Source organism: Myotis nattereri, assembly GCF_964212035.1.
Source record: "Myotis nattereri genome assembly, chromosome: 9".
NCBI lineage: Eukaryota > Metazoa > Chordata > Mammalia > Chiroptera > Vespertilionidae > Myotis > Myotis nattereri.
Genome location: NC_138084.1, coordinates 68,801,146 through 68,873,234, shown reverse-complemented (window position 1 = coordinate 68,873,234; position 72,089 = coordinate 68,801,146). Strand labels below are relative to the sequence as shown.

The 72,089-nt window shown below is 40.0% G+C and overlaps 1 protein-coding gene across 1 annotated transcript; it reads left to right on the top strand.

Annotated features, from left to right (window-relative positions):
* The first annotated feature begins 32,215 nt into the window (after nucleotides 1-32,215).
* On the top strand, nucleotides 32,216-61,620 carry ZC3H12C (zinc finger CCCH-type containing 12C). The gene is made up of 5 exons (XM_081098778.1): nucleotides 32,216-33,081; nucleotides 53,763-53,902; nucleotides 57,659-57,893; nucleotides 58,999-59,105; nucleotides 59,715-61,620. The coding sequence occupies exons 1-5, from the start codon at nucleotides 32,402-32,404 to the stop codon at nucleotides 61,106-61,108; spliced, it is 2,556 nt and encodes an 851-aa protein (XP_080954904.1). The 5' UTR covers nucleotides 32,216-32,401; the 3' UTR covers nucleotides 61,109-61,620.
* The last annotated feature ends 10,469 nt before the right edge of the window (nucleotides 61,621-72,089 follow it).

Here is a 72,089-nt window from a genome sequence, read left to right as displayed (position 1 = left end):
TTTTTTTTCCACTGATGAGAGTTTTTACTAGTCACTTCCTTTTACTACGTTTTTGTTTTAATTAACAGACTAATAAAGATACCCCACTTTATATGAATGGCTTCTCTGGAGCTATGCTTTCATGGATTACATCTGCCAAATTGGACCCCAAGTGTTTAATGAAAATTGTATTTTTTAAAAAAAATTTCATCCTAGCAGCCCACAATGGTTTCTACGTTTAATTTTATTTTCTATAACAGATGTAAACGTGTTGCTATCATTTTATAGCTTTTTATGCCATTTTATATCTTTGATGTTTTTCGTTGTTCTTGTACGCAAATCCAGAAGAATTTTACTTTGATTCTGGTTTGATTGCAGTTTTAAAGAAACAAGTTGTGAAGTGGGGTTTTTATTCTTTGGGTGTTAGAATCTAGGGTTGTACACTAATCTGCAGTCATTGTTCTTTTGAGACTGATAAACTATTCCCTCTGCAAATAACTATTTAGTATCAAGTCTCTGTGCTATGTAAGGCCCCTGACCTGTAAAAGGAGATTATGAACAGAACACAATGCCACATCAAATGTTCTCTGTGACAGGAGAGAAGAAGTAAATGCAGGTCCTGGGGAAGGCTGCGTTCCAGGCCTCAGAGGTAGGATGCTAGTATGCTAGTACCTACCTTTGCATACCTTGGAGATATTGCAGGTTCCTTTCTAGACTACTACAATAAAGGAATCCTTTTGCTAGCGGAGGGTCTTGCTTTCAATTTGTAAAACAAAACAAAAATGCAACATTTGTGAGAAGCACAATAAAATGAGGTTTGCCTGTAGGTAGGGCTGGGTAGGAATCATTTCTAAATGAATATGTGCTGTGAGTCAGGGGACCTTGGCAGGGAAGCAGGGAATGGGTGGCCTGTGTGTCCAGAGCATTAAGATGGGAGTAATGGGTGATGAAGGTGGTGACGATAGTTTGGGCGGGGGGGAGGGAATAGTGCTTGAAAAGAGAAATATTAAGTAACAAGGTCAGTAAAGAAGACTTTATTAAATCACGATTCCAAATTTAAATAAAAAATATTGATTCTAGGGTTGGATCTCAAATATATCAGATTTTCTAAAAAATCTTCGTGGTTTTTTAAAAATATATTTGTATTGATTTCAGAGAGGAAGGAAGAGGGAGAGAGAGATAGAAACATCAATGATGAAAGAATCATTGGTTGGCTGCCTTCTGCACACCCCACATGGGGGCTCAAGCCCTCAACCCTGGCACATGCCCTGACCGGGACTCAAACCCTGACCTCCTGGTTCGCAGGTCTGCACTCAACCACTGAGCCACTCCAGCCAGGCTCTTCTTGTGTACGTGTTAATATGCCTCATGGACCTACAACATGTAAAGTCTCATGTGTTAAAAAGCTATAATGTGAGATTCATCAAAAACATGTTATAATCGTTGCTGTTTCACTATTGACAGTTCAGGGAAATAACCAACACTTGAGAATGTGTTTTTTGTGTTTTTTTTAAAATCTGTTTCATCCCAAAATATATTCACTTTTTCATTCAGTATGATTTTCTCTTTAATTTTTCTATTTGACAAGAGGATTGTTTTACTGTATTAAAGATGAAAATAGAGTATAATCACCATAAAGCTTAGTATGTATGATTTTATGTCACAACACTGACAGTAATTCTTATGCACAGTGAACTAGCCTAGAGCAAAGCCCAGAAGCACATTCTGAACAGTCAAAGCATTCTGCCTTTAAGGAAATTATCATATCGTATAGGGAATAAGAAGAAAATCCCAAGGTCTCCCTGCTTGCCGTGGACATTTTCCCTGGCTACCCTGACCTCAGCCTCGTTATTCAGGCCTCAGCTTAGATCTCAGTTGACTCCATTGTAGTTTAAGATGGATAACTTATTCTGCCGCGCATTGTTCTAAGTGCTCCACCTGTATTAATGCGTTTAATACTTACTACACTCCTACGAAAAACTATTTCATTACTCTTTTTTTTTTCTGATGAGGAAACCAAACCACAATGTGGTTAAGTAACTTAATGGGCCTCACATTAATGGCCTAGCGAGAGTTCCAACACAGGCTGAGTCTGTTTTAGTCAAATATTAAGGTTTCTGGAACTTAGTACATGTTAATTAATGTGTCTGTTATTGTGAGGTTTAAAATACATAATGGAATTATCTTCCTTGGGAGTTTGGTTCTTAAAAGATACATCTTTTTCTTCTATCACTGAAATTAATACTTTTTATAGAGCTTTGTATCCCCCTTCCCTTCCCTTTGTAATGTACACAAAGGATTTTCTTTGTGTATGTTAAGAATATTGCAAATATTTTCTTCCTGAGAACCTGTCATTTTATTTAATCATTCTCCTGTTTCAGTTAAACATTTGGGTTTCTTTTGCCAGAATTTTAATATCATAATGCTTAAGTTGACTATCCCAGTAAAATAATTTTTTTCTCTATCTATGTTCTTAGGATGGATTCCTAGAAGTAATCATCCAAGATTATAAGTATGCTTTAAGGCAGCGGTTCTCAACCTGTGGGTCGCGACCCCTTTGGGGGTCGAACGACCCTTTCACAGGGGTCGCCTAAGACCATCGGAAAACACATATATAATTACATATTGTTTTTGTGATTAATCACTATGCTTTAATGATGTTCAATTTGTAACAATGAAATTGGGGGTCACCACAACATGAGGAACTGTATTAAAGGGTCGCGGCATTAGGAAGGTTGAGAACCACTGCTTTAAGGTTTTTGATGCCAAAAAGCTTTCCAGAAAAGTTGTGCTGATGTACACACCCGTTAGCAAATCAAGAGTGCTGATTGCATACCATATTTGAATGCACTAAGTATTAGCACTTCAAAGTTTGACAATTAGTTAGATGAACATTAATATCTAATTTAAATATTTTTTCTAACTTACATTTTAAATTATTAAAGTACTCCAAGTTGATTAAAAAGAAGCAAAGTTAAGAGAGTTAAAATCACCTAGAATCTCATTATCCAGAAATAATGTCTATAAGTATTTTGATAAATATTTTTCTGACAATTTTTAATACCTGTAGTTATACTTTGTAGAATTTTTACTTGGGTTTTAAAGTAAAAACACATAAGCATTTTCTAATTTCCTAGTTTTAGGCAAAATTATTTCTGTGTTTTCAAAATACTGTATATTTTCCATAACACTTGGCATATTTAGTGATACTTAACTGTTTCTTCTTTGTTTCTTATTTCTTTTCTGCTTTCTGTGTCTCTGCTCTTCATCTAGATAACAGAGAAAATACTACCTAGACCATAAGGATTACCTAATAATACAAAAATGTAGATAACAGTATAAGAGTTACTGTGCCTAGGATTTTTTATATTGATCGTAGTCTCTAGGCTCCCTGAGGGTAATTCTCTGTGGTCCCAGTCTTCTACAGCATTTGGCACATAGTAGAAAACTTCATGAATGTGTTTTTATTATTAAAGGCCATCTAGTACTTTAAATAATAATCTGATGTGAGTAGGATGAACAAAAGCCAGTACATGATTAAGAGATTCACTCAATAACACAGCAAAAAGCACAATTATTGTTACCTAAACATTTGTAAGTTAACTTAGAATTCATAATGTGATTTCTTGAGGGGTCATACAAATTTGCCTTATCCTATATAATAAAAGGCTAATATGCAAATCGAATGGTGGAACAACCGGTTGCTATGACGTGCACTGACCACCAGGGGCAGACGCTCAATGCAGAAGCTGTCCCCTGGTGGTCAGTGTGTTTCCATAGGGGGAGTGCAACTCAGCCAGAAGCCAGGCTCACAGCTGGCGAGCACAGTGATGGTGGCGGGAGCCTCTCTCACCTCCGCGGCAGCACTAAGGAAGTCCAACTGCCCTGGAGAGCGGGCCTAAGCCGTCAGTTGGCCATCCCCCGAGGGCTCCCCGACTGCGAGAGGGTGCACAGGCTGACGGAACTCCCCACAAGTGCACAAATCTTGTGCACCAGCCCTCTAGTAAGAATATAATTAACTACCCCACTTAACAGAGGAAGGATATTGTAAAAGTGAATTTTTCAAAAAATCTTTTAAGTCTTTCAGTAGCAAACTGTTTTAACTATTTTAAATGGAAGAGTCTGTACACATGCATTTTATTTTTCTACCTTCAAATAATAGGTAGCCTGTAATTTCACTTATTATGAAATAATAATAATAGCTAACATTTATTGGGCAGTAACGCTATGCAAGGCACTTATGTTACCTAATTTAGTTTTAAAACAATTCTATACAGTTTACACTGTTGTTTTGCCTACCTTCCATGTGATGGAGTGCATGCCTAGAGATATTAACCTTACCAAGGTTATTGAGGTTTCCGATTTATCCTAAACTAAATAGCAATAGTTGTCATGATTTTTTTAAGATGGTGGGGATAGCAGAATTCCATGATTTTTACTGATTTATATCAGTGATTTTTGGTGTTTTCTCCTTGATGTTAGCTGTTCCTTGTTGACATTGTCACTCCCTCCTTCTATTATGCCTGCTGTGGACTATAAAACTGTATAACAACAGCTAATATTATTTCTAAAATGAAAGCTTTTAGTCAGTGATTAAACGCTTTTAGGATGCTCAGATAGTCTGGATTGCAGAACTGAAAGATTGTACTGTGTGGTGGGCAGTTGGTGGGCCAGCCCTGCCCCTGATTGGGAGGGGGGTAGGGGGGCTGATCGGGGGCGGGGCCAGCTGGGGGGAGGGGCTGCAGGCGGTTGGCCGTCCCCACCCCCTGCTTGAACTCACAGTCGAGGGGACAATTTGTATATTAGCCTTTTATTATATAGGATGATTTAACAGTATCCATTGATTTGATTGGACAGAGATTTTGTGTGTTTTTTTTCAGTCTCACTTATTCACTGGCTCTAAATTGTGTTCAAGATAATTGGGATTACTAGATACAAAATTTCTATAAAATCAAGTTTACTGTTATTGCTTTTAATGTCAGTTTATATTTTAGATTTTTTAAAGGGCCTTCCAATCTATTACTTCATTGTCTTTTAGGGGCAGGCTAAAATTAGTTTTTGTTCTTCTTAGTCATCTGTACTCATTTTCTATTCAAAATTGTGTGGGCTTAATTTATCCTTATTGTGTGACTTAGTCTGTTTCAAATCTTAACTTTTTTGTCCGATTACAGGGAGCAGATTTCCCAAATAATTGAAGCTGCCTCCTCATTGTTGACTTATATGATACTTGTTTTATCTTTAAGTCTTCATTTTCTTTTATTGTTTCATTTAGGCCATACCAAATTGTCAACTTAAAAATTAGCGTGTTATATTCGGTCAAGCATTTAATTAATTCACCCCTAATGCCTTGGCAGGGCCAGACCCAATGATTTCCTGGGCCTTGTATGGCCTGCAGGCTGGACATCCCCACCCCTGAATTACAGAGTTATTTGGAAGAGAGTTTTAATGTATAGATACTGGGTTTGGGGTGTGCGTGTTTTTTTTTAATTTGTTTCTAGCTATCTGCTGCTAACTTCTCATTTTTTATATCATGGTCAGAGTATGTTTCCATTATGTTGGTTTGAGTTTTTCCTAAGCCTTAAAAAGTTGGTTAGCATAAATGTCTGTCTATATCTCAACTTTGAAGTCAAGAAACTTATAGTGAATTATTTCAGCACTTGAAATAAGGGTCATTTTTATTGTTGTAGTTTAAATACTATATACCCTGGAGTTTAATGCCACATCATCATTTAAGCACTGTGGATAAGAGAAATAAATCTAATGCTTTGAATTGTCAGGGCATTTTGTCATCTTTGTGGAAGGATAGAATGATGTAACTTTCAAAATAGGCTGATCTCCCAGTTTGTTTTAAAAGTGTTTGAGTTCCTTAAATGTGGTTTCTCTGCTTGTAGAACTTCGTACCTCTCAGCCCTGTGTTCTTCCTCTGCGTGTTTCCTAGGATTTCCTCGGGAGTTGGAGGAGCTAGCAGCTGTGGTTCCTCCATGGCCCTCCTTATGCTCTTTACCTTATGCAGTTTAATCATATTTCAGAGAGCATCTTCCAAATACTTCCCACTTTCACCCCCAGATTGGGGGCGGGAGAGGGGAGGAATTAGCTCTTCTTTCCTGAGCTGATTATGAATGGTATGAATAAAAAGGAATAGCAAAATTATCAGAATTAACTCCACATTCTTGAAAATGGAGAGTGGTGGCAATTCTAGTGATTCCTGTAAGAAAATGAACCAAATGCTTTTTTTTTTTTGAAGAGGAAAAGATGTTTCAAATTATTGCCCTTTTATTTCCTATTGAGTTCCCTATTTTTCAGTGTTCTTCCAGGTCTTTCAATTGCATTGAAGAGAGATCCTCTGATTGGTTCTAATGTCTTTTACCCCCACCCTCTTTTTAATAAAAACATCTGCAGGGAACATTCTTACTCAAAATTGAGGTTTGAGTAAGATTAGATTCGGAGTATAGGTAGTATATGTTTAAAGTACGGTGTTGAAAACACATCAGGAATCCAGCATATAAGAAAAATGTCACAAAATTGATTTTGTGATTTTAGTTGAAGTAGGAGATTTGAGGGCTGGCCTCGGTGGTGGGGAAGCAGGAGCCAGGTTGGCAGCTGTGGCTTAGCTTGGAGACCCTCCAGTGGTGTGATAGCACCTGAGTGCAGACAAGGCAGGTGGAGAACGCACGCGGAACTCCTGAGTGACAGCCAGAAGCCAGGATGCCAGTTTGGCAAGCAGAGGGCTATCAGGTGCTGAGTCTTGGGCCTGATCATTCCTCAGAATAACAGATGGGTCGTAAATGTTTATTTCCTACTTTGATAGCAAATGAGTACTTAAGTTTCATGTGCATTTTAATTGGGTACTTATTTGATGATGAACACTTCAAATAGGCAGGACAGTTCAGCATGGATTTACATTTGGCTAAAGTTCTGAAATAATTTTCTTCTCACTGTGTATAGCCTCTTACTCAACTTTTCGTATTATCTCTTTAAAAGATAATAAGAGCCCTGACTGGTGTGCTCAGTAGTTAGAGCATCGACCTGCTTACCTGAAGGATCGTGTGTTTGATTCCTGGTCAAGGGCACATACCTCAGTTGGGGGTTCGACCAATAGATGTCTTTCTCATATCAGTGTCTCTCTCTCTCCTTTTTTTCTTTCCCACTCTCCCTTATACTCTCTAAAAATATCAATGGGGGAAAAGAATACGTTATCCTTGGGTGAGGATTAACAGGATAAAAAGATAATCAGAATCTACACTAGTAAAAGAGAAAAATGGTAATTGGCGTACGGCGATACCTTTTTCATTGGCTAATCAGGGCTATATGCAAATTAACTGCCAACTAAGATTGGCAGTTAACTGCCAACTAAGATTGGCAGTTAACTGCCAACTAAGATTGGCAGTTAACTGCCAACAAGATGGCGGCTAATTTGCATATGTAGGCACAATGCAGGGAGGCGAAAGGGAAAGCAGGAAGAAGCCCCCTGCCACTGACAGTGATCTGAAACCCAAGGGGGAGCTAAGAGCTGGGGGTCCCCTGGGGCCGCCTTTGCCCTGCCCCCCAGCCATGATCGGAGAATCAGGCGCCTTTGCCACCCTGGCCAGTGATAGCAGGAAGTAGGGGTGGAGCCAGCAATGGGAGCTGGGCACGGTCGAAGCTGGCAGTCCCAGGAGCTAGGGGTCCCTTGCCTGGGCCTAAAGCGAAGCCCACGATCGCGGCGGCCCCTGCTGCCACTGCAGGTCCCCGCTGCCTGGGCCGGACGCCTAGGCCAGAGGTGTCAGGCCTGGGCAGGGGCGGAGCCTGCAACCGCGGGGAGCTGGGGGTCCCCTGCCCAGGCCTGACACCTCTGCCGGAGGCCTCAGGCCTGGTCAAGGGGCCGATCCGGTGATTGGTGACCGGAGGGTGATGAGGGTCAACTCCTCTGGCCGAGGCATCAGGCCTGGGCGGGGGGCGGAGCCGGGGATTGGGGGGATATGATGGTCCCCTTGCCCAGGCCTGAAGCCTGGGTCAGAGGCGTCAGGCTTGGGCGGGGGGTGGAGCAAGCGATCAGAGGGAGATGGGGGTCCCCTGCCCAGGCATGATTCCTGGGCCAGAGGCCTCAGGCCTGGGCGGGGGCCAGAGCCAGTGATCGGGGGGAGATGGGGGTCCCCTGTCCAAGCCTGACACCTCTGGCGGAGGCATCAGGTCTGGGCAAGGGGCCGATCAGGCGATTGGAGGGTGATGGGGGTCAACGCCTGAGGGCTCCCAGTATGTGAGAGGGGGCAGGCTGGGCTGAGGGACACTCTCCCCCCCCCCACCCCCACACCCAGTGCACGAATTTCGTGCACCGGGCCCCTAGTTATATTATAACATAAAATAACCAAATACTTCTTTTAGAAATAATGGTTCTGAAGACTGACTAATTTGTTTAATTGCCAAATCTTTGCTTCCCACTAAAGTAACTTTTTGCTTACCAAACCCACTGGGTTAAGAACCTTTCCCAAGAGTGAGAAAGGTAAGCTGATTCTATCCTCCCTGTACCTGCTTCTGCCCGTGCACATGGTCACCCACATAGCAACACACACAAGTGAGGTGGAGGTCAGGTCAGGCATAAGGAAGGAAATCCAGGGACCAGAAGTATGCTGAGATTCTTATATTTAAGTCTCTTTATCTAACCATTAAATGGTCATTTGGTTCAAGAAGCTATTCTAACAATATCAATCACCCCTCCCTTCATACAGTAAACCCTCGATTTTCAGACCTCAGTTTAACAGACTTCTGATTTAACTGACAAAATTTCCAGTCCATATGTCATATGTGAAAATTAACACCCTGTTAATTTTAAAAAGCTTTTAACCAAGATTTGCTTATAATTAAATTGATGGGGTGTTTTTTGTTATGAATTCAGTTATTTTTAACAAATTTTAGCAAATAGGCCATATGTTGGAGAAAAAACTAGTAATTTCACGGACATAAATAAAATTACATATCTACAACTATAGTCTACATATTTATATTCCAGAGTCACAGCTCGTAAGCAGTGTTTGGGAAATGATTAGCACGTGATCACGCGAGGCGAGGCGAGTAGTAATTGGTTCTGTTGTCACATGGCATGGGGTGACTTTCTGCGGCAGTTTTACCGCTGGTGGAAGTGGTTCTGACCTGCCCTGAGCCACGCCCCAACTGTGCGCATTTGTTTACTCGAGGGGACTGGTCAATGCACCCATTTACTGACCTATTCAGTGTAAATGTAAAATGACAGTAATACATATAGAAAGCTTTTCTGTGAAATTAAACTTTTCATACATACTTAATTTTAATCGCACAAACATGTCTATATAAGTAATAACAGGTAAACTAATCTGTCAATTTTTAACATACGCATTTGGAAAATCTACTTTATTATATAACGGATTTTAGCTTTAATGGACACACCCTTGCTCGAATTAGTCCGTTATATCGAGGAACCGTACTTTAATGCTTAATAATTGCTTTAAGCTTACACGTATCCCAGTACCCACACTGATCTTTCATTTGGAGTTTTGACTTTTGGTGGGAGAGAGATTGGAAGGAGCAACAGGATGAGAGTATTTAGACTGCCAAATGGCAGCAGTGAGCCTCTAGGGATCTTAAGAGCTGGGGAGGAAGATTGCAGATGGGTTGGAAAAGGAGGCAGAAGCGTGACACCAGCTCACCTCCTGCTCTCTGGGGACTGGCAGGTCCTGCCAGGTGTCTTTCTCACCGTTCACTCTTCACTCCCAGGGAGTCCTGGCCCGTGGGTCTCCTAGAGGCTGGGAACGACTGGCAAGGCTGAGGGGGTAGACAGAGGAGCCCTTCCCTGCTCTCCTTCTGGTTTTCACCAAGTTATTATCCCTTTCGTTATTCTCATTCGTTCATTTAGTCATTCATAGATATGCATCACTTTTTCCTCTCCTGCCCCACTGAATCCGTTCTCCTGGTTTAAAGTTCTAACAGGGGGAAAAAAGAGAAAATGAAAAACTTATCCTTCCCTATCACCCTCCAAACTATCTTTCTATATCTTATTCCTTTCCTGTCATACTTATTAAAAGAACACTTATACTACCATCTTTTTCAGCACACTCTTACCAGGATTTTTTTCAGTATTTCAGTATACCACAATTTTATATATTTTGATAACTGTATTTTAATATAATTGGTTTCTTTGTAATAAAATTCTGTTTTTTAATTTATGTATTTAAAAGCATTACTTTGAATTTTTTTTAACAGTTATTTAAGGGAGACTTCATTAGACTAAGAAAGTGATCAATAACACAAAAACATGGTTAAGCCTTACCAGTTTTGCTCAGCCTACAGACCCAATGGCCCCAGGTTCGATTTCAGTCGAGGGCACGTACCTTAGTTGCAGGCTTCCCCCGGCCTGGGTCCTGGTCGGGGCTCTTGCAGGAGGCAACCAATCAATGTGTTTCTCTCACATCGATATTTCTTTTTCTTTTTTAATTAAATCTTTATTGTTCAGATTATTACAGTTGTCCCTCTTTTTCCCCCCATAGCAACCCTCCACTTGTTTCCCACCCCACCCTCCGCCCTCACCCCCCCCGCACTGTCCTCATCCATAGGTGCACGATTTTTGTTCAGTCTCTTCCTGCACCCCCCACACCCCTTTCCCCCCCCCTAAGAATAGTCAGTCCATTCCCTTTCTATGCCCCTGATTCTATTATAATCACCAGTTCATTCTGTTCATCAGATTATTTATTCACTTGATTTTTAGATTTACTTGTTGATAGATGTGTATTTGTTGTTCATAGTTTGTATCTTTACCTGTTTCTTCTTCTTCCTCTTCTTAAAGGATACCTTTCAGCATTTCATATAATACTGGTTTGGTGGTGATGAACTCCTTTAGCTTTTCCTTATCTGTGAAGCTCTTTATCTGACCTTCAGTTCTGAATGATAGCTTTGCTGGATAAAGTAATCTTGGTTGTAGGTTCTTGGTATTCATCACTTTGAATATTTCTTGCCACTCCCTTCTGGCCTGCAAAGTTTCTGTTGAGAAATCAGCTGACAGTCTTATGGGTACTCCCTTGTAGGTAACTGACTGTTTTTCTCTTGCTGCTTTTAAGTTTCTCTCTTTGTCTTTTGCTCTTGGCATTTTAATTATGATGTGTCTTGGTGTGGTCCTCTTTGGATTCCTTTTGTTTGGGGTTCTCTGCGCTTCCTGGACTTGTAAGTCTATTTCTTTCACCAGGGAGGGGAAGTTTCCTGTCATTATTTCTTCAAATAGGTTTTCAATATCTTGCTCTCTCTCTTCTTCTGGCACGCCTATAATTCTGATGTTGGTATGTTTGAAGCTGTCCCAGAGGCTCCTTATACTATCTTCGTATTTTTGGATTCTTTTTTCATTTTGCTTTTCTGGTTGGGTGTTTTTTGCTTCTTCATATTTCAAATCTTTGACTTGATTCTTGCGATCCTCTGGTCTGTTGGGAGTTTGTATAATATTCTTTATTTCAGTCAGTGTATGCTTAATCTCTAGTTGGTCCTTTATCACAACCTCAAGGGTCTCATTAGATTTCTTGAGGGTCTCATTAAGTTTATTGGCGGTTTCTAGAAAATTCTTGAAAAACCTTAAAAGTGTGGTTTTGAACTCTATATCCAGTTGTTTGTTTTCCTCCATTTCTTTCATTTGTGTCCTGTTTCTTTGTCTCCGCATTTTTTTATGCTTTGCTGTGTCAACAGAGTGGCTTTCTGTGCTAGGTGTCCTATAGGGCCCAGTGGCTCAGCCTCCCCAATTACCTGAGGTAGACACTCTTGGTGCACCCCTTTGTGGGCTTTGTGCACAGTCTTATTGTAGTTAAGCCTTGATTGTTGTAGGTAGCACTGGGGGGGATTGACCTCCAGGCCAATTGGCTGTGATAATCAGCTGTGTCTGCAGTGGGAGGACTTCTGTGCTGGAGACACCCCTCCGGGGCAAGACTTGCTTCAATGGGGCTTTGGTGGTCACTGAGTCTGCCCCCTGAGTGTGTTGTTTATGGGTCCGAGGAGCTGCAGTCTGGATGGTCCCACTCTGACCACTGGGCACACTGGCTCCTGTATCTCTAAGGAGGTGCTAATCTAGCCTTTGCCTGAGGCTACCCAGCAGGAGCCAGCTGTGATGCAATGCAAGTTGCCCTGGGGCCTTAGGCCAGCTGCAGTTTGTTAGGTATTTATCAGATTGCAAAGCGCTAGGCCTTTCATATGCAAAAGCCTCTGTTCACAGCTTGGTCGGGGCGGGGATCCCAGGGTTCAACAGGGCGGAATGAGCAGTTATGGCTGCTCTCAGTCCTGCCCTCAGAGGCCCTGCTTCTCAGTGTCCCGGCAATCGCTGCAAGCACCTCCAAGAGAAAGCTGCCCTCGAGTTCTGACCGATGCCAGACAGTCTAGTTTCTCCCGTATGAGTCTGGGTCCCCAAAGACTCACCTGGAACTGGAGCTCAGAGCTTGAGACTCCCTCCCGATTGAAAAAAACAACCGTGTCCTTAGCCGCCAGCCCTCTCCGCATGCGCCTCTGTACCTCTGTATTTTATTTCCACACCGCACCTCCTCTGAGTCTCGGTATGCTTTTCTCTTTCCTTCTAGTTGTAGAATTTCCACTCAGCCAGCCTTCCTGTGGTTCTGGATGATGTCCGTTCCATCTTTTAGTTGTATTTTTGAAGTGGTTGTGTGAGGCAGCAATTTCCAGTGTTTACCTATGCCGCCATCTCGTTTTCCACAAAGCCATTCTTTTCTCACATCGACATTTCTCTGTCTTTCCCTCTCTCTTTCACTCTCTCTAAAAATCAATGGAAAAATATCCTTGGGTGAGGGTTTAAAAAAAAATACAAGGTTAAGAATAGCTGTCTGTTCATTCCACAGAAATAGCTCCCTCAATATCCTCAGTCATTCTGCAGTATATTTATATCATTTGATGCCATCAATTTTTTTTATTACTTCCTCCTCTTCTGTCTTTAGTATTAAATCATTTCTGGGGTAGTTCAGTTAGGTAGAGCGTCGTCCCAATTCACCAAGATTGTAGGTTCAATCCCTGGTCACGGCACATACAAGAATCAACCAATGAATGTATAAATAAGGGGACAGCAAATCCAATCATTTCTGGACCCATTGGCTCTATCTTAGAAAACGTCTCATATTTGTTTCTCTCTTTTTCCATCATTTCCTGGAACCAAAGTTGAAACTCTAATATAGCATTCAAGACTTCCCATAAACTGGCCACTTTCTAGCCTCTCTTACACATAATCTATATATTTCATCATCTCTCACATCGCTGGGCCTTTGATTTTGTTGTTCTCTGGCCAAAAATCTGTCTTTCCCCACTCCCCTCCTTCCCCCTGCACAGACACACACACCATAGTGTATATAGGAATGTGTCGTCATCATCCTTCAGTCCTTAGCTTACATGTCACCTCTCAGGACCTTCTCAAATCTGAGCTGCTGTCTTCGTCTCTCATACCCGACATCTCACTATTAATAGCATTAATTTTGACATACCCTATGTCACATGGACATTCCTTTATCTGGTTTCCCTAGTATAAATTTTATATTCCTTAGGATAGCAACTGTATTTATGTTTATCACCCATCTTCTCCACGTAGCATTATCCCTTTCTCATAATAAGCATTCAAATAAATGTTTTTGAGTGAATACATGAATTCATTGAAAACTAGTTTAACCTCTCATTTATTCTGATTGAGTAATCATGAACCATTCTGCTATGTTCCTGCCTTTCATCAGAATATTACTTATTAAATGTATTAGTTGTAAACAATTTTAAAATAAAATTTGATCAACTAGCTAACATCTATAAAAATGCCCTCAGAAGTAAGATACTCTGTACTTAAATATTACTATCAATAAATTCCTCAGCCATTAAAATCTTAACAAAATAATTTTTTAACAATTATTTAAGGGAGATAATTATTATGGAGTTAATTTTTCAATAGTTAATAGCTTATAGATCTTAGAAAAAAAGCTAACTCTGAAAAGTGTTCAGTTTATTATTTTAGGATAATCTGTGGCTAAAAATTAAAAGATTATTGAGGTGGGAAGAGATGGCTGCTCTTTGTCTACAGCCATTTATTTTTAAGTAATTTCTCACAACCCACCACTTATAATCAGGGGTGGGGAAGGTCTGGCTCGCAGGCCGTATGATTTGGCCTGGCCCTGCCAAGGCAAACGCAGACAGGACTCGAAATTCAAATCTAGGAGCTTTTTTTCGTAACAACATAATATTTAAGTTGATAATTTTGTATGGCCCGTGAATGATGTTTTAAATATCCAAATGGCCCTTGGCAGAAAAAAGATTCCCCATCCCTGAAAACTGAAAGAAATGTTTTCCACAGAAACTCTTTGTTTCCTCTCAGGCGCCTGTTATATTTTCTTCTATTTATACTTCCATTTTCTCCCTCATCCCTTCACTCCTGCCCACCATCAAATCAATGTGTTTTTTCCTAAGCCATTGGTTTCCAACCATTTTTATACTTGTGTTCCTTACAACGCTTTCTAGCATCTTCTAATTAACCTCACTAACTAAAGTATTCCATGACACTTAACTCATCAGTTTTTCTTACAAAAAAGGATAGGTATGTTTAGCTTTTCCAAACTAAATGTTATCCCCTTTCCCTCTGAGAGACATTGTTCTAAATTATTTATTTAACAAAATTCACATGGTTAAGGTCATGAACAAAGACAGCATAGGGCATTTGAACTCCAGGTCATTTGATATTTTGATTCTATGAACATGTGGTAAGAAGAGCTAATGGCACATGGGACACAATTGTATCCTTTGCCTGCATGATAGTCTGTTTTGGGGGGAGGTTTTTTTTTGTTTTATCTTGGATTTTTTGCACAATCTTTCCCATCTATCTATATATATAAAAGGCTAGTATGCAAAGTGTCCCCATGGAAGTTCGACCAGAAATTCTATCACTCACTATGACATGTGCTCACCTCCAGGAGGGTGGCGTGGAATGAAGGAAGGCCCCAGCTGGCAGCCGGCAGCCAGGGAAGGGAGGCGCCAATCGGCCCTGATTGCTGGCCAGGCCTAGGGACCCTACCCGTGCACTCAGTGTTAGCTACGTGAAATAATGTTTATATACATATATACTGTATGTATATGTATGTATATATATACATATATATATTACACTGTATATAGTCTTTACAAATCATTTACAGAAATACATTTTCCTCCTTCAGAAAGATTTAAGAAAAAAATCTGAAATGTGAATTTCATTAAAATGATATATGATAATTATTTGTTTGACTTATTAATACTGTCAAGTATATTAATAGACTGCCTAATATAGAAACATGATTACATTTGGGAAGGATTATATATCCTGATATTTCCCTAAAACTTTTTATATCAATAATCATAAGACTAGATTGTCATTTTCTCTTACTTGCTTTGACACATTTGGGCACCACTGTTTTCTAACATTAGAAAAGTGGTATGGTATTCATCCAAACTTTTTCTCAATGGCAAACCAACTGCCCAGAGTACCAAAGGGAACTAGGCTAGGTTGGGCCACGTGTTCCCACACGGGCACCACTATTTCTGATTTACTGCTATTCTGAAACGTGTCCCTGAACCCTTAGTATAAATGTCAGGGCAGCGTTTACTCCAGCATGTGGCTCAAAGACAAGAGGAAGAGAAGAAGGAAATCTCATAACTTACGGATATAAGAACTAACACTATACCATGCGTCCCTCCCCACAGCTAAGCTGGACAAGTTATTTAACTGCTCTGTGCCTCAGTTTCTTCAAATATGAAATGGAGATAACACCACCACCAACAGCATAGGTAAAGATCGATGTAACACATTTGGAAGTGTGGAAGTAGGTCAAGCTTATTAGACATTAGTATAAAATAGGGTGATATCACTCCATCTGCTCAAAGCCCTCCAAAGGTTTCCCATCTCAGAATACAAGCCAAGTTTCACCTATGACCTTGCTACTCAAAGTAGAGTCCATGGACCAATAGCAACAGCATCAGCTGTGATCTTGTTAAATGCGTTAATCTCAGACCCCACCCCAGTCTTCCTGAGTCAGAATCTTCAAGGTCCTCAGATCTTCAGATGCTACCTAAAGTTTGGGAAGCATTGCCCTTCAGAGTTCTACCTGTCCTGGCTTCTCGTGACCTTATCTTTCTGACTCATCCCCTTGCTCACTTGCTGCCCGTCATACTGGCCACCTTGCTGATCCATGAACACTCTCATCTCAGGGGTTTGTACTTAATCCTCCCTCTTCCTGGTATATACTTCCTTTCACTTCATTTAGGTATCTGCACAAATATTGCCTTACTAGGGTAGACTTCCATGATTCAAAGATTCTTTAGCATTGACCATCACCTGATGTATATTTATTGTTTATATTCTCTCCCTCTCCCCCACCCCACCCCACCTTACACCGAAAGCTTGGTGAGGGAAGGACACTTGCTTTGTTCTAGCTGTAGTCCCAGTGCAGGGCCCTAGGAGGGTCCCAGTTGCTGAATAAAACTGGTATTAAAAATTGCAGGTAAGATCTCTATGAGTTCTGAAGAGGGAAAAATTACAGCCGATTCTTGTTTTTATTGTAGTTCTGTTCTGTAAAGTTGCCACAAATACTGAACCATTGCTCCTACAGGAAACACAGGATTTAGCCTCAGGTCAAAACATTTCCATGGACCAATCAGTACATAACCTTGTACATGTATTGCTGTTTAAAGACATCTTATTTAATATATACTGTTGGTTCATTAACATTGAACTCACAACCAACAGCACTGTAACTTATGTCTTAAAAAAGCTTGCCTAATACATAGTTTCTCCTTAAGGCACTTCACAGCATTCTTGTACTTAATAGCTAGTACTTGAGCACTTGGGAGCATTTAAGCAGAAAATTCACCCACAAAAAGCACAAAAATGCAAAAAGTTAGCACTAAATAATCCTTTTTAAGATGCTTGTTTACAGTAGGAGAGCTGAAAGAAGAAGGGGAAGTGTCACTTTGTTCAGTCTCAGTGGGAATGTTGTGTGTCTTGGGCAAGTCACATTTTCTGCCTCTCTGTGCTGACATGTCTGTAGAAAGACTCCAAAGCACCGTGAGTATTAATTTTGTGGTTACAAATTTTACTAAGTAGGCAAATTTGCAAATACAGAATCTGAATAATGAGAACCAACCATACATTCTTCCAATAAATATTTATTATGTTTCTATTATGTGTCATGCTCCCAGAATTATTCACCACTCCAAGATTTATCAGGTCTGTCGGTCACAGCCCCTCTGCTAGGGGCTGGACCTCCGTGGATGCCAGGAATTGGAAGAAAACATGAGTAGCCCAGGAATTTAGGAGAGACTTTATTCCAGTCTAAGTAGTCATTGCACATACAGTAGTCCTTGCTAACACGGCAGCAAACACAGGAGCTACCAGACAAAGTAGTTCTTCAAAGTACCCTCCACAAAGCAGCCGCTCACCAGCTGGTCAGCAGCACATTTTTATACTAACTCAAATGAAAGAGGCTTCTTGTCACATAGTCACACCAGCGTGTGGGTTATAGAAAGGTATGCCTGCACAGTGCATACAGTAGAACTGTGCTATTGCCTTTGCACATGCGTGTGGCACATGGGCCTTGAACATCTGGCGTACTCTGGTCAGGGTCCCCACAAGGTCCTAACCATGTCAGGCCTTGTGCAAAACTTAAATAATCCAAAGGTAAGTTGAAAAGTGTTCCAGGAAAGTTTTCATGGCAAAGTTGGGTGTTTAGCTGAGTCTTCAATGATAATGGGTAGGATTCTAACAAGTGAAGCTGTGGAGAATGGTATTTTAGAAGAAAGAAACTATAAGTCAGTGTTCTTAAACTTGGCTACCCATTAGAATCACTGGAGTATGGCAGGCTTCACTTAGATAAAAAAATAAATAAACCTCTACAATGGAACTCTGGAATCCAAAAATTGTATTTTCAACTTCCCCTGATGATTCCAATATGTAAGCAAATTGAGAGAATCACTGCTTTAAATACTCGGGTCTGGCTGGAGTGTAGGTTATATAAAATAAGTAAAGAACAAATCTGAAGAAGAGATTTTGGCCCCAAATTGAAGTGCCATTATTCATTTAGCACATATTTATTAAGTGCCTGTGTGTGCCAGGCACTCTGCTGGGCTCTGCAGATAAATCAGAAAGCAAAACACAGGAGTTAACAAACAAATCACATTGGCAGCTGTTCAGGATGATTCATATTCTAGATTTAACTAATTATAGTATACTAGAGGCCCGGTGCACAAAAATATGTGCACTCGGTGGGGGGGGAAGAGGGGGTCCCTCAGCCTGGCCTGTGCCCTCTGGCAGTCTGGGACCCCTCGGGATATAACGACCTGCTGGCTTAGGCCTGCTCCCGGGTGGCAGAGGGCATGCCCAATCCCTAGGTGCAGCCCCTGGTTGGGCTCAGAGCAGGGCCGATTGGGGAGTTGGGGCGCCGCCCCCTCTCATGCACAGAGCAGGGCGGATTGGGAGGTTGCAATGCCACCCTCAGTCACGCTCAGGGTAGGGCCGATTGGGGGGTTGGGGCACCGCCCCCTGTCACACTCAAGGCAGGGTTGATGGGGAGGTTGCGGCGCCACCCCCTGTCACGCATAGAGCAGGGCCCATCAGGGGGTTGGGGAGCTCCTCCCTGTCACGCACAGAGCAGGGCCCATCAGGGAGTTGGGGAGCTCCCCCCTGTCACGCACAGAGCAGGGTTGATAGGGGAGTTGGGGCACCACCCCCTGTCACACACAGAGCAGGGCAGAGCAGGGCGTTGGGGCGCCACCACTCTCACACTCAGGGCAGGGCGGATGGGGAGGTTATGGCTCTACCCCGTCACACACAGAGCAGGGCCCGTGGGGGGTGGGGGGCGCGGGTTGGGGCGCCGCACCCTGTGACACACAGAGCCGCAGGGCGATCAGGAGGTTGGGGAGCTCCCCCCTATCATGCACAGAGCAGGGCTGATCAGAAGGTTGGGGCGCCTTTCCCTGCCACAAACAGAGCAGGGCGGATAGGGAGGTTGTGGCCCCGCCCCCTGTCACACACAGAGCCGCAGAGCGATCAGGGGGTTTGGGCGCTGCCCCCTGTCACGCTGATCCTGGTGCTGGGAGGCATATTACCCTTTTACTATATAGGATAGAGGCCTGGTGCATGGCTGGGGGCTGGCTGGTTTGCCCTGAAGGGTGTCCTGGACCAGGGTGGGGGTCCCCACTGGGGTGCCTGGCCAGCCTGGGTGAGGGGATGATGGCTGTTTGCAGCTGGTCACACATCCTTCAGGGTGGGGGTCCCCACTGGGGTGCCTGGCCAGTCTGGGTGAGGGGCTGAGGGCTGTTTTCAGGCTCGCGGGTGACTGAAGCTCCCAACTGCTCCTTTTTTTCTTTTTCTTTTTTATTCTGGGCCAGCTTTAGCTCTGGCTCCAGCTCTGAGGCCTCTGCTGGGTTCTATAATCGAGACACTGTATCAACTCCAGCTCTGAGATCCTGGCTCACTGAAAGCTGGTTTCTGGGGTTTTGTTTATCTTCTATATTTGTTACAATGTTTCAAACTGCAGGCTCAGAGGCCGGCAAGGCAGGCGGGAACGTTGGAGTCTTCCGTCACTGAAGTAAGCAAGCCTCATGTTAGTTTCAAGCTGCCTGGCTGCCGGCCGCCATCTTGGCTGGCAGTTAAATTGCATATCTCACTGATTAGCCAATGGGAAGGGTAGCGGTCATACGTCAATTACCATGTTTCTCTTTTATTAGATAGGATGATGAGTCCTACTTAGAAGGAATCTTGTCCTAAATGCTCAGAATAATAAATTTTTTAAATACTTTTTATTGGTTTCAGAGAGGAAGGGAGAGGGAGAGGGAGAGATAGATAGAAACATCAATAATGAGAGAGAATCATTGATCGGCTGCATACTCTCTACTGGGGATCGAGTCCAGAACCCAGACATGTGCCCTGACTAGGAATCAAACTGTAACCTCCTGGTTCATAGGTCCATGCTCAACCACGGAGCCACACTGGCCAGGCCAGAATAACAAATTTAATGTCTGAATTATTACCTCTCTTTCTAGTATGAATGGAACACTGTGAAGAAAAAAAATTTTTCATAAACTTTTGTGCTAATTTCACTGAGCATTTCTTCTAACAAGCGTTCTTTTTGTCAGCCTCTCCATGTTTTCCAGTGTCTTGCACACCAGGACAGTTGTCTAAAATCAGTATTGTGCAGTGATTTAAAATCAGTAATATGAGGGCCATTGGAAGTATTAACTCAAGCATTTTGTTTTTCCATCTTATAAGAATTGGTATATAAGAAACTATTTTGTGACTTGATCATTAATAAGGATTCATATTTAGATCAAATTTATAATGAACAGAACTTTTATTGGGTGATAGATGGTTTGCAGTTCCTTTTGTATTATTTGTTGTATAGCATGCTTTATGTTTTCCTGAGTTCCTTTCCATTTAATATTCACATGCTACTATTACGCTCTCTTCTTGACCAGGCAGACCTAATGAGAGGGCCCTGTTTTAGTTCTACCTAGTGCAATTATTCTCTATAGCCTAAATCTGTCCATTTCACTTTAGCAATGCTTTTGGTCAAGCAGCTTTGAGTTAGTTTGCTAAGCAGAATTATTTAATATTTAAAGAACAAGACATGCACCACCCTCAGCTTGCATGATGCACAGCCTGAAGGTGTGGTGTGCAGATAGCAGCACATACCGGGCAGAAAGTGAGGAATGCCATAGGGGAAGATTAAGTGCCGTGGCTCAGAAGAGAGGAGTTCTGACTAGGCTTTGATGATGATGATGTAAATCCTGTCATTACCAGACGAGATAAAGTCTCATTTAACTACCACTCAGTTGTGATGTAATTCTGAGAATGTCTTGTATATGTTTTATATAAAATTACATATTTTGGGTCCGTTTTTCCTCAGTTTCAGTTGTGCTTAATATAACTGTGTTTGTTAACATGGATGATATCATGTGCTTTCTACTTCTTGTAAAATCATGTATGCCTTTTTTTCTCAGGAACTGTCTCTCCACTATTTCCTCATATATTAGCTGCTTAGCATCCTATTACACCAGCATTTCAGATGTGATTTGTATCCACTGACCTTTTCTAAGATTCCTTGTTCCTTGAGTATTTACAAGTTTTATAGGAATTTAAGATAATCTGTTTAAAGACTTATTTAATAAATTTTTTAAAATACTGAATGGAAAGCTAATCACTGGGAAATATTTTAAGTCTAAGAATATGGGTTATATTGTCACTTAAAATGACTATAGAAAAGTTCCTTTGTTTTTAGACCACTGTGAAGAAATGCAGTTTTTGTGGATTTATTTAGTATATGTCTCTGAACCCTAAAGATAGTTGAGGGTTGTCTGCTCATAGTGATAGGACACTGAAAGATTTTTTTAAATCAAACCCTAAGAATTTTTATTTTGAGGAACATTATCTTTCTTTATTACAGAATTTTGTTTTTCTTAACTTTATATGTATTTTAAAAGTAGTCTTGCCGTAATCAGTTTGGCTCAGTGGATAGAGCGTTGGCCTGTGGACTGAAAGGTCCCAGGTTCGATTCCGGTCAAGGGCATGTACCTTGGTTGTGGGCACATCCCCAGTAGGGGCTGGGCAGGAGGCAGCTGATCGATGTTTCTCTCTCATCGATGTTTCTAACTCAATCCCTCTCCCTTCCTCTCTGTAAAAAATCAATAAAAAATATATTTTTAAAAAAAGTAGTCTTATCAGAGTTCATGTATCTGAATCTTTTTATCACTTTTTTTTCCCTAAGTAGTTCTTAAAACAAAACTTTTTATTGTTGAATATTGTTTGAGTGGGTCGTTTTCCTGCCTTAGGTTTGAACCCAATGAGAAATAGATAAAGGAGCCAAGCAGATGGACATCAAAATTGCAGGTCTTTTTCTGATAAAACTATTGTAGACCATGACTTAAGATCACAGCATAAAGAGCTTAGTTACATTGAACCTCCAAATTAGAAAGATTTAACCACTCCACCTCAGGCAGTGCTGGAGAGCAAAGCAACCGTGCACTTACCTGCACCTGGGCAGACCCCAATGAGAAGTATGTGAGTAAGGGGTGGGCTTTGCTCTCAGAGCTCCTCTTCCCAGACTTTCCCATCAGATCAGCCATCCTAGGTGAGGAGGCAGAGGCCGAATGTTACTCTGGGTGGGAAGTGGAAGCCAGCGAAGGAGACTGTGTGAAAAGCTCTCTGTCATTGAGAGGGTTGGCTCACAGCGGCCTGGAATGGTGCAGGCAGCCCCAATGGCAGAACCAGGGCTACCGAGCATTGCAAACAGCTGAGGGCTCTTTGATAAGCCCACCTGGTCACAAAAGAGGGAGAAAACCTAGCAGGGGAGCGATTTGTTTCTGTGAAGGCCTGCATTCCTGTTGGCAGAAACCTGTTGTTTTGCTGGTCTTGTTTTTCACTCCGATGCCTTCTAGATGTCAGCATATTGCTGCACATCGGTTTTTTCTGTGTAGATTAGGGGTGAGTAAATGGCTCTGCCCTCAAGAAGGTTCCAGCCCGATTCATCAGTAAGTGCTAATGTTGTGCAGTATGGACTCTTCATGTTACAGGAGTTGGGCATCAATAAAAACTGAACTAGTCCAAGAAGGTTTTATGGGGAAAATAAACCCTGAGCTGGGCTTAGAACAACAGAGGTGATCTGTGTGGGTGGTGAGGCAGTGCCAGGGAACACACAGGGTGACTTCACCTGTGCTACCTTCCCCTTCAGTGAAATGGGAGGTAGCGATCACAGGGCCAGGAGGAGCCCAGGTTGTAGAAAGAACCTTAACAACCAAGCAGAGGATCAGACTCATGGTTTGCTACTGAGACTGTTTTTAAGCATGAGAGTGGTTGGTGTCAATGAAAGTTACTTTGGCAGGGATGTACTAGGGGCTACTCAAGGAAGAGGTAACTTAAGAAGCAAAAGTAAGCAAGGCCCGAAGAAAATAAAATATATTAAAGCTGTCATGGTCCATCCGACTTCCTAAATAGAGTAACCTAGAGATTAGAGTTGGTGCCTGATTGATTCTGCGCCATTCTTTTACATCATGTGTATAAAAGTCGGGTTTTGGCTGGGGTTTGTAACTCTCAAAAATAAATTTTTAAACTTTTAATTTTTTGGAGGACAATTGATAAGACTTGATATAATAATCTTCTATACTCTATAGTGTTATTGTTAGACTTGAAAGAGATTGTACTAGTATATTAAAGGGGAACAAACCCACATTAGGAGGCAGGTACCAGGAAGATGGCTTGGATCACTGACTGAGAATGGATTCCAAACATTAGCATCAAAGCTCAGGAGTTTCACATTCAGACTTCAGCAAGCCTACAAGGTCTTGTCATATAGTTGAAGTTTCAGATGTTAGACACTACCTTGTTTTCTTGTTTCTTCTGTGAAACTGCACAGTCATTTACTGCGGTGACCAGGCTGAGCCAGCAGCTGTTTGTACCAGCTCTGCGGTGGAAAGTGGACTAGGGAAGTGTGACTGAGAGAGACAGACCAGGGCCATCTTTTCACCGACAGATGTTGTAATGTGCTTAACATTATCCAGTCCTAGCAGCACAGATAGTCTAAATACCACGGCAGAGTCTGATTAGCTTTTTCAGATCACCGCCTTTATTTGCTGTTGGCGAAAAGCTTAATCAGTGCTGGAGATCAGGCTGCCTGCTGAGCTCTTCCTTCTTCTCTCTCATTCTTTGTGTTCACAGTGGCAGGAATTAGCGAGAGGATCCTCCTCCTCCTGAATTAAAGCTATAAAATAGTAACTATAGTAGCAAGGGATGAAGAGAAGAAAGAGAACCCAAGGGAAAGAAGGCTGTCTATTCATACTAAAGAGTTTCCTTTTTATACACAAAAGAAAAAGTTTGCAGTCTGAATTCATAAATATTGACCGTAAACATTGATCTCTCCAGTCAGTGCATAGTTTCAGTTTTATTAGGTTTCAGTTTTAACTGCTTTGCATGAATATGTTATATTTTTTATTCTTATATTTTAAAATCAAACTCAGTTTTACCAGAAGTACATTTACTAAACCATATTAGTGGCCTTATTTATCTTTCCTCCCCCTTTCAGGGTTGATACTCATGCAATTGCAAAAAGAAGTAGCAGCATACCACCAAAAAAGGAAATAAAAAAAGATAATTCTTATTTTCTTCATTTCTTTACGTTTCATGTGCTTACCCAATAGATAAAAACTAAATTCTGTGTAATCACTTTATAATTTGCAGTAAACTATAGAATATTAGAACTTATTTTGAGTGGGCCTATGAAATTAGACTGGACTTAACTACTGCAGAAGCATAACTGAAGCCCTTGGCAGAGAGAAAACAATGGTTCTTGCCTTAAAAATTAGTTTGTCATTCAGAACCTAGTAATCACATTTAGTTAAAAAATATTTTCAGATTTTTAACTTTCCTGACATTTTTGAGATGGCATACCTTCAAGCTCTTTTGAGGAAAATATCTATAGACAAATGGTGAACTACTGTGTCATACTTTATATTTCCTTTTTTTTTTTTCTGGAAACAACAATAATTTCTAGGCCTTTAGTAGGCATAAGGAATGCTCTCAGTGAGATAACTGAAAATTTTAACCAAATAGAGTACATCTTCCTCTTATTTTGTACAGAGAGAAGAGCTTATTTATACTTTGGGGGCACAATAAGGATATGGCCAAGAGTCCCAACCAATATGATATTGTCCAAGTATTCACAAATGATCTTAATTATGAGTAGCCTCTGTATATGTGTGTGAAAGGAAAGATTGATTTTGACTGTTGGGGGCCCTAACCAAATTTTGTGTCTTTAGAGGTCATGATTAAGTGCATAAGGGAAAAGCCGAGGTTCTGCATAAATCAGCCTGTGTCAGAAAATTGTAAGAGCAGCTTTTTGCCTTTGCTCCTTTAATTTGCACTGGAATGAAAAGGAGGTGCTCGAGTGTGTGCAGGTGCGTGTGCACACGCTGAATCACATAAGTAGGGAGCAGGACAGCCCCAGGTTTCCTTTTTCCGTAGTAGGGAAATTGTCTCACAACATCTGATGGTGTTTACATTTTTGTTGAATTTTTTTCATCATCAGAGGCCACTCAAGATATGACTTATGCAGCCTCAGAAGCAAGTAGTCCCCAGCATTATAAATACTGCAGTCTGAAACCAACATAAATCAGGGATAACAAGCTTCCTCACTGAGGGGGCTGGTTTTTGTAGACTTTTATATCCTTCGAAAATACCACAATATTTCTTCTTTATAAAGTTAACTATTTGCTGAACTGTAATCTGAATATTATATTACATCTTACAAATTTTATTAAGTACAAATATTTTTAACAGTTTTAAAGGTTTTGCTTTCATTAGTATCCATCATAAAATAATTTTACACTCCCCTCTGACATACACGTAAGATGGTCTGTCCTGGTGATTTTAGGTTGAAGTTAGTTTTGTCTAAATTATGCATTTCAGATGAGTCATTTGGCACAAAGTTGCACAGAACTTGTTTTGACTTACTACACTGTACTTTAGTGAAACTGATAAAATCAATTGTTTGTAAACCCTTAAACCTTTGTTTTTAAAATATTAGTGTCATCATCTCTTTTCCTCTTTTTATTTTCTTGCAACAAATTAACCAATACTTACCAATATTTTAGACCTCCCAGTATTTCCAGGGAAATAGTTTTATTATAATCTGTCTCATTTCACCAGTAACTCAGTTATTACAGAAAGAGGATTGCTGCAGTCGTTAATTGCTACTTTGACACACATCATTTTCTTTCGTTCTCAAAAACAAAAAAAGCTGTACTAAAGAATAGCCTCAACTTTTTGGAAACATGCAACTTTTACTCCTTTAAATGTAATTGGTTTCTTTGTTCCATGCATTCTAAACAAGGAGGAAAAGCTGGCCTGCCCAAGCCAGGTGTTTCTTGTTGGCAGCCTGCTCCCTAATGACTGCTCTCAGAGAGCAGCTGCCTCCTAGTCAGCTTTGTATGGCCTATTGTTGCCCCACACCCCTCGTTAATACACATGCTGCCTAGGGCAGACCCCAAGAGTTGACATCAACTTGCTTATCTTAAAAACCTGGATGCAGGGTGCTGAGGTTGGCTTGCATCTGCCTGGCCAACTAATGGTGAGCTTTCTGGCCTATGATTGGCTGTTATTCCACTCGATAGTAGGTTAAGCAAAGACATTGCCCGTCCATCTGTTCAACCATTCATTGTTTTTCTTGCCTGCCTGGAAGTCTGCAGCTAAAATTGTGTTAAGGAGTTACTGCTGAAGCTGCTACAGAAGCCAGTGTCTTTGTATTTCCCTGCTAACGTGAGTATCTGTGCTACTTCCTGCCTTGGAAGTTAAACTTTAGTAAATATTCAAAGTATTAACTTGAACTCTGTAAAGGATAGAAAGCACCTCAAATGAAAGCCTACAATTTACTACGTAGTGCCGAAATACCAGAAAATTGAGTTCTTTCTGTAAAATATGTGAAGCAGATTTTTTTACATTTTTCTAATTCTGGAGTTTTATAATTACTGCTCCATGCGCATTTGCCAGGTGTTAGGCGTGGCATGTAATCATTTGGTACTTAAAGATAAGTTACAACATGTTCTGATATTTCCGTAAACAACAAATTTAGATTTTTATCTTGTCACAATCTTATGTTTCTTATTGTGTCATTGTCAGACCTAGGTGCTGTAAAATAATAGTAAGATCTGATAGGTTTTTCCATTGCCTTAAAAACCTAACTTGGGGAGATGGATCAATATAGTTAGATGTTTCAAACAGCTTGTTTTAAATGTGATGATTAAGCATCCTGTAACTTTGTCAGAAGTTTCAGTATCCACATAGAATTACTAATTTCTTCTTCCCATCTTTTTCTTTCCTTGACCTAGTTTCAGATATTAGATTGAAGATGTCATTTCAAGAACTATTGCTTTCAAGAGTTCTGTTATGGGAAAGGGGGGAGGAGACAAAGACTTTCTTCTCTCAGTTGGGAGAGAAAGAGAGAGCTTAAAGGGTTAAAAAGAGGTTTTCACTTCTACCACATGCCCTATTGTGTGAACATATGCATAAGACTATTGAAAGTTTTCAGAAGATGGGCAGGCCACCAGTTGCTGGTCTCCTGCAGTTCCAGTAGACATCTGTTGCCCTAGAGCATTAACCAATCTGTTCAAAGGGACATCCTTCCTTTGTTAGCTAGAGGGACACAGACAACAGCACTCACTGAAATACAATGGTAATTAAATACACAGAGACTACAGCAGTAGGTATTTATTACATATTCATTATTTTATTTTTATTGTTCTCTTAGTATTACTTTTTGGATAACAACCAGAACCCACTTTATGGCTTTGTAACTTTACATTACAAACAAATAAATTGATTTAACAAGTTTATGGTTTAATATTCCTGATTAATATGAGGCTCTTTAGAATACAAAACAAATTTTACATTTTATTTGAGAAGAAGATTTTAGGATTATCCAAGTCATCTAATGAGAATTTTCAGAAAATTTCACTAAAGGCATCAACTTGCTAAGATAAAGTTTTGTTTTGTTTTGGCCATTAAAGTATTAGTTATAGTTCTTCATCATCTACAAAATTATGAAAATTTTGTTTTTTTTCAACAAATAGTATTATTTGCTTTTTCACTTATTAGGCATTTAGCAAGAAAAATTGTTTTCATTTCCAATAAAATTTCTGAAGGGAATCTATAGCTTTATAAGTATAGAAATCTGTTTTCAGACAATTATATTTTTGCCCAGTACTCCTTGTGTTCATGAGTATAGTATGTAAAGGCCAGTTATAATGGATTCCTGATGGAAAGCTTAAAACTTAAGTCATATTTCTTGGATTTTTTTTATAACTATCAGAATATAAACTCTATGTTGCTGCTTAATGAACTGAGAAAAATTACCCTTTTTAGTTCAGAGTTGATTAAAGTTATTTATATATGTTGCGCTTGAGTAAATACAAAACTTAAAAGTTAATAAATGTTGTAGAAATTAAGGAGAAAATATATTCTATTACCTTACCTTGAAGTTAGTTTTGTCTAAATTATGCATTTCAGATGAGTCATTTGGCACAAAGTTGCACAAAACTTGTTTTGACTTATTACACTGTACTTTAGTGAACTTACTTGATAAAATCAATTGTTTGTAAACCCTTAAACCTTTGTTTTTAAAATATTAGTGTCATCATCTCTTTTCCTCTTTTTATTGTCTTACAACAAATTAACCAATACTTATCAATATTTTAGACCCAAAAAGTTGAGGCTATTCTTTAGTATAGCTTTTTGTTTTTGAGCCAATCATAGGCCAGAAAGCTCACAATTAGTTGGCCAGGCAGATGCAAGCCAACCTCAGCACCCTGCATCCAGGTTTTTAAGATAAGCAAGTTGATGTCACTCTTGGGGTCTGCCCTGGGCAGCATGTGTATTAACAAGGAGTGTGCGGCAACAATAGGCCATACAAAGCTGACCTTACAAGGTAAAAGTTATTACCTTACATGTAATAACTTTTGTGACATTATTAGTCTTTGCTATCTTTTCTTTTTCAAAATTATATTGATCATTTTTAAGGCATTAAACAAAAAGATCATATACCATTCTTTATCGTAAGATTTCTTTTAATTGTAATTTTTACACATTACGTTAGATTGACAAGTACTGCAGCATATGAAAATATTTTTATCAGATTTTAAATCTTAGCATTTCAGTTTTTGAAAGATTTCAAGATATTGCTAAATTTTTTTTTTTAAGTGCCAACATTAAGTTAGGGCAATCCTTTACTACCTTTACTAATTTCAAGTGAGTAAGGAAGCATTTTAGAGATTAAAGTCTAAAAAAACACACAAATCTTTACCATCCAGTTCAATACAAATCAGATTATTTCAGATTTGTATTATGCAGAGAGAGTATATGCAGTTTATAGGGCTGGCAAATGAACTCAGTTGACCTTATTTGTACTATTTCATATTTAGTCTATTGATTTATAGATACTAAAAATGATATAACTGTTTAATTTAAGATGATATTGAATAACTTTCTCTGAAGTAACCAATGAAGAGAGAGTCCTGTCAGTGTGAAAAAAAGTTAAAAACAAATTTTTTAAAAGAAAAATTATTTTTCAACAAAATCACATGTGTTTTTTTTAAGTAGGTTAAATCAAGCTTACATTTATCCTTAATATTAAAAATCATATTTGCCCACCTGGCCTACGTGGCTCAGTGGTAGAGCATCGACCTATGAACCAAGATGTCACAGTTCAATTCCCGGTTGGGGCATATGCCTGGGTTGTGGGCTCGATGCCCAGTGTAGGGCATGCAGGAGTCACCCAATCAATGATTCTCTCTTATTGATGTTTCTGTCTCTTTCCCTCTTCTTTTCTCTCTGAAATCAATAAATATTTATTTTTTTAAAAATAATATTAGTCCAGTTATTTCAAACTTTTGGTTTAAAGAGTACATATAAATTACATGATTCATCACAAGTTGAAGGTGTATGGTATTCACTAAATGCATTCATATGCAAATGAGTTTTATCTGGTTTAATATTGGAAGAAGCAAACAACTGATAATCCCATTTTTTCTCTCTATGTATATAATATAATTACATAGCAGATTTACATAGTGTCATCAGTATTTTTTTATATTAGACTGAAGGTGATTAATAAAGATTTAAGTACTTTTTAGGGTGACTAATTTTCAGTTTAAAAACTATAGTATCTGGTTTTGTTTCTTTGAAAAATTAAGAATTTTATTTATGCTGTAAACATAACATTTCATTCTAATTTTCCCCGCTGGCTGTATATTTGTTTGAAACAGTCCATAACAAAAACACTGCTCAAAATTAAAATTATATTTCCTAGTTCAATTCAGAGATTTGGTCATTGAATTATGATCTTGAAGAATTATCTCACAACAGCACTTCTGCAAAACCCAAACTTTTCAGGGGAGAGAAAAACTGTTGCCCATTAACTACACTTCCTGCAGTCAGAGCAGATTGTGGGGTTTACAGAACAATGATGTCGGAGCTTCCAGATTGGTTTGGCAGCTGCATTGTTCTCGGAGGGTAAACCAGACGCACTTAAGTCCCAGTCTCTTTTATAGGCTTTTGTTCAAACCAAATTATGCTTTCACTGTGCTAGCCTTCAGGATGGCATGTTAAAGGAGTGCAGCTTAGCAACCAGCTTCTGGTTGCCAGGCAGCCCAGCTTCCAGTAGGTTTTCCTCTTTTAAAATACTTTCGGTGGGAGCCCTACGAAGGCCACAGTGCAGGTTTTTCTTTTAACTATACCCTTTTATTAGGATGCTGTGGTGATTTGTTACTTGCTTTATGGTGTCAGTGTATTACAGTAGTTAATAAATCAGTGAGTGTAAAGATTTGGTTCCAAAGTTTCTTTAATTCTAAATAATATAGTTCATGAATATCCATATTAATAGAAAAAAACTGAAATGGATACAGCCTCATCCTGGAGCAGATGTATATGGAGGTCTCCTAAGGAATATTTCTATCAGTTGTACGTTCAGGAGCCAGGAGAGTTTAATGTTTCTTTAAAACTAATGAGTGCTACATTAGTAGAACAGTGATATTAAAATTACTGTCTTCTCAAGGGGTAAAATCTGAAAAAACTCCTGTGTAAGTATGCAGGAGTTCTACACTGAAGGAATTTTAAGTGTATTGTATCAAGTGAAAGATTTCCATCGTTCTCCTCTGTAGTATTTACCATCATTAATATAATTTGTTTCATTGTGTAGCAATATTTTGCACTGGTAAGTTCACCAAGTATGCGTTTAATGTGGGACTTAGAAAATCACTTAGCATTTTCTTTTAACGTTTATATAATAGCTCCTTTCTAGTGTAAATAAGATGTTAAAGAGCTTTAGAATTAAATGTTTTTTCAGTATCTTTTTTTTAGGTTATATAAATAGATGTTTTATGACAGTCTCAGATTCAGCTGCCACTGGCTTACAATATCCATGGATATACACTGAGATTGCCTTAATAAGTAAACTACTGATGTAAATACAGTTCTTCCAATGAAGCACAAGAGAAAATAATTTTATTTTGCTAACCTGTTCCCAGTAGAGAAGTAACAATTATTCCCAATAGACTCTGAGGAAAATGGTAAAGCAGCAGAAGCATTTTAAACAGTAATAGCAATTTTATAGGGGGAAAGTAGGAGAAAAGATGACTTTTTAATTAAATGCAGATAATGGTTAGTTATCTGATATGATATAGGAATATTTTCTCCTACAAAATTCAAAAAATTAACATTTGTTCAATGTACATAATTATTTGCTGATTTTTTTTTTTAATTTTCACCCGAGGATATTTCCATTGATTTCTAGAGCAAGTGGGAGAGAAGAAGGGATGAGGGGGGAGAGAGAGAAACACTGGCGTGAGACACATTGATTGGTTACCCCCCCCCCATGTGTCCCTACTAGGGCTGGGGAACCTGCAAGCGAGTACGTGCCCTTGACCAGGAATCGAGTCGACAACCCTTCAGTCTGAAGGCTGATGCGCTAACCACTGAGTAATTGGCTAAGGCTACTGCTAATTTTATGTGAAATATTTTCTCTGCTTTCTATAAATGTGTATAGACTAAAAGAGCTTTTCCCCACTTCCTGGAATGAAATAAACTCCAGTGTCCCTGGAGCTAAATAAGGGCAGCAAAACATTAAAAATTGCATCCTGTTGCTGTGTTTAGTATTTACAAAATAAGATTATTAGGGCAAACTATCTCTTAAATGGAATATAATTGACTTTATAATTATTTAATTTCTTATTGGCTGCTGCTGAATCTGCTCTTTCAACTCAGTACTGGAATCATTTTTGAAATGTCTTTAGATTGTTTAAATTATTAATTTTAGAATTAATGATACTTTTACAATTATAAATTAGTGTTTTCCTTCCTTTCCACATGGCTTTCTCTTTAAAAGAATTTTTACAATTTTTTATGAGTTATCTTTTTAAATGTACATAAACTGTCATAGCATATCTAAAACATGCTTTTTGATATATTCTGTGTCACTCTAGAAACATACACAGACCTTTCTAACAGTTGAAAAAAATCCCTTCCGTCCTGGTTGAGAAGCAGCATGATTTAGTGAGAAGAATAGGAGTTTTAGAGTCAGACAAAAATTGGTAAAAAATACGGTTCACTACTTATTAGTTTGTTACCTTGGAGGGGTCACATGGCCTTTCTCATTTCTAACTTCATTTGCAAAACAAGACTATCTTGGCAGGGGTGGTGAGGGTTGAGAGAATATGGGCTTAACATAACGAACATAGGTATTTATAGTTTGGTAATTCTCCTTTCAACTTGTATATTGAGACAAATGAAACAAATATTAAATTCTAAATATTTTACATTTTCCTCTAGGAATACGGGGTGCTTTGCATTCAGGAATACAGAAAAAGCAGCAAAGTGGAGTCAGGTACACGGAACAGCTTCATGGGCTTGAAGGATCATCTGGGGCACGACCTAGGCCACCTTTGTGTGGAGAGCACTGACCCACATTTAAGCACATCTGTACCTTGGCCAATGGTAGAAAAACCAACAATGGATAAAGTTAATTCCGGGAAGGCAGAAAAGGAGGTGTCTGAAGAGAATGCGAGCTCCGGTGACTCTGAAGAAAGCACAAATTCTGATCATGAGTCGGAACAATTGAGTAGCATTTCGGTAGAGCCATGCTTATTAACCAAGACTCACAGACAGCTCTGTAGGTCTCCCTGTTTAGAGCCTCATGTCCTCAAAGGCAGTGAAATCTTACAAGACTTTCCACCCGAAGAGCCCCAGACCACACCCAAGGAAGTGAAGAAACCCCCTGACGTGGTGCGAGAATACCAAACGAAACTGGAGTTTGCACTTAAGTTAGGTTATTCTGAAGAACAAGTTCAGCTTGTGCTGAACAAACTTGGTACCGACGCTTTAATCAATGATATTTTGGGAGAACTTGTCAAACTTGGAAATAAAAGTGAGGCTGAACAAACAGTTAGTACAGTGAACACTATAATGCGGGAAACGTCTTCCCTGGAATCTCAGCGGTCTGATTCTCCGATGCAAGAGATTGTCACCGATGATGGAGAAAACCTGAGACCGATCGTTATTGATGGCAGCAACGTGGCAATGAGGTAAGGGGGGAAATCAGCAGTGATTACTACCAAGTCATCTTTAAGAGGTATTTCTAATTTTGTGACTGTTTCTCTTCTAAAAGTTGTTAAAGTCAAGTTTATTCTGCATCCTAACATTAATTTACATATGTCTAATTGTATCTCTTTTAATGATCTAGCTCTCTACTTCTAGAGTGGTCAGCCATTTTCTCCCCATTTGTCCCTAAATAGAGACCTCCTTCCCAGATATGTCTTTTTTTCTCTCTCTCTTCTGGCCCTATTACTATTGCTATAAAAATTAGCATTTGTTCCTGGCTTAGTGTTACCACTAGTTTTAAATGAAGAGTTTGAGTACAATAATAGCCCACAATTTTGTTTGGCTCAGTGGATAGAGCGTCAACCTGTGGACTGAAGGGTCCTGGGTTCGATTCTGGTCAAGAGCACATGCCCAGGTTGTGGGCTCAATCCCCAGTAGGGAGCGTGCAGGAGGCAGCAGATCAGTGATTCTCTCTCATCATTGATGTTTCTGTCTCTCTCTCTCCCTCTTCCTTCCTCTCTGAAATCAATAGTTATATTTTTAGAAAAGAAAAAGACACAGTTCTTTTAGAAAATAAACTATCTTTATGATTTGGGAACAAATAGTTTCAATTTTTATTTTACCTAAGAGATGTAATTCAAAAATAATTATTTAGGAACTGAGGGAAAAAACAAATGCAGAACTTCTAATGAAATATTTTTATAAAATATTTCATAAAATTTTTGATGGCTTAAAATTTAAAGTGCATCTAAATGCAATTAGTACTGTACAGATAACTGCCCACAATGTTTAGAACTCTGGGGACATAAAGATATATGAAGGCATCAATTATTGTTTTATAGAGCTCAGAATTTTATATATTGTTTCTCAAAAGGTGATCTAAGAACTTGTTAAAAATTTCAACAATAAAGATAAATTTTAAAAATAATTAAAGCACATTCTAGGACAGTGCTGTCCAATGGAAATATCATGTGTAGCACATGTCATTTAAATTTTCTGGTACCTCCCTCGGTCCCTCCCCCATCCTCCCTCCCATTCTCTCTAAAAGTCAATGGAAAAAATACCCTCCCATGAGGATTAAAAATAAAAAAAAGAAACAGGTAAAATGAATGTAAATAATAAATTTTGTTTAGCCTAATATAGCCAAAATATCACTATAACATATAATCAATTAAAAAACTGTTAATGAGATATTTTGAATTGTTCCTTTCATACGTCTTCAAGTTGGGCATCTTACCCTCACAGCACACCTCATTTCAGACTTTCAATACTGCATGTGCTCAATAGCCACATGTAGCTAGCACCTATTGCACAGTGTCGTTCTAGAGACCTACCTAGTCCACACACAGACCTGTCAAGTCCAGATCAAAGTATAGACATCTCCTTTTGTAAGCAGTACCCCACTATAATGATGCATACTGAAGTTTGAGCACCACTGTTTTTAGTAGGGGATAACAAGTACTTCTGCATAGGGTGTAAGAAGGATCAACTTGTCCAAATAACCTTTGTAGGTGGAAGCTATATTATCTTACTTGCAGTTATAAGCAAAATGAAACTTGCAGGATTTAAATTACTTGCCCAAGGTAGAATATAGTATCAATCCAAATATGTCTGACTTCAAAATCTATACATTCTTTTTTAATATTTTTATTGATTTTAGAAGGAAAAGCGATAGAAACATCAATGATGAGAGAGAATCATGGATCGGCTGTCTCCTGCATGCCCCCCACTGGGGATCGAACTCGCAACCCAGGCCTGTGCCCTTGATCGGAATTGAACCTGGGACCCTTCAATCCACAGGCCGATGCTCCATCCACTGAGCCAAACCAGCCAGGGATATACATTTTTTTTTTTTTTTAATCATATAATGAAAGACAAAAGCAAGTTGCAAAGGTTCAAGCCTGATCTTACAAGGCCTTGAATACCAGGCTAGGAAATTTAAGGTTGGCCCTAATCCAAAGGTAATTGAAGATTTTTTAGGAGGGGAATGTCAAGAGTAGAGTTATGCCTTAATGCTGATACCTGGCAGTGATGTTTAAAGTGGATTATAGGAGGTAGGAGATGAGTTTGGATGCAAACAACCGTTTTATAAAAGAGGGCTTTCAATGTCAGAGCAGTGTGCCCAGCCCAAGTGACTGTTATTTGAGCATCTTCCTATGCACCAAAGAGCAGCTGTTCATCAGGGCACATACCTGAGTTGGGGCTTGACCTCCCAGAGAGTTTCTCTTTCACATCGATGTCTCTCTCCCTCCCTCCCTTCCTCTCTCTAAGCATGTCCTTGGGTGAGGATTAAAATAGATAGATAGATAGATAGATAGATAGATAGGTAGATAGATAGATAGTTAGATAGATGATAGATTGATAGATAGATGATTGATAGATAATAGATGATAGATGGATGATAAATGATAGATAGGTGATATATAGATAGATAGATAGATAGATAGATAATAAATGTATGTATGTATGTCATAGCGGTATGAAGTATGTATGTGACCTTGAGAGGTCTTTCCAAAAATAACCTCTCTGTTTAATCTTTTCCAAACATGGCCACATAATGATTTTTTTTTCTGATAATAATCCAGAACTAGTGAACAATTACAGGCAGTCCTCAGATTACGTCGGACTTGACATAAATCGTTTCGTGTTTACATCACTATCTCCCATTTATTTAGAAGAAAAAAAAAGTTCCGTTATTTCAACGTATGCACATATGTGCTTTATGTTTTTTATTATTTATTTACCACAAGTAAAGGTCAGGAATTGTTATCTTTCTTTTAGATTTTTTTTACTGTTTCGCTTCATTACTGCTGTGTCTGTGCTCCATGTGAGTGATGTAGGTGCTTATGTAGGTGCGTTCCGACTTACGACGATGGCGAAAATCGCGTTATGTCGCTCTGTAGGAACGGATCTCCGACGTAACCCAAGGACCTACTGTACCTTAGCATGATAATATTTAGGGTCCAAATACCATGAATTTGCTAAACGAGAAAGTAATAAGGGAAGACATAATAGGTCCTAGAATAGCCCCTGCAACCATAGCCCAGTACCAGAATCACCAGAGGGGTTCTTACAAATCCAGGCCTCAACCCTCAGAGAATCTGACGTCTTTTTAACTGCCAAGGTATTTCTAATGCATAGCTTGGGTCAATGAACTATTCAAGATTCACAGTGTGGGTATCTACAGGTCAGGAGGTAAAAGAAAGTGATAATCCAGGGAGAAAGTATTGTGAAACATGTGTTAGAAAAAAGCATAGTGTACCCTGGCTGGTATGGCTCAGTTGTTTGGAGTGTCATCCCATATACCGAAGGGTGGCAGGTTCAATTCCAAGTCAGGGGTATGTATGGAAAGCAACCAATCAATGGTTCTCTCTTACATCAATATTTCTCTTTCCCCTCCAACCCCTCTCTCAAATCAGTAAGTAAATAAGTATATCCTCAGGTGAGGATTAAAAAAAAGAAGAGCCCTAGCTGGTTTGACTCAGTGGATGGAGCATCGACCTGTGGACTGAAGGGTTCCAGGTTCAATTCCAGTCGAGGGCACATGCCTGGGTTGTGGGCTGGATCCCCAGTAGGGGGCGTGCAAGAGGCAGCCAATCAATGATTCTCTCTCATCACTGATGTTTCTATCTCCCTCTCCCTTCCTCTCTGAATTCAATGAAAATATATTTAGGAGGGGAGGGAGGGAGGAAGGGAAGAAGGAAGAAAGGAAGGAAGGAAAAAGCATAGTGTTAAAAAAACCAGGAGACATACAAATGGCATCAAATTCAAAGAGACTTTCAGGAGAAAATGCCCTGTGTGTTGTACTAAAAAAAAGATCAGAGGACATGACAGCCAGGAAATCCTTGTCTTCAAGAATGCCATATGACATTAAAGATAGAAGCCCAATTGCAGGATGTCAAGAAATGAAGGAATAGCACTAGACTTTTATTCTAGAACTAGGGGTCCAGTGCATGCATTCGTGCACCTCGAAAGGAATTGTGGGCCGAGAGGCTGCGTTGGGCACAGGGGCAGGTCTTGGCCCATCCTCTGCACCCCCACCCAGTCCTTCCCACCACGGCCCCCAGTCCCGTCTGCCAGCAGCCCCACTCCTGCCACTGCTGTTCCCACGTGCTGATGGCACTGGCCCCGCTCGCACCCGCTGATGGCACGGAGAGATTGGGGCCAGTACCATCAACAGGTGCGAGTGGCGGCTGCTGCCCCGGTCACCCCTCAGGAGCAGGGGGAGGTGGAGAAGCCCTCAGGGACAATCAGGGCCGGCAGCCACTGCTCACACCCACTGACGGTGCTGAGTGATCGGAATCGGCGCTGGGTGCCAGCAGCGGGTGTGAGTGGTGGCTCCAGTGCCAATGGCTACCAGCCCCGATCGCCCCTTAGGGCTTCTCCACCTCCCTCTGCTCCTGAGGGGAGATTGGGACCAGCAGCTGCCACTCGCACCCGCTGACTACGCCGAGCAATCAGGGCCGGTGCCAGGTGTCGGCAGCAGGTACAAGCAGCGGCTCTGGCACTGGCAGCGGTGTGAGCATCAGGCAGGACTGCAGTGCACAGGAGCAAAGAATTTTCAGTAACCACCAGAGGCTTGCCCCGATGACAGCGACTGGCGCCCTGCCTTGATCTGGCACCCCTGCTCACCTCCACCATCCCGCCGTGGACAGTGCCCGCCATGTTCCGCGCTCTGCTGCCTGCTGCCCATGCCCACTATGTTCTGGATGCTCCCCCTGGTGGTCAGCACACGTCATAGCTGTTGAGTTGTTCCGCTGTTTGGTCTATTTGCATATTAGGGTTTTATATAGATGATAGATAGATAGATAGATAGATAGATAGATAGATAGATAGGTGGATGGATGGATGGATGGATGGATGGATGGATGGATGGATGGATGTTGACAGAGGAAGGAAAGAAAGAGAAGGAAGAGAAGTTGGGAAAGGATGTTGTTTTGTTTTTAAGAATGAAACTATATAAGCTGAGGAGACGGGAAAGTCTCCACAGGAGAGGAGCTGATATAAGAGTTAAATTTTTGAAGCAAAGTTCTAAAGGAGGAGACAAGAAAGGCCCAAGTAGGAGATTTGGCATTGGAGGAAATGCAGGCCTTGGAGGGGGAAGAGAGCTTTGGATTTATAAAACCTGGAAATGAACGTTTAAGATGGATATCATCAGGATAAATGATGGCACAGTTGGGTCAGCCTGATGTCAACTCACAGAACCGAAACCTAGTTCTCAATGGAAATTAAAAGTCCTTGAACAACTGAAAATTGACGGAACACTCTAAACAATGCTCATCCCACATGGTGAAAATTATCCATAGCAGAGCTCTAATGTAAACAAAGCGATGGCATAACTAAGGCATTTCAGATCTCTTCTTACGTAGTTATGAAAACAAACTTCCACCCCACACTGTTCTGCACGGTCATGTGCCTTGCTGTCAATATGGGTGGTATAGATTCCGTCCTTCTCTCCGTCGTGTACTTTAATCTGACACTTAGTGGAAGTTCCGTAGGCATTCCAGGACTGAGCAAGCCGACAGGAAATTTTATTATAGCAGCATTTTACCGTCAGTCACAATAAAACATACCACATCCATAACTTTGAAAGTACCGGGACTCATAAAAACTCATAATGTAAACAGTTTACATTCTGCCATTTATGAGATCTACTTAAAGTAGCAAAGTCGTTTAAAAATGCATATCTACTTCAGATCCAGAATCTTAATTTAACAAAGATGCAGAGAGATTTCACCCATTTCATGTCGCATAAAATATGACATGCTTTTACTTTTGAAATTAATTTCCTACTCGTAAGTTTAGCAAACCTATTCTGTAATAAATGTATACATATTGTAATAAGTCATAATAAGTAAATGTGGGGATGGGTTAAGAACAAAGTACTATTTTACTTCCTTCCTGATCTCTCAGATATATTCCCTATATAAGATGAATATATTTTCATTTCATTTAAATGCGAGCCATGGAACTGATATAAATGATTCTTTAAATGTAAACTAAAAGTAGGAAAGCCAAAGGCATTTTTATTAAAATTAGCACAATAGACTTTTTTAAAAATGTAATTCTCTACAGAATTCTAAGTTATTTATACTCCCTAGCCTCAGTTTGCAAAATTAAAAGGGGAAATTTTTATATTACAGGCTTGTTATTAGAGATAATTAATACCAGTTACCTGGCATGTCATAGGTACTGAGTAAATTGCAGTTGTTATTACCTTAAAGAACTAGAATATAGTAACTAATATAATGAAAACTAGTTTTTTATTCAGTATTTAACAGTAGCAATTTAGCAGCCCATTTTATTTTCACTGCAGTTTATAGCATCAGTTTTCAATGATGATTGCTACAGTTTCATAAAGGAGACTTGCACTTAAGATCTGGATGACTCCAGAATTGCACAGGGACAAGGTACATAGCTAGAGTATATAGCTGAGGGTCCCAAAATTTCAGGGTCCTGTATTGCCTTGGGGGAGCATACATCTAGTTTTGACTTATTTAATATCCTATTTCAAATGTGTCACCTTAATAGAAGCTCTGGATATGTTTGTTGAATGAGCAAAAATTGAGATAAATACCCAGAACGTAGTCTAGCATAATTTGTGACAGGTATTTCACTGCTAGATATAGGAGCAAAGGGGACATAGTACGCAAAGGTAAAAAAGAGGGTAAAGTAAGTTTAGAGAAAGCCCTAAACGTTTGCATATAAAATGTTAAGCATTCAAAAAGTGCTTGGTTTCTGAAACATGAAAAGAATGAAATTTACATTTAGTGGAGCTGGGCTAAAGATTCCTGACAAAAAGCTGCAGTTAATTTTAATTCTTAAAAAAAAGAAAATAATTTAGCAAATTGGTCATTCAGCAAATGGGCCTCTTTCCTTAATAGGGCAGGTACTTGATTATAGAGATATACAATTTCTGAAATGAAATTCTATGATATTGAGATTTTTATTTCCTCTAAGTAGCTTTACAAGCCTTCACATTTGTGATTCCATTAAACTTGAGATGGTTTAGCAGTGAAGTAGAGAATTAAGTCTATCCATGTAGATGTAATAGTTTAAATTCATATTTTTCCTTAAACGAATCCAGCACTCTTTTAATCTGTAGTTTTACGTTAGATGATTTGTCAGTTCACTAATAATGTACAACCTTGTGAGCCATCAGGGATGGGAGTATGACCAGTTGAGTGTCGTAGCCCTTGATTCCTGAAAGTCCGTGATTTCTTCAATATGCTTTCATGACTTTATTAAAATTAACTATATCTCTATATTCTACTTCAGCTTCTACCAGATGTTATAAAAGACTAGGGGCCTGGTGCACGAAATTTGTGCACAGGGGCGGGGGGGGGGGGCGGTCCTCAGCCTGTCCTGCACCCTCTCCAATCTGGGAGCCCTCAGGAGACGTCCTACTGACGGCTTAGGCCTGCTCCCCGTGGTTCTCTGCTCTCTGCAAACCTGCCTGCTTGATGCCACCGCAGACCCTGGTGTCTGCTCTCTTGGGGGCCCTGTGGAGGACTGCTTGCCCCTTGGTGCCACAGCTAGGGGCAAGCAGGGCCCTACTGTCTGCTCGCTCGCTGAGGGGGACGTTCCCACCCCACTCCTGACTTTTTGCGCGCGCACTGGCTCGGAGCACCTGGGTCCCAGGGATGTTCCCGTCCCGCCCTCTCGGCGCCTGCATATGCAAATTAAACCGCCATCTTTGCCAGGTTAATTTGCATAGTCACTCCTGATTGGCTATGGGGCATCACGAAGGTATAGTCAATTTGCATCTTTCTCTTTTATTAGTGTAGATAAGAATGGTGAACAAGGAAAACCCAGAGCCTCAGCACGGCCTCTGCATTATGCTGTAGCACAAATTCTTCTGTTGAGTCAGAGAGGAAGCTGGACACTTTTCTTTTTGATATGAACAAACTACTGAAACTCCACCACCACCACACACCATTACAAGCTCTCTATCTTGGACACTGAAGCTAGGTTTCTGGGTTTAGATCAAATCTCCAAACGGTGGGTAAGCAATATTGGTGCATGTTTGTGTAGAATATTAGGACAAATATTTTCTTTGCTAATAATCTCAGGTGGATCACTTTTAGCCAGTAGGATTCGTGCTATTGAATTTAAGCAAGGAAGAAGTGGCATATCATTTGCCTTTAAGAAAGATCACTCTGCAGATAAATTTAGAGAATTTGAACACTAAGACTGGAGACGAGGAGACCTACTTACGTTTAAAAAATATATGCGAAGGTTAAGTTGTAGACAACTCCTGGAAAAAAGATGAACTAAGAATATTATGACTTTTCTCTACCAATCAAATGGTATAGAATCGAGAAATAAAGCAACCATTTTCTTGACAGTTTTCACTCCTCCCCCGCCCCCCCCCAACCCCCAAAAAAGGAATGCGTTAGAAACCAGCTGCTGTTGGTATAAATCTGAGTGTTAACTGAATATAGAAAAGCACTCCAGGTGAGACCTTACCATCATTTTGTTAAAGTTGAACAGAAACCAGATGTAGATTTTAGAATTAGAATATGAACAGAGAAAATATATAAGTTTGCCCAGCCAGTGTGGCTCAGTGGTTGAGCATCAACCTATGAACCAGGAGATCAGGGTTCGATGCCCCCAGGTTGCAGGCTGTAACCCCAGTGGGGGGTGTGCAGGAGGCAGCTGATCAATAATTCTCTCTCATCATTGATGTTTCTACCTCTCTCTCCCTCCTTTCCGCTCTGAAATCAATAAAAATATATTTATAAAAAAGAAAATGTATAAGTTGTGATAACCTTTCTATCAAGAACAGCTCATATATTTGTAACATACAAGCAAAATTTAACAGTCTGTGTAAATGGATTTTAAACTTCTATTGAATCTTTTTAAAAGTGCAGAGCCTTTTGCCTGGTTTGTGAAGGCATAAGAAATTGAGAACTCCTTTCTATGTCAGTTGAATATTGAAGGCCATTTTGCCTCCAGTTGTTTGGTGGATTTGCTGTCCTGTTGCCAGTTTGTCAGAGAAGTGCGGCACTGACTTATAGTTAATAAAATCCTCGTGGACATCTAGACTGCATGTTTGGCTTAGACTGTAGGAGAGAGTACAATTACCAGAGTTCATTCAAATTTGTTTTTTGTCCCTCAACAAAAGTTTATTGAAATTATGTGTCATGAACCTGTACAACCTAATATGATAACTACAAGCCAGATGTGGCAGTCAAGCTTTTAAAATGTGTTTAGTCCAGTCCTGGCTGGGTGGCTCAGTTGGTTGGAGCATCGTCCCATACACCAAAAGGTTGCAGGTTCAATTCTGGTAAGGGCACATTCATAGGTTGAGGGTTCGATCCCAGTTGGGAGGCAGCAGATCAGTGTTTCTTTATTACATCGGTGTTTCCCTCTCTCTTTTCCTTTCTAAAAAAATTAATTTAAAAATGTCCTCAGATGAGGATTAAAAATACATGTCTAGTCCAAATTGAGATATTCTATAAATGTAAAATACATATCAGATTTTGAAAACTTAGTATAAAAATATTTAAAATAACTTTTATGTTGATTGTGTTAAAATTACCATTTTTGAAACATTGAGTTAAATACAATTTATTACTAAAATTAATGTCAACAGCTTTATACTTTTTTAAAATGTGCTATCCTAGCCGAAACCAGTTTGGCTCGGTGGATAGAGCATCGGCTTGCGGACTGAAAGGTCCCAGGTTCAATTCCGGTCAAGGGCATGTACCTGGGTTGCGGGCACATCCCTAGTAGGAGATGTGCAGGAGGCAGCTGATCAATGTTCCTCTCTCATCGATGTTTCTAACTCTCATCTCTCTCCCTTCCTCTCTGTAAAAAATCAATAAAATATATTTTTAAAAAAAATGTGCTATCCTAGAGCATCTAAAATTATATATGTGGTTCGCATTGTATTTCTATTGGAGAGCCTCTCATTGGAATATGTTTTAAGCCCCTTAGTAGGGACTTAATATTAATTAAATAATTAATTAAAGGACAGCTCACATTTCCTCTAGGTGAGTGTCATTGGTGTTACAGGTTACTTAGTGGTATACCATTTCTCTTACTGTTTGAAGGAAAATCCATAGAGAGTAAGAAAAGAATCAGAATCAGAACTAGTTTTTTTCCGTTGTTTAGTTAGATCACATGGAGTCTGACAAAGGCAAATATTAATTATATTCCACTGCATCTCTTTATAACCCTAAGTACATAATTTTAGTTGTCTTCAGTCATGAATTTTAATAGGGCAATGGTCAATAAACTTTCCTGTTATCTCAAATGTGTTTGTTTAAACCCTAACGTAGCAAACATCAACATCAATAGTCCTATTTCATATGAATAAAGTTAATTACAGTTCACCTAACTAGTGTTAGTAATTATAAGAAATGGGAAAAGTTACTCAATTATAAGAAATAAGAAAAAAGTGACTAGAGTCAATGCTTTCTACTTTTGTTAATATTGAAGACATTTTTACATCTACTTAACAGATATGTTCTCTTCAGCTTTTTTAGACTGATCACCCCCTTGGATATGGATTAGCTACAAGTGCTTCCTATTATTAACTTTGGTTTCAAATTATGGACCTTATAAGGTCAAAGAAATCTTTCTCCTTTTCTTTTTCCTTACCCTCTCCCATTCTGAAAATTCTCTAAGCCAAACTGCTGTTATGTCTGTAACCAACTGCAGGCTAATAGTAAGTATTTCATGTCAAGACTTCCATTGTAATTTTGATGTTGGATATTTTCATTGTCCTAAATCATTAATTTCTTAGACTTTATTTTCCTCCAAAGCAGTACAATCCTGAAAATCTTGCATGGAAGCCCAGTATTTACAACAAACAAAAGCAGAGATTGGTTTGAGTTGGGGTGCATAGGTGGAGCTGTGTTTCCCACTTAATCTTGCTTCCCCTGCTCCCAGAAGGCCCTCTGAGCCACACTGTGGAACTCTATTTGTAGCAGGGGAGCGTGGATTTAGTTTTTTGGTGGTATGTTCAGTATTTAGCATCCCGATAACTAGATTTAGCCTCAAATTAATCTTAGAAAAGAAATCAGAGATAACAGATTTGAATAGCTATAAGAGTGACAAAACAGCATCAATCAATTATAAGTAGTAAGTAAATTGTAGAAAGTAAAAGAAAGAATTCTAGATGCCACGAGTCAGCACATGAAGTTAATATGTTCTCAAATACAATATGAACTTTACTTAGACAACAATGATAGGAAATCAGGTGCCTGGTTTCCATATTGAAGGTGCTATCCAGCTGCAAGCCTTTCTCTGCTTCAGGGACATAGGCTGTAAGAATTTCTTTGTAACAGTCATCAAACATGGAAAATATATTAATGAAGAGCATTTTAAAGCCATTTTTCTAAGAATCCTTTGAAATGAAAATCTATTTTCATATGTCCAACTCTGTTTATGCGTAATGAGGCCGTATTTTCACTGCATTGGCCTATTCATCAAAGCCATCTATCTCTATTTAGTAGTAGTACTAGTTTTAGTAGTAGTAGCATTAATATTATATTCACTGGTAGTAGTATTAAATATGCCATTCTAGGTTTAATTTTCATGATTACATTTTAGATTTATGGAAAGACTTTTCATGAATAGCTTTTCTTTTATCACATTACTTAGTACATAAATTTTAGAATATAAGAAAGTAAAAATCACCTATGGTTTTCAAGTTTCTGTATAACATTATAAGTAATATGTTAATTCAGAACAAGAACTAAAGCAAAATCAAATTGAGGAAATAAGATAATTGAAAAGAGATTCCTTTGTTCTCCCTTTTATTTTCAATGCCATGAAAAACAAAAAGAGGGGGTTCCCTTTAATAATAAATTACTTCATTCCCTTTTTTTTAAGTTTCCTTTTTTTTTTATTGCTCCTTATGTTTGCCACTGGAAGAGAACAGTTATAATTCTGAAATAACTCTTCCTGTCCTGTGGTTAATCTAGACAATGATATGTGTATATATAACTTAAGAAAGTATAATATGTGAGATTATATTTCCTAGATAATATCAAATACTAAGGTTCCATATTGAAGTTCCAAAGTACATTAAAACGTGTTTCCCTGCATTTTTCTCTGCATTACAAAATATGCCTTTATGACCTATTAACCATAACTGGTGATATTTAATGGCACATTACTAAGCAAGGATACTTCAGTTCTCTAGTGCAGCAGTTCTCAACCTGTGGGTCGCGACCCCTTTGGGGGTCGAACAACCCTTTCACAGGGGTCGCCTAAGGCCATCGGAAAACACATATATAATTACATATTGTTTTTGTGATTAATCAGTATGCTTTAATTATGTTCAATTTGTAACAATGAAAATACATCCTACATATCAGATACTTACATTACGATTCATAACAGTAGCAAAATTACAGTTATGAAGTAACAACGAAAATAATTTTATGGTTGGGGGTCACCACAACATGAGGAACTGTATTAAAGGGCCGCAGCATTAGGAAGGTTGAGAACCACTGCTCTAGTGGGAGTATATATGGTGTTGATAAAAGATGTAGCAAATACATTATTTTGACTGTTGATTGAATTGCCCTTCTGTTGAAGACAGAAAAGAATTTATATGGTTTTCAAATTAGTTATAGTAGTATATATGAATAAATTAAATATTATCCCATTAGATGTAAGGCAAAATAAGTTAGGGTAATAATGAAAAGTTATGCCAGTGAAAGTCTTACATTTGTCAAAGGTAAACTGTGTTCATTTTAGCTTCCCTTGGTTTCCAATTTCGAATTCAAAGGGGGTTGCTGTCTCTGAAACTGAATGGGAGTCCCTGGGTAGACGTCATGGGACCTCAGTTACCCCCGTCCAGACTCCAGCAGCCCTTTCACAGCGTGGTCTGTAAATTAATTTCATCTGATTGTCTGAAATTATAATTCCGTGAATTATAGAAATCTGTTGGGGAAGTTGCAATGACTAATAAATCAACAATAAGTGCCACTGGTGTTAGAAAGCCCCTAGAGCTCTCCAAAAGCTGGCGCAGCCCCCAGCACGCATTTACTATCAGTGTAGGTAAGCACATGTTCACTACCTCGGTGCCTTGTCTCCCAAGAGCTTCAAATACCCTCTCCCCGGAGGGCAGCCCTTCGTTTATGCAGCAGGTCTCTTCCCAGCAGGTCCCAGCACTCAGAAGACTGGCTCCGTCCTCTCACAGAGGACCGCTTTGCTCAGGAGCCTCATTGGAGAAAGAGCAGGTGGAAGGTTGTTCAGAGACACCCACAATGTGTGTGTTTTTCTGGGTTCGGGTGAAACCAGAAAGGTCAGTAGAAAATGCATGGCTCCAGGATCCATAAGAAAGGACAGGAGAAGATGAAGGCAGGAAAAAGAAATGTACATATGAAGGCTTCCCATTCCCAGCTCGGGGGCTCTCCAGTTATGTCCATTTTGCTCCTTAGTTTCCACTATTTACCAGGTATTTCCTGTCTGGTTTCTTGGGGGGAAGAGTCTCCTGGTGGAGATAGTAAAGCTTCATAGTTAAGGAGGCCGCATTCCTGCGTCTTCCCCAGTCTCAGCATTCCTCTTCCAGTGTCCGTGGCTTCTTACAGTGGCGTCTACTGACTCTCCATTCGGGAGTCCTCTTGTTTGTTGGTGTTTCCAGAAAAAGGTTTCCTCCCTCTGTGAACAATTCTAACTGGGCAGGTAACACTGCAGCCCTGCGTTTCTTTCTGTCTTCCCCTTTCTCCATTTTCCCCCAAAACTGGATTGCTCTTGCCAGTACCTGAGAAACTGTCTATCCTTACCATCCAAGTCACTTCAGTTCCAGCAAGAAGGCTCCCACGGAGCTGGAGAATCCATCCCTGTTACGTTAGAAAAGGCCCCAGTGATGGGCAGCCCTTCCAGGTCACCTGCTCAGAAGGATTTCAAAGACTGCCATCAGCAGTTCCCCGCAGTGGGTGTCCCAGGCCTGAGGAGCAGCCTGAGCTGGAGGAGGTGCCCGAGCCCAGGGTACTCCCTTGTGAGGGTTATCCTTTGGCTCCATGATGCCTGTTTGATGAGTCGAGCAGAGTCATCTAGAGGCAAGACTCTTGCAGCAGCCAGTGTCCACCCTGCAGAGGGCTGCAGATGGCAACGTGCTGGAGAGCCTGGGTGCGTTTTGGCAGAGCTTTCCAAAGCGCTGGAAGGTGACTCTTCGGGTGGGTAATATGAACGAGGGAAAGGGGCGTATGCACTCTCACCACAGCTGATATACCCAGCAATCCTGGGAGAGAAAAGGGTTTGCTCCCTGTGTGAGCAAGGCAAACGATCTGAACAGTGAGTTCACAGAAGGCACGGGTCCCTGGGGCTCCAAAGGAATAGGGCTGATTTTTTTTCTTCACATTGAGATGAGAAGTAAGTTGGTTTTATGGCACTGCAGTTTTAGTCTCATTTTGCTGTTTCCCTTTCTTCCAAGTTATCAGAGCAACCATTCGCCAGCCTGAGGCCTTCATTCTAGGACAGTCTTTTATCTGAATCCTCAGACTCCTTTTTCCTTCCTGTTAATCATTTCTACTACCCTAGCTGTTTTGCGTGTGGAGTGCCAGAGGATTCTCAAGGGTAGAATCCATATCAGAACATTTAGGTAAGACTGGTAATTCTCTCTCTGCAAAGGGAAGTTACCCCCAGATCCTAAATCCGTTGGATACCATCCAGCCAAGCAATGGTCATCTCCCAGGTCCCAGACAGAGGCGAAGAAGGGTGAAAGGAGCAACAGCAGAGAAGGGTTGAGAACCTGGAGACAGAGAAAGGAGCTTTCAGTTTCTTAATTCTTTATGGCTGTCCAGTTCCTTCATTTTCTGGGATCCAGAGATACCAGTAGTCCTTTTACTTGATGAATGTCTTTTCTAAAATCTCTCCAAAGATACCAGGAAAGAGCTTTCCTCTGGCCATTGCAAAACAGGATTTTATACGCTTGCCTGTTCCAAACATGACAGTAGGTTAAGGCTTTTAAGAAAGAGACCTGCTGGCAGGTTTCTTGTCGTTTGCTACCATTAAAACCAATGGTGAACCACATGCAACCTTCGAGCCTGTATTATCCATTTGCTCAATAGTAATTCAAAATTTGCAGTGAGGATTGGGGATTTTCCCCGGGAGCCCGGTCCCACTGAGCCAGAGTAGTTGAAGAGACACTTTTTAGTAAACCTTTGGGGTTTCTTAACTAGTTAAAAGTGGCCAATATCGTCCAACAAATTCACCCAGCAAAGGACTCACTTGAGGTAGACCGTCCTTATTGCCAAAGGGTTGAAATAAAAAAGAATTTGAGGCCCAAAGGAACATGCCAATTCGTAAAATTAGAATTAGCTATTTTTAGTACTGAGAAGAAATAACCTTGAATTCATGCAGATATAGTTTGAAAGTGGCTACAGAACTATAATGATTTTTCTTCTCTGTTTATATGAAATTAAAGCTCCAGTTTCTAAATATCATCCAACCTTTTTAGTAAACGCTCTGCAGATAGTTACTCTGCACCAGTGAGTACATGGAGCTTACTCTGACATCCTGTTTTTCGTAGTTTTGTCAGCTTACTGTTTTTATAATTGGTTATCAGAACCTCCTCAGTTGCCCCTTATATTGTATCCAACACATGTGATTAGTCACATCCTTCAACGTGCGTCACGCAGTAAGGTTAGGTTAAGGTCAGTCTCCCACAGCCTCTCCTAGTCTGTGGAAGTCCCATCTGCAGTTTGGACCCAGTTGGTAGTTGTCTACTTGGACTTTAATAGGAATTATGAGGGGTGATTTTGGGCCTTTGCTGGCAAGGAGTTCTAAGGCAACAGCAGCCCTTCCAGGGATTTCCTGGTCAGCATTCACTTCTTTGGCCTGGTTAGGGAAAGACTGGCTGGGAAAGTATTGGAGACTCAGGAACCCACCTTACATATCCCCACTTGTCTGCCTTTCCTTCTCCCTGCAGGAGATAAGACTTTAGCCTGCCCCCTTGTGAGAGCTAAGGCTGGGCCAAGGATGAGCACCAGCTGCTAACTGCATTAAACCTTTCCAAGTTACCGTTGGGTTTCCTCAACCTAAATGTGAAATACTATGTTTTAGAGAAAACACGCCTTCAACTTTATAAAGTTTTGCCAAATTGTCCTCCTGAATTGTTACCCCAATTCACACTCCCACCTGTAATCTATGAGTTCTTGCTTTCACACATCCTTGGCAACATCTGGTGTTTGCAAACTTTATTTTTTCCAATCTGATGAGTGTGAAGTGGTGTCTAATTTTGGCTTTAATTTGCATTTTTTCACTATTGAGCATCTTTTCATGTTTGTTGGTCATTTGGGTTTCCTCTTCTGTGAATTTGCTCATATTATTTGCCTTAAAAAAAAAAAAACTTGTTACACAAAAAACTCCTTGATGTTAGGAGTACTTTATATATTACTAGTGCCCTGATGCACGAATTCGTGCACATTGAAAGGAAATTAATTAGAAGGTGGCTGGTGGAGCAGGACTGGGCGAGACAGGCCGGACACACCCCGGAGCCAACCTCCTGCTGTCCCTCCCCAGCCGGCCGCACCTGGGGCGGCGCTGTGGCTCGAAGGGCATCTGTGGAGTGACTGGGGTCCCTCCAGCAGGTGGGGTCCCTCAGCCTGGCCTGCAGGGATCAGGCTGAAACTGGCTCTCTGACATTCACCTCAGGGGTCCCAGAGTGCAAGAGGGCACTCTGCAAAGTTGCTGTCCCTCTGCAGTTCCTGCATTGAGTGTCTGCCCCCTGGTGGCCAGTGTGAGTCATACCTACCAGCTAGTCAGACAGACAATCGCTTAGCCTTTTATATATATAGATGAGGACTAGCCTTTTGGTTGGTGCTATATGTTGCAATACTTTCTCCCAATCTATGGCATTTTTATTTTGTTCATGGAGTCTTTTACATAAAGAAGTTTTATGTGCCCAAATGTATCAGTCTTTTCCTTGATAAAGCATGGGTTGCATATCTTCCTTAAGAAGTATTTCCTATCCTGATGTAAATGTCTCCTATCATTTCTTCTAAAAGTTTTATAATATTTTCTTTGAAATTTAAATCTTTGATCTATCTACAGTTTACTTTTGTGTACGGTTTAAGATAAAAACACAATTTTATTTTTCCCATATAAATAACCAATTGCCCTAATACTGTTTGTTGAATTGATTTGTAATGTCACTTTTAACATTCATACTTGTGTGTCACTTTATGCCCACTTTTCTGTTACATATTTTATCTTTGCCTAGACCAGTGGTTCTCAACCTTCCTAATGCCACAACCCTTTAATACAGTTCCTCATGTTGTGGTGACCCCCAATTTCATTGTTACAAATTGAACATAATTAAAGCATAGTGATTAATCACAAAAACAATATGTGACCCCTTAGGCGACCCCTGTGAAAGGGTCGTTCGACCCCCAAAGGGGTCGGGACCCACAGGTTTAGAACCGCTGGCCTAGACCAATACAACGGTGATTAGATTTCTGTAGTTTTATACTAAGTATTAATAACTAATGGGAAAGGTCCTCCTCTTTTATTCCTCAGAATTGCTGAACTATTCTTGGCCTTTTGTTTTTCCATGTTAACTTTAGGATCAGTTTCTCAAGTTCCATGAAAAGCCTTTTGAGGATTTTTCTTGGAGTTGCAGTGCACTATAGATCAATTGGAGTATTGCATCCAGGAAGATGGTTCATTGTTCCTTTCACTTGGGTCTTCTCTTATTCCAGTGGTTCTCAACCTTTTGGCCCTTTAAATACAGTCCTCATGTTGTGACCCAACCATAAAATTATTTTCGTTGCTACTTCATAACTGTAATGTTGCCACTGTTATGAATCGTAATGTAAATATCTGATATGCAGGATGGTCTTAGGCGACCCCTGTGAAAGGGGTGTTCGACCGCCAAAGGGGTCGCGACCCACAGGTTAGAACCACTGTTTATTCCCTTTACTACAGGTTTTCAATATTCACCTTCTCTTTAAATCTCTTGCTTTACCTTTTCCTTTAGATTTGTTTAGTTTTTGTTACTGATACAAATGGGATTTTTTATTTTATTTTAATTGGTTTGCTGGTGAACAGCAATATTCATTTTAAACTAGAACCTTATATCTTCAAAGTAATAACATTGTCAATATATATTATCTGTGATACATATGTCTAATGTCCGTTGAAATCTGTTCTGTGGCCTAGCACATAGCTAATTTCATCAGTCTTCCCTGTGCTCTTGAAAAGACTTTCTTTTTGTGCAGGGTTTTGCCCATGTCCATTAGATCAGGCTTGTAATTGTTCACTGTCCAGTCTGCAGTCTCCCTAAATGTTTTCTGCCCCATCTGTTCATTGTATGATCGTGGATCTGTCCATTTATTCTAGAAATCCTGTGATCTTTTGCAATCCTCATATGGAGACTGAGATCACAATTATTACAGCTCCCTTGTGAATTTGTCCTTTATTACTATTAGGTAATAACTTTTTGTTGCTAGTAATTTTGCCATAAAATATTTTTTCTGATATTAGTATAGCTTTGCCAGTGTTTTTGGTTTATGGTTTGATTAATGTAGCAGTTCAGGATGTGTGTAGCTGCAAATAACAGAAAAATTGACTACAGTTTCTTAAACAAATGAGGAAGGGTCTTTTTTCTCTGATAACAAGATCAGAGATGGATGTGGGTCCATCTGCTTAGAAACCCAGGTTCTTTATACGTTTCCATTTCCCTTTCACAGTGTGGGCCCTTCCTTCCTCCTGTTTTCTCCCTGTGAGTTTTGTGGGATGGGCGTAGGGGCGCGGGCAGAGGGGAAAGAAAGGATATGAGAACAACCTTTACTGTCAGCAGTGCATGGTACAGGATCCTGTTTCAGCCTGTGTGAACCTTTCTCATGTTTGCTGTTTACCCACATTGTGTGAAAGTTCTTTAAATAGAAGGTGGAATCTTCTCTTCCTGCAGTGAAATGTGACAGTCGCCCTTACAGATGAAGTCACTGGGCAGAAAATGCTTCTATCGTCTCTTAGCGCCAGAGCAGGTTAATGCTCAAGTCTGAGTAAGCAAAATGGCTAATGGCCAGCAAATAGTCATACACTTAGATTTCAAAGCATTCATGCAAAATAAGATGGTTATGTTTTAGCACGTTGAGTTTTTCTATTTAGGAACAGTTAGTATATATATTCTCTCAAAAGATGGTGCCATCATTTTTTGTAGTTTTCCAGAAGACTGATTAAATGTATTTTCCATGAAACCTGGCATCACTTTGTGTCATTGGTGAGGCTGTCAGGTAGCCCTTCTAACCCAGAAAATGTGACTTCGGAGTCCCCCATCCTGTACCCCTTTCTCTGAAACTTCCGGTCCATCTGATTTCTCCTCCGATCCTGCCCAGGACCATTAGGAGGGGCGTGGAACCGTAGTGCCTCTGGTTTGCATTTATAGCCTTCAATGTCTACAAAACAAGGTGGTCTGTTTCCTTTTCGTCTTTAAAATGATTAGCCATATTCGATGGGTCCAGTGTTTCACAGGGGACCACTATAACAATATGTTAATATACTTCATGTTCGCTTTGTGCTAAATGTTAGTAAAGCATTTGTCCACCTATTTCGTTTAGCCTTCCTTAGGCGTAAGAAGCAAAGAATATCTGTCTCCATTACAGATAAGAAACGCAGCCTTCAGAGCTCAAACTATAAAAGAATGCAGTGTCAACAATAAAAAAAATAAAAAAATTTTTTTTAAAAGAATGCAATCACTGCATTCAAAACAGACTTTTTTTTTTTTTTTACCTCAGAAGTGTTGTTTTGAATTCTTAGACTAAATTGCACACGCAGAGCCTGGTGCCGCATGAATACTTGTTGAAGGACTATCTCTTAGTTGCATTTTCTTTTAGGCACTGAAACTGCTAATCCAGCTCTGAATGCCCTTGTGTCGCCATTAATCCTTGTCTAACACAATAGTGTTAAACAGAAACCAGGTGTCTTTTCATTGAAGGACATGGAAAGTGTTTCTTGTATGAGACCAAGCACTGTGAACATACTTTTCCCGTGTATGTTGTTTTACACGGTCACCTAATAAATTTTGTACATTACTTATTCATCATATTGAAATATAAGAACTATTGAGAAGGAATTTTTTAAAAACAAATAGGAATTCCATTCCACTGTTTTGGTTTTTAAATATATTTTTGTTGATTTCAGAGAGGGAGAGAGGGAGAGAGAGATAGAAACATCAATGATGACAGAAAATCATTGACCGGCTGCCTCCTTCACACCCCCTACCTGGGGTTGAGCCCACAACTCAGGCATGTGCCCTGACCAGGAATTGAACCATGACCTAGTTCATAGGTCGATGCTCAACCACTGAGCCACACCCACTGGGCTCCATTCTACTGTATTTAGATTTTTCTCTATGACTTCTTTTACATTTGACTGAAACTATTCTTGCTGTGTTTGAGGCCCCTTTCTGGTCAAAAAGAGCATGTATCTTTCTGACTTGTTGCCCTTTACAACTTTACATTTGAAAACTTATTTTTTTATTATTCTCCGCACAATAATCATCCCAATTTTCTTAATGTTTTTTTCTCACAGATTTTCAACTTCTAAGTTATCTTAGTGTTTCTCTGAGCTATTCAACTCCATCTCAAATTTGAAAGCTCCTATTACTATTGTAATGATGTGATCATTCCTGTTTTCAAATTTGAATTAAGTTAAACTTAGGTGGTGTTGTGTAAAGTGTTCTAAAATAATCTTTCAGCCACGGAAACAAAGAAGTGTTTTCCTGCCGAGGAATCAAGTTGGCAGTGGACTGGTTTTTGGAGAGAGGCCACCGAGACATCACTGTTTTTGTTCCTGCCTGGAGGAAAGAGCAGTCCCGGCCCGATGCTCTCATTACAGGTGAGCCCCCCAGCTCTGTTCTCGGTTTCCGCGAGCACCGGCACTGCCCACTCTCCCACTGAGCATCGTGTCGGCCCGTTTCTGTTTCCTCAGACTCTGTGGCGGCCACGGTGCCCTGGGTGGAAAATTAACTTTAATTTTATGTTAACTACACAGTCATCCTTGCTACATAAGCTGAGTTTTTGTTTTGTTTGAATTTTGAAACTTTTTACTTCAAATTTTGTGACATTCTGACCTTTAGAGACATGCTAGGTGTCAGGAGATTTAGATTCAAATTCCGCCTTTGCCATTTACTAGCCATAGGACTCTGAGCAACAGACACAACCTCTTTGGACCACAATTTTCTCATCTATAAAAATTAGACTAGGTGACAATCAAATTATAATGACTACAGATCAAAAAATATCTGAGACTCAGGATATGCTGTCTGGTATCAGGTGGAAGGAAACACTCTATCCCAATAAAGTATCTGTGTTTTGCGTTACTCTGTAATTTCTAAATGTCTGAGTCTCAGCCAAAAATGTCCACTGTGCCTGCTAATTATTGCTGCTGAACATTTTGCTCAAGTGATTCTCACTGCTCCCTGCACCTCCAGCATGAGCAAAAACTGAGGAACTGGGTGAAGAAAATGCACTTCACAACCAAAAACAAATGGACAGACCACTTACCATTTCCCTGGTCTCATTTTAATTCAGCCAGTAGTACCAAGACATTAGATAACTCTTTGGGAAAAATACACGTATTTACATCTTTATCTTACATCATATGACAGTTAATTCCAGGTGGTTGAAGAATTAATTGTCATAAACTTAAACCATTAGAGACTATAAGTAGTCTTTGAATGGCTAGGGAGAACTATCTAAATTTAAAATTTTTTAAAGAAATTATAAAGGAAAATATAGATTTAATTGCATCAAAATTTAAACTTCTGTATTTGGAAAACTTGCCTAAAAAATGAGAAATCTTTTTTATTTGACTAAGAAAAAAAAATACAACCAGTAAACACAGAACCCATGTTCTTAGAATATAAGGAGCTCATATGCATTGATAAAGCAGGTTTTTTGATATATAAGTGGTACTAGGGAAGGAATAGACAGCTTGCAGAAGAAAGCAAGTGCCAAATAAGAGAAAAAAGGGTTCGCCTCATTAGCAATTAAAGAAATGTAAATTTAAGCAGAGTCCACACAAAGATTTCTAACCACAAAGATATTTAGTTCAATATTATAGTAGAAAACAATGAAAACAAACCATGCATTCTTTAAAAGAATGGTTCAGCTAGCCGGTTTCTCAGCAGTTAGAGCTTTGGTCTGCAGATGGAAGGGTCTCGGGTTTGATTCTGGTCAAGGGCACGTACCTGGGTTTGCAGGCTGGATCCCTCTGTGGCATTTGAGAAGGCAACCAATCCATGTGTCTCTCTCACATCGATGTTTCTCTCTCTCTGTCTCTGCCCCTCCCTTCCACTTTCTCTAAAAATCAATGGAAAAAAATATATCCTTGGGTGAGGATTAACAAAAAAATAAAAGAATGGTTCAATAAATTAGTATATATTAATAGGATCGAATATGTATTAGAATATTAGGCAACATTTTTAATGACCTGAGAAAGTACTCTTTTACATACAAGGCAGGTTTTATTACTGTGTGTATGTGTATACACACATATACATACATATGTACATATATAAACGGAGAGAAAAAATACACAGAAAATAACTGGAAAGAAATATGCCCCAATATTAACAGTAATTGAACTGAAAAGAAAGAAACAATATTTAAACATGAAAATGACTGGCATGTCTCTTGAGCATAGAAAGAATATGAGATCAAGAAGGGAAACAGACTGCCCAGCCGGCATGGCTCAGTGGTTGAATGTCAACCTATGAACCTGGAGGTCATGGTTTGATTCCCGGTCAAGCACGTACCAAGGTTGTGGGCTGAATCCCCCGTGTGGGGCATGCAGGAGGCAGCCGATCAATGATTCCCTATCATCATTGATGTTTCTCTCTCTCTCTCGCTCTCCCTCCCTCTCTGACATCAATAAAAATATACTTTTTTTAAAAAGAAGGTAAAGGATAATACACAGTGCGGGTTGCGCCCAAGTTTAGTGTTTGAAACACCGGCACGTGCATCTGGAACCCTTAGAATGCAGCAGACTCTGAGCGCACACACCAACTGTCAGGGGTTGGGTATTTCCTCCAGGGTAACCATCCTCCTGACTAAAACTGGGCAACTGAATAGTCCCATATTTCTCACTGTAGCAAAAAAATAAATAAACTTGATAAGAAATGTTTTTAAGTTCTCAGATCTAGATTCAGACCAGCTCTTTTGCCAGTCAGTCTTCCATTGATTTTATCAAATATTTAACAAGCAAGTACTCAGCTATGACTCGGGTACTATGCTGGGAACTAGAGATTCCATTAACTTCCTGGCTATACTGACCCAATATTTAAGTTAGGGTTACTTATCCTAACTAGTTGCCATCTAATCAGTGATCACTAATTACCATCCTAGTTAGTGTCCTGTTTTTCTCGTTAGCTATTAAGGAAACAAGATGATGGCCACCACCCTGGTTCCTTCAGGCACTTTAGTAAGGATCCAGGCATGTCTTATATGACTAAACACACCTACAAATAAAGTACAGTGGGTTATTCATGAACATAAATAAACTGGAAGACCTCTGAATGGACATGGTTAAGTAGCTCATGTATTCGTTCGCAGACATTATCTACTGATGTGCTGAGTGCTGGTGGAAACAGAGATCAATGAGACATGGCACCTGCCCTTAAAAAGTTTGTCCAAGGAACACAGAAAATAATTCTAAAGTGACAGATCCTGTAGTTGAGACTAGGCTCTTAATTTTGTATTGGTTTTCTGTTACTTTTAAAAGAGAGCAACAATTACATATATCTATTAAACAACATTAAGTAAAAGAACACAGTGTTCATTGAGAGCTTTCCGGGCACTATGCTAAGTGCTTCTACGCATAGTAGCTCACTGGCTCCTCAGAGCCCGCCAGCTGCGTTTGAAGACACGAAGAAACAGGCGCATTAGTACTGATGCCATATACATACAGCAGCAGAACCTGATTCAGCCTGGACTTGCTGACTTCAAAGCCCACATTTCTTCCACTCCTCTGCTGCTTTTCTAAACCAAAGTTCTGGTCTCCGTGAGCTTTGGCACTTTATGCCAGTCTCAGAGCTAGTTGACCCGTATTGCTCTTCCATCCCACTTCCCTCATACCTTGCTCGTCCTTCTGTTGTGGCAATTACAACCCTTGGTACTATACTAATTTACATGTTTACCCAATCCAGTACCTGAGACCTCCTGGAGGGGAGGTCATTATTAATCTTGGTGGTCATTAACACTTAGCATAATATATGCCATCGAGTAGGCATGTAGTGATTGTCTGCTGAAGAGACAGAAGTTTAAAAAATTAGTAACTCCAGTTAATTCACAAGTTGTTCAGTCATGTTTAAGTTTTATGCTTTTAATTTTTCTTAACTTTTAAACGTTTTTGAAGTTTTAAATGTTTTATATTTTTAAAGTTCATTTGAGGGGGACTGTTTTTAAAACTTTTTCATTAGAAATCCTGAAGGAAAAATATTGGGAGTTTCCAATTTGCTACATCCATAAGCTGTAAAATAATAATCCCTAATGAAAGGATTACATATATCCAGTTTATCTTATAAAATCTCATATTGTGTGAAGTTGCTACATGTGTTACGTATGTATTTATTCCTGAAATTCTACCCTGCAGATCAAGAAATTCTTCGTAAATTAGAGAAGGAGAAGATCCTGGTGTTCACACCATCCCGGCGAGTCCAGGGCAGGCGGGTGGTGTGCTACGATGACAGGTTCATCGTGAAGCTGGCGTTCGAGTCCGACGGTATAATTGTGTCCAATGATAACTACAGGGATTTGGCTAATGAAAAACCAGAGTGGAAGAAGTTCATAGATGAGCGATTATTAATGTATTCATTTGTCAATGACAAGTGAGTAAAACCATTTACTTACACGTATTACTGCTTTCCTGAATTATGATGATGAAAAGCTATTAAACACTGAAGCATAGGTTAAAGACAGCATAAAATTTGTGTTTGTAAAATGGAGTATGCATACAGAAAAATGACTAAAATGCAACACATAAGTGAAATTAATTGTATTAAGATTATAGGATTGAGTGACTGTCATCTATTTTTAAACTTTTAACGTTGCCATAGTGTTCTTATATTAATATTTGCTAAGTGTTACTAAGTGTCTTAAGGTTGACACCCCTTAAGAGTTCATAAATTATTCACATTTTATGGGTAAATACTTGGTTTCTTTCAAGTTCAAACAGTAACTTAACTAGTAACAGAACTTTGCAGTCATAACTGCTTTTCATTATGCACACTATGAATTCTTGCTTCCATTGGACAGTCGATCCAATGTTTATTTTCTTAAGACATTTTCTACATCAGCTGAGAAGCACCTGAGAAGAGTGGGAAGTGGATGGACTATGAAGTTAGACATCTTGGCTGCGCCATGTGAACTTAGATGAAAGTAACTTCATTTACCTAAGCCTGAATTAGAAAAGTGCATTAGCCTGCAACGCAGCGCTGATGCTGCAGGGATCCTGTTAGCATGAAACGAGATGACGTGTGCAGATTCCGACTTGCGAGGCGTCGTCAGCTGCCGTCCTCTGTCTGTCTATACATCATCTCCCTTCTCTTCCTCAGCAGCCCCCTCGGCGCTCCCCACCTGTTTCTACTGCTTCACAGCATTGATGTTTATAAAACTCTCTTAAAATGTCCTTGGGATTGTTTTCTAAAATCCTTACAAATTCCCAAGATTGAGAGGAAGGAAGAAATAATTAGAACATGTTTGACTCAAAGCTTATTTGAATTAAAACAAATAGGAGTTTAGCATGAAACATTTTAATTTTGTTATTATCCAGAGAACTTAGTACACTAATATTTTTATCCTGTAAATGTTAAATCAAAGTATTTAGATTAACATTAAAAAAAAATACCTTAGAGTAATAAATCTTTGCACTGTCTTTAGAATTCAATGATCAACTCCCTACGTAAGTATAATTTTGTATTTTATTCGTGGCAGGTTCATGCCCCCTGATGACCCTCTTGGCAGGCATGGTCCGAGCCTGGACAATTTTCTGAGGAAGAAACCTATTGTTCCCGAACACAAGAAGCAGCCTTGCCCATATGGTAACTTGCTTTATGAGTATTTAATATCTGCCTTTAGAGCACAGTATGTTGTTAAATTTTTAATAATCATTTTTAATTTTGGATGGCATAGTGTTAGTTCTTTTGTTTGTAACTAAACTTAAGAAAACATTCTAACCATGAAAAAGTAATTATTTTTACCTAATTGGCTTCAATGCCAATGCATCACCCAAAACTCAATTTCGAAAACTCAGTTCATTCTATATGAAGTTTTCAGGTAGATCAGAATTTGGAGTTCTTACATCTAGATACACATCAGATCAGAATGGCTTCATCACATTACAGTAGTACTTTTTTTTTCTTTCCAGAATGTCCTACCTTATTATAAAGTCATCCTGGAAGAGAATGGGTAGGTCGGAGTTGAGGACACAGGGTATTAACCCAAAACTCTGGAGGCAATTATTGTCATTCGGCCAGCTTCTTAGTGCTGTTAATAGAGGGGGACTGCAGGTGGCATTTCTCAGAAGTGAGGAGCACTGGGTGTGCCTCAGTTTCTCCCTTTGTTTCTTTCACTATTCCGAGTCGTCGTGCCGGGCTGAGTGCTGGGGACCTGGGGCTTGCTCCTTCCCTAATTCATCTTCCTCCTTGCAGGAAAGAAGTGCACCTATGGGCACAAGTGCAAATATTATCACCCAGAAAGGGGCAGTCAGCCCCAGCGGTCGGTGGCCGATGAACTTCGTGCCATGTCAAGAAACACGGCTGCCAAGACTGCAAACGAAGGAGGACTGGTGAAAAGCAACAGCGTCCCCTGCAGCACCAAGGCCGACAGCTCTGCCGACGGCAAGCGAGGCGCCCCAAAGAGGCAGTCGGACCCCAGCATCAGGACTCAGGCCTACCCAGACCTAGAGGAAAAGCTTCCCACCAAAAATAAATTGGAAACCAGGTCTGTACCCTCCTTAGTGAGTATACCGGCCACTTCTACTGCAAAACCCCAAAGCACTCCATCTTTAAGCAATGGCCTTCCATCTGGACTTCATTTCCCACCTCAGGATCAAAGACCACAGGGACAATATCCTCCAATAATGATGACAACCAAAAATCATGGAACGCCAATGCCTTACGAACAGTACCCCAAATGTGACTCCCCTGTTGACATTGGGTATTATTCCATGTTGAATGCATATTCAAATCTGAGTATCTCAGGCCCACGAAGTCCTGAAAGGCGTTTTTCCTTGGACACAGATTATAGGATCAGCTCTGTAGCCTCTGACTGCAGCAGTGACGGGAGCATGAGCTGTGGGAGCAGTGACTCGTACGTGGGCTACAACGACCGGTCCTACGTCAGTTCTCCCGACCCACAACTCGAAGAGAATTTAAAGTGTCAGCATATGTACCCTCACAGCCGCCTTAATTCCCAGCCCTTCCTGCAGAATTTCCACGACCCCTTAACCAGAGTGCAAAGTTACAGTCACGAAGAACCAAAGTACCATCACAAGCCGCCTCTTCCCCACCTGGCTGTGCACCTGCAGCACCCAGCGGTGGGAGCCCGGTCCAGTTGTCCTGGCGAGTACCCCTCTCCGCCGAGTTCAGCACACAAGGCACCACACCTGGGGCGGTCCTTGGTGGCCACGAGACTAGACAGCATTTCTGACTCTCGGCTGTATGACAGCTCTCCTTCAAGACAGAGAAAGCCTTACTCCCGCCAGGAGGGGCTGGGGAGCTGGGACAGGCAGGGGTACGGGATTGACGCCTACGGCTACCGGCAGACCTACTCCTTGCCTGACAGCTCCACGCAGCCGTGCTATGAGCAGTTCACCTTCCAGAGCCTCCCTGAGCAGCAGGAGCCCCCCTGGCGGATTCCGTACTGCGGGCTGCCACAGGATCCCCCGAGGTATCCGGACAACCGAGAGAAGATCTACATCAACTTGTGCAACATCTTCCCACCTGACCTTGTGAGAATTGTCATGAAAAGGAACCCTCACGTGACAGACGCCCAGCAGCTAGCCGCAGCCATTTTAGTGGAGAAATCGCAGCTGGGCTATTGAAAGATGATGCATCTTTGTGGTGTTTAGTAGTTTTTTGTTCAGCTCAAATGCTGAGGGAGGTTTGCTACAATAGCACATGTGATCTCCTTCTCAGCAAGGAGGTTATATAGTATCCATTTATGTGAAATACTGTATCATGGAACCTGTATGTATAGCCCCACATAGTGGAAGTATCACGGGATTGCTTCACATTCAAACGTTTTTTTAACATTTCCTTTTTAAAGCTATATCCTTGGCTGGAAATTTTTCCAGTTTGATTTATTAGATGTGATCTTTGATATTAATCTTTGGTGCATCAGGGGTTTATATGCAGCACTTTTTATCCTTATTTCATGTTTTATTAACTTGGTGTTTCTCTATCAATTGCAAGCAATTACAATACCTTCAGAATGTTGAACATTTGACTAGACCTAGCAAACTATTTTTTCAAGCCAAGCTTAATTGAATCTTTTACAGCTTTTTAAGTTATTTTTATTTGGGGAAAGTGGGCTTCTTTGTGCTATAATCATTATTTATAGAAACAAAGATATACTACAGCACTGACTATATTTTAAACAAATGTAAGTTACCAGTTTATGTTGAAATGGGTAACAGTATATACTAGAATGATTTATAATATGGCACTTTTTATTGTTTTATTTTTGTTCAGATTTTTTTTTGTCTGTTACGTATTAGTTAATTTAATATGGCAGATTTGAAGGAAAGCAGATGCAATCAATGGGAAAAAAAATGTTTCCATTTTTATTTTATGAATAAGGCAAAAGCCGTAACTGTTACAGTTTCGAGCTTTGCAATCCAGCTATGATGTGCTTCTAGATAGTAGAAATGGAATTGAATTCCTAGATTTCCATTGACCTGTATTTTTAATGTGTTTGTCTTTTTGTTTGGGGGCACAACAAAACTGGATAAAGTAACCCTTTCACAGTACTTGCCTGTTTTTAATGAATCTAATTATTCTCAATGCAACTTTTATATTTAATATACTCTCTAGCTTTCCTGCTGTTTATCAAGGCTGGCCTGAGGTGGTTTTATGTGTTGAGAATATGCAACACTTATTGATACTGCACTATGGAAATGGCGATGGAGGAGTTGTAAATGGTAACTTAACATTTTTGTAAGATACTGTATATTTTCCATTTTCCTGAAGGTTGTTTTATGGGGGGGGGGGGGGGCTATTATATTATTAAGGCCAGATTCTTGCCACAAATAGTGTAGTTTTAGATACAGACTAAAGTCTGTTTTAGTATTAGTAAGGGATATTTCTGGTTTCAAAGTCATGGGTTTTGCTAGATGCTAATTCATTTTCATCGGTTAGAAGGTAGATACTGCGATCAGTGGCAGACAGTTGTGTGCTTGGTATGACTTCCCTGTTGCCTCCAGTTTTTGAATTTTACATAGTGAATGACTCGTTCCGATCTGTTTCCTCAGTCTGCCAAGATGCCCTGGGTATTCTGATTACTCCACATGCTACAGTTCGAAGGAAAGCCCTGAAAAACCAGAAAGTACCTTTTACTGTTGATACAAATTGTATCTTTTTAACTATAAGAACTTTTTGATTTGTAGATCTAGTTAAAACACAAAAGTGTAACATGATTAGACTTTTGGGCAACATTTTATCCCTTATTTAAATACAAATTTTTTTAAGTAAAATTGAGATCTAGAATAGGGTAGAAAATTAAAGTAACAATTTAGGTAAATAAAAGTGTCTGTCCTAGTTTTATATAATATATTAAAGTATATTAAATAAATTTATTGGCATTTTCTTTCTCCTAAAAACATCTAGCGTGAACTTAAAATAAAGATAAAATGCTGCCTGAAAATAATGTCCAAGCACCTTTGACTAGGATAACATTTTCACTACTTGTGTGACACTGTGTGTTGCATGAAGTAGGGTTTGGGTATACAGTAAATGCTTCTAAAAGGCATTGTGCATATTGACATATCCAATAATCTGAACCGTGTTCAGCAAACTTAATCCAGGAAAGTGGTGTTCTACACAGTTGTTGCTGTTGTTGTTTGAAGCAAGTGTGGCTCTCGTCTGTAACTAGAAAGAATGCGGAGGAAGCCACACACCATTCCGGGCGGCGTCTGCCAGGGCGCCCCCCTCGCCTGTGAACCTGTTCTCCTTGTTTCGTGGGTCACGCTCTGTAGGACAAGCTTAGATGCAGAGGCGAAACCAGTGCCAAAAATAGGGTTACAAATGCATGGTACCTTTTATCTCAGTCATTTTCCAAGTCTTTTTCTTATTTTTAGTGTGAAATCACTTTTAAAATGTACATGTAGTTTTTGCTTCCATTTTCTTAACTTTAATATCTCAATTGTTTGGAGATGCTGGCAAACATTACTCAATTTATTTAAGTGAGATTTTAGGTGAAATGTATATCACACCTTTAATTGTACCTTCTAAATGTTTTTAGCTAACTATCTGTCATTGCTTCATGGATTTTAGACTATGGGGAATGGGGGGCTTGCCGTGCCTGTCCTGAGTGGAGAGCTCTGAGCTGCCCACACTGAAACCCGTCAGTGTAATTGTAAGTGAAGATACAGCCATTTTCTTATGACGAGGACAATTTGCCGCCCCTCTGCTCCCCCTTTTATTGAAGCACCAGTGTTGCTTTCAGAGCTTAAGAATCAGGTATTTGGCAGACTTTAGATACATCCAATTCTTAATTATCTAAAGCAATATGTAAAAGGATCCACCGTTAAAATAAACCCATAGCTGAATCCAAACCTTTAATTTAGCCAAAACTTCTACCTTAATCCTATCTTTTACCAGACTCGCTAATAAATAAGAGAGGTGGTTAGTAAGTAGTGAAGCTGCCAGGAGAAAGGATTCCGGTTGGAATTTTCTGAAAGTTGACTGTACTTTACACAGCAATTAGCCAGTTCATTGTTTCTGTGTCTTAGTACAAAGGGAATAGTCCCCAACTGGCCAAGAGCTGGCCCTTCGTATTTCCTCCTTTCTCGCATGTGATAGGTAAGTTTTCAGGCTCCTTTTATGGCCTCTGTATCCCTATAGAGTTTGTCATTGACCTAAACATTGGAAAGAAATGCAAACCAGTATAAAATATTTGATGCTGGTAGAAACTAGAACTTTGTGTTTTCATGAGAATTCATTTATAAGCATATGTAATATAACTAAAAAGAATGTTTATGTATATACATACTTGTTATGAAGTATTAACAATGAGAGGGTGTTAGAATTTTGATGGCTGACTTTTCCTTAGTTGAACTGTGTTTCCTTGATCTGTGCATGCCCAAGTCTGGAGTCCAGGTGACCAATGATGAGATTTGGAAACACTTGAATGGAAAGTGACTCTTCACTGGCTTTATTTCTGGTATTTTTAAAGACTTATTTTGATAATTTTAATAGAGTGTGTAACTTTAAAACACACAAAAGAAAAACTTTAAAGTAGTATTGATTATACAGATAATTATTTAACATACCTTTTATGGATGTATCTATATGTATATAGACAGTAATATATTTATAAAACAAATATACTTTATGTTTAGCTGTCAGTTTGTGGTAGGTGGGAGGGTGGCTGTGTGTGTGTGTGTGTGTGTGTGTGTGTGTGTGTGTGTGTGTGTAAAACTATCGAGCTGTGTTTCCTGGTTGAAGGGCATTTGCCCTAAGGTATATTTGATTTGGGTTATTCTTTTTGCTATCCAACTTCCTTCTTCATGATGAAATAAGATGCACAGTTTTCTGGCCATTCTGTTAGTGGATGGCCCACCCATTTTATTATCATCCAACTCCCAAAGCATTCCAGAGTGACCGGAAGTCAAACAGGTCATAGCCATAGGGAGTGCTTATGTTCGAAATACATTAAATATGGGAGCCCGGCTAGGATGTTGGCTTCCTAGGTATATACCAACAAATACAACTCAGTATAAAGTACATGAACTTCATACATGTATTAGAATAGAGAACGGGTGTGGAAGTAGAGGAACATTCATTAATTTAGATTAGTCTGGGAAACCCCCTAGACAAAGATTGACAAATTTTTTCTATAAAGGATTGGCTAGTAAATAATTCAGGCTTTGAGAATGAATGATATGGTCTCTGTAAACTACTTACCTCTGCCCCTACAGCATGAAATTAGCCACAGACAATATATAAGTGAGTCAGTGTGGCTGTGTGCAAAGAAAACTTAATTTACAGGAACACGCAGTCATTCAGATTTGGCCTGTGGGCCACAGTTTGCTGATCCCTGCCCTACCGGGAGAAAACAGACATGTTAAGCATTAAATCCTGATATATGTTAAGAAATAATTGTATTTCAGTTGACATAGAAAGAAAATCATTTATTAATGGCCTTCAAAAGAAGAATGTGACACAATCACATTAAAGCATCTTAATTCATTTATGGGTCCTACCAGCTCGTACCCATTATTTATTAGTGAGATTTCTTATGTTTAACCACCAAAAATAAAGCATTCTGTAAAAAGATATTTTAGTAAGTATTGAAATTTTTTCATGAACTTTATATTTCTATTGATAAATGGGACTCCCTCACCTACCTTTTGTTTCTTAAGGGCCTCATGGACCAAAAATTCTGTTGTATTTTGAAAATTAGCATATAATTAACCACAATATTTTAAAGACTGCATCTATCAGTTACATTTTTCTGCTGGTTTTTGACTTCTAAAAAATGGGTAGATAGGCCCTTCTTTAAAAATTGTTTTAAAGAAGATAAATATATTGTAATTTCAGATACTATATTCTGTGAGGTTACAAATTGTGACTAGTATAATGGTAGCTAAAAAGTGAATGTATTGACTGTATTTGGTGTCTCTATAAGAAACAGAGTGTATCGCTGCTTTCGCTGTCCAAACCTTCGGTGTAGATTTTTTTAAAGATGCCTTGGGACAGCCCTTGGTGAACGGTATTCTTAACATGATCATGTGTAATTTTAAATTCAATGGACGCACACCCTGCAGAGCATGTGCATTCAGTGTTCTATAAATTGTTACGTCAGTAACATCATTTCCATCAGCCTTGAACGTTGCAATCCACTTAAGGAGTCATACTTTCTTATAAAATTAGAATACAACTCAAGCTTTTACAGTAACTGGTTACTTCACATTTTTACTTGACTGCGTCTATTAACCTGCTTTTTACTTCCATTACAGTAATACTGTTGTATGTTAGGAGTGGCTTTTCCCCAAAGTCCCTAGTCTTTCAGATTTAAAAACAACATAAAGTTTTGACCATTAGCAGTTAAGAAAGTGTCTGCGCATATTTTAATTGTTTATAACATTTGTAACGTTTCACTTTCTAAACCATGGACCCAGTTTGCCGATTTTCCGTCCGGACATCTCAGATGAATAACAAATGGTTGTACATGAAAGCTTTTGAACCCGTTCCTAATGCCGCTTGTGTCTCAAGAGAAAAGGACATTGGAGCAATGGTTTGTTTTTGTAAAGAATATGTTTTAGATTTCCTTAAAATTATAAATGTCCTAGCTGAGACGGAACACCCACAGACATGCAGGCTTGTGCAGACGTGCACACAGCGTTGCAGGCGAGCCAGGTGACTGATGTGGTCTTCCCTTTCCCACAGCCTAGTTGTATGCGGACAGCAGTTTCCGATCGGATCCTTCAAACCTTTCTTATAGGAAAATAAGGCAGAGAACATCCTTAGAACAACCATTTGATCAACTGATGTGATTTCTGCTTATCCTGTGTCTGTTCTGCGTGTTTGTGTAATGGAATTTTTACAACTCCAAAAAGCAGTATTTTAGACCTACTGGAAATCGTATCAAAACGGCTATGTGATTCTGCCTCTGAGAAAAAAATAATTAAAAAATTCATTTTTCTTATGGTGGTTTGTTTTTGTTTCATGAAGAAATGGACCTCATGCAGCAGCACAGGTGCTGTGTGCATCAAGGCACCCTTCCCTGGCCCACCCACCGGCAGCCGGTGGCTACTAACATGAGTCTCTGCAGAGAAGCCCACGTTCAGGATCAGTGAGTTAGAGCCACATTAGCTCCTATGAAATGGGATTAAAGGCTCAGATCCGTCTGTGAGTAACGAAGCTGTTTCTCTCTTCACCTTGAGGCTCCTGTGTCGCCTCCTGTGACCTGGAGGTCTTCACTGTATCGATCTTTCTAGTTTTCTGCATCCCTTGCATGAGTGAAGCTTAGTGCCTTACTAATGCCTGCCCTGAGTAGGCTTGTTTCCCTTTATGAATTGCAAATACTCTATTTCAAATATCGTCACAATTACAAAATGGTCTGTTGCTCTTGACGGCTTAACACATTCAAACTCTGTGTCAGTAGATAGGAAACTATTTTATTTCAAGTAGCAGATTTTTCCCACTTCATTGTTCTGCAGACTTTCGCTTTTCTTATTTTTTTCCTAAAATTGCTTTTTGCCGTTGTTAGGTATTTCTCTTTTTTTTTTTCCCCCACTTCTCTTCGGCTGTTTACCGGGAATCTTATGGATTTAGGTAATTTATTTCAGCTCCCTGAGCAGGTTTGATTTGATGTTCAGTTACAGTTAGCAGAGAACTCAGGATATCCAAAGCCAGTGTTAGGTGGGAGAGACGGAGCTAGGGGAATGTTCGTTTAGGCTACAGTGTGGCCTAGAGTTAATAGTTTATCCCCCTACACGCCACTCCCTGCCCCACCGAGTGGCTTTGTCTAAAGAGAAAAGACTCATATATATTGATGAATCAAGTCATGTTTGGAAAGTGAGAGTTGTAAAAGCAACTATAATGGTGAACTTATTGAATGTATTCAAAACAAAATACCTATAGTTGCACCTCATTAAACATATGTACTTACTAATATTTGTGCCTCAAATACTGTTTTAGAGTTAATGATATTCATTAGGTATTTATAAAGGCGTAAAGGACTTTTTTAAATCAACACTTTAAACGTTTTAAGGTTTTTAAACTAACTTTCTAAAAATGCATTCCTCCCTATGTGCAACCATCAGCCTGTGGAGGCTGCATCCCACTGCATATACCCTACAGGTAGAGGGTAAGTTACTAACTACAGGGAGTAACTGCCTATCACCTAGTGTGCTAAGACCGGGTAAGTTAAACCCTTTCAACGGGCAGGTCCTTAGTGTGTGTGCAATACAGGACAGCAGTTACGTGAATGCTAGGCATTTAAATACATAGTCATTTTGAGGTGTTCTTATTAGAGCCTTCCTGTCTATACAGTTACGTTGTGGAAGAATTTTAATTCTAGCAACCTTGCAATGTAATACATTCCATCGTGAGGCTCATTTAGAGTGACATTTTAACCTTTAAAGAGATCTTGAACCGAGGGCTAACAACAGCTTCTGCATAGCAAGTAAGAGGGACCTCAGAAACGGAGAGATAAACACCCCACCCCCAGTGCACCAACATGCAGCAGGGAGGTAGCACCGAGAGGCCCACACAGACTCGTCTGTCCTGGGGCGCCATGAAAAGACTGGTTTAAAGTGGATCTATTCCAGAAATAAATCCATTTACTAATAACTCTAGAGCCGTGGTCGGCAAACTGCGGCTCACGAGCCATATGCGGCTTTTCTAAGCCTTAGGAGTACCCTAATTAAGTTAATAACAATGTACCTACCTATATAGTTTAAGTTTAAAAAATTCAGCTCTCAAAAGAAATTTCAATCGTTGTCCTGTTGATATTTGGCTCTGTTGACTGAGTTTGCCGACCACTGGCCTAGAGCATGGGCCACACGGGAGGGGAGCTGCAGGAACTCCCCAGTGTCAGGTGAGGGCACCGCGTGTTGTGCTTCCCCTCCCCCCTTTGGCCACACAGGCAGCAGCGCTATCCACGTGCCCTCGCCATCCCAGCACACCTGAGGCTCACCCCCGGGACTCCCCACAGGCTCTCCAGCCTCAGTGCTGGGCTGTGGTACAGCTTACCCTTGGGTCTCTCCTTAGCCTGCCCCAGCTCCAGCTTTCATCCAGGCCACCAAGGTGGCTCCAGCGCTCTTACCTCTGAACTCCCCACACGCCCACCCTAGCACAGCTCCCACCCAGTGCAGCGAGCTCCAGGGACGCCCTACAGACCACTCCCACTTCAGCTACAGCACCAGGGCTTAGCACAGTGTGCCTCTGTCCCGTGGTCTGAGCTCACTCCAGTTATAACTCCAACTGGCCTGCCAGGGCTTTCCCAGCGCAGCGTGCCTGTGGGACTCACCAGGGCTCACACATGCTCCAGGTAAAACTGGGTCCCAGGGTGCTTTGCACCCAGGACTTTCCACGGCCCATGCTTACGCCAGCTATAGCTCCTGCCTCAGCCAGGCCTACTCCTGGGATTCCCTTTGGCCCAAGCCTGATATAACTACAGCCCTGGCTGCCCTCCAGCACAGGTTGCTGTTTCACTTAATTCATTGAAAAACACATAGAGCCAAAACGAAGAGACAAATATGCTGCAAAAAAAGAACAGAACAAAACTCCAGAAAAAGAGATAAGCAATCTACCAGATAAAGAGTTCAAAACAATGGTTATGATGATGCTCAACGAACTCGTGAGAGAGTAAACTCAGTGACAAAGAGAGAAAATATAAAGAACCTGTCAAAACTGAAAAATACAATAATTAAAATGAAAATACATTAGAGGCAATAAATAGCCAATTAGATAATGCAGAAGAATGAGTCAGCAAGCTGGAAGACAAGGTAGTGGAAGTCATCCCACTGAAAGAACAAAAGGAAAAAAAAAAAGCAAATGAAGATAATTTAAGGGACCTCTGGGGCAACATCAAGCATACTAACATCAGGGTCCCAGAAGGAGAAGAGAGAGAGAAAAAGACAGTAAACATTTAAAGAAAATCTCTAGAAACTTTCCTAACAAGTGAAGGAAATAGACATCCAAGTCCAGGAAGCACAGAGTCCCCAGCAAGTCCCCAAGACACATAATACTTAAAATGCCAAAAGTTAAAGATAAACAGAGAATCTTAAATGCAGCAAAAGAAAAATAGTGGCATACAAAGGTTTCCCCCGTAAGACTATAAGCTGATTTTTCAGCAGAAATTTTTCAAGTCAGAAGGGAATGGCACAGTCTCTTCAAACTGATGAAAGCTTACCACCAAGAAAACTCTACCCAGCAAGATAATCATTCAGAACTGAAGGAGCGAGAAAAAGTATCCCAGACAAACAATATCTAAAGTTCATCATCACAAAACTGGCATTGCAAAAAATGTTAAAGAGCCTCTTTAAATTGAAAAGAAAAGGCCAAAACTAAAAATAAGAAAATAGCCCTAGCCATTTTTCCTCAGTGGGTAGAGTGTTGGCCCATGGACTGAAGGGTCATGGGGTCAATTCTGGTCAAGGGCATGCACCTTGGTACAGGCTCAATCTCCAGCCCCAGTCAGGATGTGTGCAAGAGGCAACCAATCAATGTGTCTCTCTCACACCAATGTTTCTCTCTCTGTGTCTCTCCCCCTCCCTTCCACTCTCTCTAAAAATCAATGGAAAAAAAATATCCTCAGGTGAGGATTAACATAAATAAATAAATAAATAAATAAATAAATAAATAAATAAATTTTTAAAAGCTCACTGATAAAGGCAATCCTATTTAATAGAGGGAATATGCTAATTGACCCTCACACCATCACAAAGATAGCAGTGCCCACAGCCAATAAGGAGGGAATATGCTAATTGACTGCCACGCCCTCAGAGATGGCAGCACCCATAGCCACAAGATGGCGGTGCTGAGTCCCCTCAGCCCTGCTGGGGCAGCAGGCGCACAGCAAGGCCAAGCCTGCCCCAAGGCGGGCCTGGCCTTGCTGCACGCCTGCCTCCAGAGTTCCCCAGTCCCCTCACCCCCCAGCCGCCCAGGGCTGGCTTGAGGCACAGGCAAGCCTCGGATGGCAGCTGCCCAGCCGCCCAGAGCTGCCTGAGGCTCAGGTAACCAGGGCCGGCCGAGGCTCGTGCTGCCGGCAGTGGCAGCAGCAGAGGTGTGATGGGGGCATCGCCTTCCCCTAATCGCCAGGTCGCCTCCCACCCCTGAGGACTGTGAGGGGGGCAGGCTGTGCTGAGGGGACCTCCCCCCTTTGCATGAATTTTGTGCACCGGGCCTCTAGTCATTTTATAAATATAGTGGATCAACCAATTATAAAGTTAGTGTGAAAGTTAAAGGCAAAAGTAGTAAAGGCATGTGTAACTACAGTAATAAATTAAGGAATACAATATGTACACACCCACACAAACACACACACACACACAAATGAAAAATGTAAAATATGATGTCAAAAACATAAATGGGGTTGAGTAAAAAATGTAGTGCTTTTAGAATGTGTTCAAACTGAAGTGACCATTAACTAAAAATAGACTGCTATAAACATAGCTTGTTATATACTAATCCCATAGTATCCAAAAATAAATGCACAACAAATTTTACAAAGGAACCTAAACAAACAGATCACTATATAAAGTCATCAATGTGCAAGAAAAGAGCAAGAGAAGAAGAAAGGGACAAAGAAGAACTACAAAAACAACTGGAAAATACTAAAATGGAAATAAATACATACCTATCAATAATTATTTTAAAGGTAAATGGAATAAATGCTGCATCATTTAGGATGACCTGATTGATGTGGCTCAATGGTTGAGTTTCAACCCATGAATCAGGAGTTCAGGGTTCAATTCCCTGTCAGGGCACAAGCCCACACTGCAGGCTCAATTACCAGTAGGGGGCATACAGAAGGCAGCCAATCAATGATTCTCTCGTCATTGATGTTTCTCTTTCTCTCCCTCCCTCTCTCTGAAATCAATAAAAATATATATTTTTTAAAAAGACATAGAATGGCTGAATAAGAAAACAGGATCCATGCTAATGCTGCCTATAGGAGACTACTTTAGATTGAAAGATACACAGAGGCTGAAAGTAAAGAGATGAAAAGGATGTTGCATTCAAATGTCAATGAAAATAAAGCTTGAATAAAAATACATCAGACTAAATGGACTTTAAAATGAAGACTAACAAGAAACAAAGAATGCCATTACATAATGATAAAAAGATCAACCT

What these genes read in the sequence shown, in the direction of transcription:
- ZC3H12C (XM_081098778.1), top strand. Translation starts at nt 32,402, where the DNA reads ATGGGCTTGAAGGATCATCTGGGGCACGACCTAGGCCACCTTTGTGTG. An exon ending in GCCCGATGCTCTCATTACAG is followed by an intron (nt 53,903 to 57,658) that starts GTGAGCCCCCCA and finishes TCTACCCTGCAG; the next exon opens with ATCAAGAAATTCTTCGTAAA. An exon ending in TATTCATTTGTCAATGACAA is followed by an intron (nt 57,894 to 58,998) that starts GTGAGTAAAACC and finishes TATTCGTGGCAG; the next exon opens with GTTCATGCCCCCTGATGACC.